General features: G+C 36.1%; 6 protein-coding genes, 1 non-coding gene and 1 pseudogene across 8 annotated transcripts; 3 read left to right on the forward strand and 5 right to left on the reverse strand.

Annotated features, from left to right (window-relative positions):
* Window positions 1-3,716: 3,716 nt before the first annotated feature.
* Window positions 3,717-7,272, reverse strand: EMB2795 (condensin complex subunit). Its single transcript, XM_079010687.1, has 13 exons — window positions 6,748-7,272; window positions 6,558-6,659; window positions 6,145-6,262; window positions 5,990-6,060; window positions 5,827-5,887; window positions 5,548-5,745; window positions 5,161-5,456; window positions 4,951-5,089; window positions 4,620-4,876; window positions 4,513-4,543; window positions 4,289-4,425; window positions 4,098-4,205; window positions 3,717-4,022 (listed from the first exon to the last, which is right to left on the reverse strand). Exons 1-13 carry the CDS (start codon window positions 7,006-7,008, stop codon window positions 3,822-3,824), a joined length of 1,980 nt encoding a protein of 659 aa, XP_078866813.1. The 5' UTR covers window positions 7,009-7,272; the 3' UTR covers window positions 3,717-3,821.
* Window positions 7,273-7,459: 187 nt separating this feature from the next.
* On the forward strand, window positions 7,460-19,307 carry LOC145064530 (cell division control protein 6 homolog B-like; annotated as a pseudogene).
* Window positions 19,308-21,354: 2,047 nt separating this feature from the next.
* LOC145063021 (receptor-like protein 7) lies at window positions 21,355-25,030 on the forward strand. The gene is made up of 2 exons (XM_079010622.1): window positions 21,355-24,274; window positions 24,756-25,030. Exons 1-2 carry the CDS (start codon window positions 21,361-21,363, stop codon window positions 24,764-24,766), a joined length of 2,925 nt encoding a protein of 974 aa, XP_078866748.1. The 5' UTR covers window positions 21,355-21,360; the 3' UTR covers window positions 24,767-25,030.
* A 715-nt stretch (window positions 25,031-25,745) lies between these two features.
* Window positions 25,746-28,871, reverse strand: LOC145062971 (glycosyltransferase BC10-like). The gene is made up of 10 exons (XM_079010573.1): window positions 28,233-28,871; window positions 27,658-27,774; window positions 27,471-27,571; window positions 27,309-27,380; window positions 27,140-27,224; window positions 26,951-27,031; window positions 26,807-26,848; window positions 26,637-26,696; window positions 26,231-26,377; window positions 25,746-26,093 (listed from the first exon to the last, which is right to left on the reverse strand). Exons 1-10 carry the CDS (start codon window positions 28,497-28,499, stop codon window positions 25,929-25,931), a joined length of 1,137 nt encoding a protein of 378 aa, XP_078866699.1. The 5' UTR covers window positions 28,500-28,871; the 3' UTR covers window positions 25,746-25,928.
* Window positions 28,872-29,187: 316 nt separating this feature from the next.
* Window positions 29,188-31,001, reverse strand: LOC145063046 (uncharacterized). The gene is made up of 5 exons (XM_079010643.1): window positions 30,625-31,001; window positions 30,000-30,156; window positions 29,797-29,847; window positions 29,618-29,710; window positions 29,188-29,406 (listed from the first exon to the last, which is right to left on the reverse strand). The coding sequence occupies exons 1-5, from the start codon at window positions 30,789-30,791 to the stop codon at window positions 29,347-29,349; spliced, it is 528 nt and encodes a 175-aa protein (XP_078866769.1). The 5' UTR covers window positions 30,792-31,001; the 3' UTR covers window positions 29,188-29,346.
* Window positions 31,002-38,052: 7,051 nt separating this feature from the next.
* LOC145065068 (U6 spliceosomal RNA) lies at window positions 38,053-38,155 on the forward strand. The gene has a single exon (XR_013688220.1). It is a non-coding gene; the product is annotated as a U6 spliceosomal RNA (small nuclear RNA).
* Window positions 38,156-39,031: 876 nt separating this feature from the next.
* LOC145061737 (hyperosmolality-gated Ca2+ permeable channel 1.5-like) lies at window positions 39,032-43,015 on the reverse strand. Of its 2 annotated transcripts, XM_079009290.1 has the most exons (11): window positions 42,714-43,014; window positions 42,060-42,402; window positions 41,814-41,960; window positions 41,607-41,742; window positions 41,355-41,456; window positions 41,143-41,265; window positions 40,964-41,044; window positions 40,530-40,870; window positions 40,221-40,466; window positions 39,818-40,142; window positions 39,032-39,755 (listed from the first exon to the last, which is right to left on the reverse strand). In XM_079009290.1, the coding sequence occupies exons 2-11, from the start codon at window positions 42,371-42,373 to the stop codon at window positions 39,252-39,254; spliced, it is 2,319 nt and encodes a 772-aa protein (XP_078865416.1). In that variant the 5' UTR covers window positions 42,374-42,402; window positions 42,714-43,014; the 3' UTR covers window positions 39,032-39,251. The 2 variants fall into 2 exon arrangements, with proteins under 2 accessions (XP_078865416.1, XP_078865415.1); XM_079009289.1 differs by having other exon boundaries at window positions 41,814-42,402; window positions 42,714-43,015.
* Window positions 43,016-49,169: 6,154 nt separating this feature from the next.
* Window positions 49,170-51,809, reverse strand: LOC145061753 (Ubiquitin fusion degradation UFD1 family protein). The gene is made up of 3 exons (XM_079009306.1): window positions 51,337-51,809; window positions 49,778-51,070; window positions 49,170-49,594 (listed from the first exon to the last, which is right to left on the reverse strand). The coding sequence occupies exons 1-3, from the start codon at window positions 51,517-51,519 to the stop codon at window positions 49,367-49,369; spliced, it is 1,704 nt and encodes a 567-aa protein (XP_078865432.1). The 5' UTR covers window positions 51,520-51,809; the 3' UTR covers window positions 49,170-49,366.
* Between the last annotated feature and the right edge of the window lie 19,879 nt (window positions 51,810-71,688).

A 71,688-nucleotide genomic window follows, 5' to 3' on the forward strand; every position in this document is an offset into this window, starting at 1 on the left:
ATATGCTTGTATAAATATTACAATAATAACAAGTCACATCAAAATAACAATAATTTTTATTGGAAATTTGACAAATTTACTTGATAATAATGTAAAAAGTAATTAAAAAAATCAGAATTTCACAAAGGCAAGAGTATTCTGTGAGAATAGATGCATTCTTTGTATTCTTTATATCATATTTTATAAAAAAAAAAGGAAAGAATGAGAAACAGTAGTTAAGAAAGAGAATAAATAACATAAAACAAGAAAATATACAACATTTTAAAGAATATACACAACCTTCTATACTATATTTTTCAAGAATCTATCATCATTTTGAAGAATTTACAAAAAGTTATGATATATAGTACGTTCTTTAAGAATATTTTGTCTTCATTCTTGAAGAATTCGTCGTCATTTTTGAAGAATTTGTCATCATTTTTTAAGAATCTCCTTTTTCTTTTTGATGGTTGTCCCATTCCTCTATCTTTACATCTCATTGTTTGAACCTAAACACACAAAAACACATAAGATATGATATGATGCAAAATAGCTAAAGAACATTCAAGAGAATGAAAAATATATATATAAAAAAAAATCTTCCACTACAAACAGACACATTCAAATTACCTTGTAAACAAGAAAAAACCTAAAAACCCTCTTATTTCTCAATTCTGTAGTTGTAGAGTGTTGCTCAATTTGAAATGGAAGGATTTGTTAAGAAGGATGTTACTTTTGAAATATATGGGAATTATAAGAGGGCTGACATGTTCATGAAGGTATTCCAAACCTTTTTCTGGTTAAATACTTGTTTTTAATCATATTTCTCACTCTAAAATTGAAGGAAGTGCATTGAATCCAGTGTTTTTATGAGGTTTATAAAGATTGAACAATATGTGCCAGTTACTCCTAAGACTCGAGTAGAGGAGGCACCTTTCTCCATTGACTTACTATTTCCATCATACTTTGACATTGTGTCAACTGCAATTGCAAACATCCATAAAACAAAGACATACAAAATCAAGAGATAAGAGCTTACTCATAGTTGGATAAAGTATTATCAGATGACAAAGAATGAAAAATGACAAATATATTGAAACACAAAATTTCAATGTAAAACTCCAATATTTTTATGTGTCCGAACGGATTAAAGTCTTAATACTGATAAGCCTCACCACACAAAATGTCAATTAAGTTTTTCTATAATAATAAAAATAAATCACATATAAAAGAAAAGGATTTTCATAAGGACCTAGTACTACGAAATCAGAGTATGACAAGTTGTAATAGTTAAACATGTAACCATATTCTCTGTGACATTTCATCAAACACATACAAGGCATATAAAAATTACTATAGACTAGAGTAAAAAATTAAGATAGAAACATCCACATAGAAATCTTTTGACAAAAAACAAGACACTAGAACACTATAACTAAAATCATCTATAAAAATAATATGCTTTTTGGATGACAAAAAAATGTCAAATAAATTCACCATGACCAATTTTATTGGACTTTCACAAGAAATCAGAAAACATATATGGCATCATCGAGTATTGGGGTATATATGTTGAGGTATATACAAATTACATAAGAAAATAAACTATATGAATCGTCAATTAACGAGCTTAGGATTGAGAATTTGAAGGAAACCCCAATTATATAAAACAAAAGAGAATGAAATTTGATAGACATAGATGATTTACCTGGCATAAGAGATAATGATACAACAGAATAAGAAGAGCAACAGTTCGAGCTCTGTTGTATCGTTTTCTAAAGAGAATAGAGAAACAATGACGATATATAGGGAATTGAGAAAGAGGAAGTTGAGATCAGATGATATCTCCCCCAAACGTGTCGTCCCTATGAAAAAAAATGTCGATGACATCAAAAGGAAGAATAGATGCCAACTTTTGAATGACAAAAAATCTTATACCTAATTAAACAGCCGAAAATATATTATCTTTTCAAATGTTCGAATTGCTTCCATATATACAGCTATTTTAATTTAGGTAATACAAAAGAAAATGTCGATCATACCCCTTTGTAGATCAATGGTTAAAGTTTGGTAGTCACACAATAGTTAAGTTTCATATATGAACCTAACTCTAAATAAATACAATTTACTTAAAAAAATTTAATTCTAATCCATGGTGCTCACGAGTTATAACCTATACATATATATATATATATATATATATATATATATATATATATATATATATATATATACACACACAATAATTGAATTGTTAAAAATTTTGAAATGTCGTCCAATCATGGTTAAAAATCAAACTCATACGATTAGTTTTGTTTTCCAATGTCTTGATAATAAAGTTAATAATTTAGAAAAAATTAAATATCTTGTAGTATTTTCTTAATATTTATCTTTCTATTCATATAAAATTATGATATGTGGATACCACTAACGCTCTCTGCATTACTCTTAATCTCGTTGATTTAAGTAGTTAATCTCAACTACTAATTAACTATAATTGTTTATTGCGAAAAAGTAAAATCAGTTTAAATATTATCCACTTTAAAAATGTAAACAAAAAGTAGCAAGTGGATCAAAATAATCATTGATTTTCATAGATATATATGAGATTTTTTGTCATCTATGAAAATCTCACAGATGACATTTTCTTAAGGATTTGTACAGATGAATTCCTGAAGGGAAAAAAAAAACTAGTTTTGAAAAAAAAAAATCATTTTTTTCATAGATGTCATCTATGAAATCCACGTCTTAGCTGGGAAACTTAAATAAATACTACTATTAATAATAAAACATTTGTTTTGAAGTTTTTTTTCATGTTAGAAGTCTTCAAAAACCAATTACACAACAAAATGAAGTTTGATAGTGTAGTTTTACCTACGAATATTTTTGGTGAGCATCCGAACCGGGTGGACCGGGACTCGTGTCTGGACCGGCATTGTTTCTATACTATACGGTCGGTTCTCCATACGTGAAATCACACTCAACCGGTTTTGTACATTGGCTCTTGGTTTTGGATCAGTTTCAGGTTTTATGTGTATTCTATGAAATTTTTTAAGATTACACAACTCATTCATTTAACTTAGGATTGACATGAAATCTTTTCTATCATATAATTTAGAGTTTGTACTTTGATTTAGGTTATAATTTCATCAATTTTGGTTTCATATTCAATGAGTTATAACTTTCAAGCTTTTAAGTATAATCTGTGAAAGTTTGTAAAATTACATAACTCATTCGTTTAACATAGGATTGACATAAAATCTTTCCTATCATGTAGTTCAAAGTTTGTACTTCATAAGGCTATAAAGTTCTTATATTTGGTTTCATATTCAATGAGTTACATTCTCCCAAAATCAAGATATCAAAGCAGAAAATTTGTCAGCTTTTATATTTTCTCCTTAGATTTATGTTTAAGCCTCATAATAATACCATTCTTCCCTAAAAAATTAACTTTAGCATCAAAAAAAAAATTGTTACTGCCTCAATGACTTATACCTAACGCGACAAACCTTATATATACAAAATTTTCTCCAAAAACATCATTACATATTCAATTTAAGAACATCCATTTCAATTCGTTTATATATATATACAAAATTTTCTCCAAAAACATCATTACATATTCAATTTAAGAACATCCATTTCAATTATCATTATATATATATATATATATATATATATATATATATATATATATATATATATATATTCAATCTAAAACCAATAACCACAATAACTACCCATCACAACAATCAATTTAAGAACATCCATTTCAATTCGTTTACACAATTTTCAACAAAAACAATTCATGTTACATGATAATAGTGTTACACCAATCACAACTATATGGAGGGAACATATATGGTGAGATCATCCAAAAGATCACATCCATGGATGCTCAATCCATGCTCATTAGCCAAATGCAACAAACATATAAAACACAAATGCGGAGAGATTGCATCGATCGATGCAGCCGCTTGTTTTTTCACATCGGTTGGAAAAGCCGCCAACATTTCCTTGAAAGACAACTCCTTCGTCTCCTTCTGTGTACACAACTTTATACAGTCAGACTTAATACAGAAAGAACGACTTAACAGAAATAAAAGCAGATAACTCACTTGAGGCGAAACATGTGTTTCTTGAATAGATGACCAAAGAATTTCCTTGAGTGCTTGAACATCAACTTGTTTTGATGTTCTATCATACTCCACTTCAATCTTGTTTACCTTTTTTTAAATATATTATTATAAATTTCATAAATGGATTATATTTTTTATAAATAAATAAATAAATAATTAATTAATTAAACCTGGCGTGGCTGAGAGACGAGTGTGGTGGAGTCTTCAATATCACTATTATAAACATTTCCATCATCAAATTGGCCACAATCATTATCCCATGATGCAAATGTTTCATTATTATTATTATTCCCTTCTCCTTCTTCATCTAAATGAAATAGCAACATACTTTCATTTATTTTCTTTACTATAATTTTAATTATATATTTTTGGATTTAAGAAAAATTCAACTTACCCGAATATCTTCTTCCTCTCTTCCCAAGGCACTACATAAAAATCAAGATTAATGAATTAGGGTGAAATAAAATCAAATATTTTTACAAAAAAAAATTGCAACTTTACCATAACATTTGGAAGAAGAAAAAGTTTGACAAGATCCTCTGGTTGATAATGGCAATCTTCCGGAAGCATTGTGCTAACAAATTCTCTATTTGCAGGAAGAAGTAATGTCTTAGGGTTTTTAGGAGGAGCAAAGATACTATCCAAATCACTATCTGATTCCAATGCTTTTGTGAAATCTATATCAGGTTCTTGTTTCTTGTTTCTTTTACTTTTCGCCATTAATGGTGATCCGTTTTCCTTCACAACCTCTTCTGGACCTTTAAAACAACCCCATATCAAAATCAAAATAATTATAAAACAATAATTAATTATAATTATAATAATATATTACCTTTAGTTTTTCGATACTTCCAATGTTCAGGTCCAGCCCATGCGTTATGTTTTCCAGTTAATCCAAGGCTTAGAAACAAGAAACTGTCAACTGTTGAGGATTTTTCATCATCATGAGTAGTAACATATGCCTCGTTTTCCTATAAATAAATCGATTATTAGTTTTGTTTTTTTTTAAAAGATACTTGAGAAACGATCAAGATTCAAGAACCTGAAGATGATCAGGTTGTTCAAAGTGTCCATCATCTCCATCATAAGTGTCATCATCATTCAGACTTGTCTGGTTGTCATTGATAAAGTCCCATGTCCCTGAATTATCGTTTTCAGTTTCACCACCATTGAAGTCGCCTTCAAAAGCTTCATGATCTGGTTCTATGGAGTTTTGGGAAGAAGAAAACGTATCCACTGGTCTTTTGTTATCTTCATCAAACATGTTCACTATTTCCTTCAAACTTGGTGAGATTTCAAGTTTCTTTGTAAAGTTTGATGCCATTTGCTCTATACAATCTACAAAACACAAAAAACTACAACTTTGATACCATTTTTGTTGTATACATGGAAGAATCAAGAAACAAGAAACAAGAAACAAGAAACAAACCTTTGGTATAAGAGATATCAATTGTATCTATTTTATTTTCATTTGAAGATAACATGCACTTTGAAGGTACTTCAAGTGAATCAAATATCATTCGGCATCCACCATAGACTCCAAGGTTATTTAGTAAAAGACCTTTTGATCCTCCTTCATCAAATTGTGCGGTTGTTTGATGATAGAGAGGATCCACAGCAAATGCAACTACAAAAATGAAATGGTTTTTTCTGTAAGTTTTTGTATATGCCCAAAGTACAAACAAAAGATATTCTGTTGAATCACTACCATCAAATTTCTTCACATTAAGAGCCTCAAAGGATGATTCCAATGTTGATAAAGGAGATAGCTGCATGTAATATGTACATATATCATCATTCATTAGTTCAAAACTTGAAATTCAGAAATTGAGAAATGAATTTGGATAATGGTTGTTGACTTCTTGGATAACCTTTATTTCCTTTTCTTTCTTTGAAGTGCATTCTCCTGGCATGTTTTCAGTCTTGCCATCTTCTACAGTATCTGGTTTAACAGAATAGTATAAAGTGTTTATAAGTTGGTTCCTGTTGATTTTCAGAACATCAAATGCTAAATGACAAAATTAACCTTGTTCAGCTTCTAGTGCAACTCGACTAATGCCTCCAAGAACCTTATATGCCTCAGAATGAACTGAATCCACCCTCATTGAGTATATTCTAACTCCAGCTTCAAGGGTGCAGCTAGCCTACACTCAGAAAATTGTAAATTGGTATTTATGATTGTCACGAGATGTAACAGTTGTGTGTTTGTTTATCAACAAGCAAAAGCTTCAGTTCATATCAACAAACAAACGAATGCTATTTTACAGCTTTCATCTGTACAATTGGTACCCTTAGGCATCTTTTGAAGTCGAAGAAAATATCTGAATGTGTGAGAAATGTAAAGATTAAGAAGAAAACCTACAGCATTCATGATACTACTAGAGAAATGAAACTTAATCTGAAAAACCATAACTAGGACCATAAAACTATGTTATATACCTTCTGAAAATTGGTCTCCACGTCGTTCTCTTCTTCAACCTTAATAATGTCGCAAAGATGATCTATCAGATTCAGCTCCCACGTATTCTTCTGATTAATTTTCTGCATCCCAAAAAAAAAAAAATCATCTCATGCCTCGACAAGTGAAAAGGTAAAGATGCATAACACTGCCTAGAGGAAAATTACATACATTTTCACTGGCGAGTTTGATGCAATTCTGAAACAACTCCATAATCTGCTCTTGGCCAAGACAAGGGTCGGCAGGATTAGCATCGTTTGCTTGATTAATCGCGACAGGCTTCCGGCGGATCGCTGCAGCACGAGCGGCGCGTGCTTGAGCACGTTCGAGCTTATCATCGTTAGATCCCAAAAATAAAGGTCGATCCGGGGAGAGGACCGAAGCTCTCTGTTTGTGGCCTGGTGTACGGCTAGGGCTTAGGGTTTCTGCCATTTTTTTGAATAACGTCGTTCGACCTCCAAGACTACACCGAATTAAACCTAGCAGATTTCGAAATTGTTGATACCTTGTAACAAGCTATGGAAAATTTGGGATTCCACAATGAAGAACAATTATGATTTCTTTTTCACAGGTTGTCTGAATTGAAGAAACGCAGATGAGAACTAGAGCGGGTTCTTTTTCCCTCTCACTAATTTGAATTTGGGGAAAATACGTTGCGAGCGATCTACAGGCAGGAAGGGTAAACCGGTCATACGACGTCTTTGTGATATTTCATCAGGTCCCTATGTCCCTATGAAAGTAAATTGGGCCAATAATTTTTCCATACAAAACCTTAATTTTTATATTTTAACTTCATATTTTTAAAAAATCAGACTTAAAGTTTTCTCATGGTAAAAGTTTTTTTTTTTTTTTTCAAAGCGAAAATTTATGAAGTCTACAGACCATGTCTGCAGAAGAAGAAATGGAGAAATGGATCAAACAACTACAGTCTGTAATAAAAATTTTGTTTGTTTTTAACATTTACAATAAATTGAAATTTAAACAAATTAATTTTACAAAATAAAAATAGTTTTCAACACCGAAATTTTTAGGGCTGTCAAATCGAGCAATCGTGTCGTGTTTTTGTCTGACACGACACGACACGACAAAGTTTTATATAACACGAACACGACACGACACATGTCGTGTTTTTTTTTCATTAACACGAAAACGAATCAATTAAAACACGACAACACGAAACGACACGATAAAAATAATATTACATAACTATTAGTGTATTTCATTCATACTTAAAGATATATATAACATGAAAAAAACGACAAACACGAAAAACACGACAACCATATGCTTAATTGTGTCAATTTCGTGTTGATTTATGAACACGGACACGACACGACATCGTGTTTTTTAATCTTGACACGAACACGACAGGAACACGAATTCGAATTTTGATTTTGTCCCGATTTCGTTTCGTTTCGTGTATTTTTGTCGTGTCATGTCATAAATTGACACCCCTAAAATTTTAATAATTATAATATTAAAATATTGAAAGAATATTAAAAAGAACATGTAAAAAACAAAAATATAAAATCTCTCTCTCTCTCTCTCTCTCGTGTTGTTAATCACACCCATTAATACTATAGTCAAAGTTTCTCTCTCTCTCTCTCTCTCTCTCTCTCTCTCTCTCTCTCTCTCTCTCTCTCTCTCTCTCTCTCTCTCTCTCGTGTTGTTAATCACACCCATTAATACTATAGTCAAAGTTCCTGACACAATTATTACTTATAAGAACAGTAAAATCCATGAAATACATTTACTATTATGTTTATGGTCCTGTATGTAACATCCCCCTATGGCACGTATCACAATATTGTCCGCTTTGGGCCACTCGGCACGAGGACTTCCCAGGGGGTCACCCATCCTGGTACTACTCCCGCCCGAGCACGCTTAACTGCAGAGTTCTTATGGGATCTGCTGCCCTCACGGCTTTAAAACGCTTTGTGTTAAGGAAGGTATCCACACCCCTTATAAGGAATGCTTAGTTCTCCCTCCCAGCCGATGTGCTGGCTAAAAGCCAAAGATACAAAAGACCGACTCGCACCCGAGTCAAATAATACCAAGGCAGGTACAGAATTCACAAGAAAAGTACCTACGCATATCATAACATAAGCACAATATCTTAGCATAAAAAGTAAATACACGAAAGAATACATACCAGCTACGACATCGGGCGCCGCGCGGACCTCCTCTGCAGTCAACTGAAAAGCTCTCCCACGAGCCTTCAGAGCCTCGGCTTTCACCGGCCGAGTCTCGGTAGTCCTAGCCGTAGGCACAGATCCCTGTGCTGATCCCTGGTCGCCACTGGTCTCTCCACATAGTTCAAGCCTGCATCCACCTGAATATCATCTAATGGCACCACTGTCGACTCGTCGGCAATGTATTTCCTCAATTGAGAGACATGAAAGGTGTTGTGGATCTTTCCCAACTCAGCAGGTAGATCCAACCGGTAGGCTACCCTGCCTACCCTAGCAATTACCCTGAAAGGTCCAATATATCGGGGTCCCAACTTGCCCCTCTTCATGAATCGTATCACTCCTTTCCAAGGAGAGACCTTTAGGAGCACAAGGTCACCAACCTGGAACTCGAGCTCGGACCGACGCCTGTCCGCATAACTCTTCTGGCGACTCTGCGCGGTCAACAAGTCTCTGAGGGTACGGTTCGCTTTGAACCAGCTCCGCCTAGGAGCAAAGGATTGGTGGAAGTTCGTGACGGCGAACTTCACTCTTGCGGAGGTTTCAGCTGTGACTTGGGAGAGGTTTACTACTATGTTCAGAGACGAGTATGTTCCCCTGGTGGAGAGGGAACGGTTGGTACAGGAGTTCTTGACCCTCAAGCAGGGTAATGATTCTGTTACAGTGATCACTCGGAAGTTTCATGAGAGGGCGATGTTTTGCCCTGAGCTAGTGTCCACTAAGCAGGCTCGGATGAGCCGATATTTGGGTATACTGAGGAGGGATATTCGGGAGTTCATATCGAACTCGTCATACCAGACCTTTGCTGAGCTCCAGGCGAATGCCAGGAAGAGAGAGATCGAGTTGGAGACCCAGGCCAGGGAGGAGGCCGAGTCTCAGCGAGTAGATCGGCGGTCGGCTCAGTCCCAACCGGCAGCCAAGCGGACCAAGTCCGCCGATTCGAGGACGGGAGGTCAGAAGGGCTGCACTTGCGGAAAGTGCGGCAAGGGTCATGAGGGGGCATGTCGACCGGGTGCTTGCTACAAGTGTGGCAAGGAGGGGCACATTGCTAGGGATTGCCCCAAGGGATTTATGGTTTGCTTTCATTGCAACCAGACCGGCCATCGGAAGGCCGAGTGTCCTCAGCTTCACCAGGGATCAGCACAGGGATCTGTGCCTACGGCTAGGACTACCGAGACTCGGCCGGTGAAAGCCGAGGCTCCGAAGGCTCGTGGGAGAGCTTTACAGTTGACTGCGGAGGAGGTCCGCGCGGCGCCCGATGTCGTAGCTGGTATGTATTCTTTCGTGTATTTACTTTTTATGCTAAGATATTGTGGTTATGTTATGATATGCGTAGGTACTTTTCTTGTGAATTTTGTACCTGCCTTGGTATTATTTGATTCGGGTGCGAGTCGGTCTTTTGTATCTTTGGCTTTTAGCCAGCACATCGGTATTGATCGGGAGGTGATGAGTCGACCCCTGCGGGTTTCCATAGCGGATGAGAAAGCAGTATACGCCACTGACGTGATTCGAGGATGTGTGCTCGAAGTTTTTGGTGTTAAGTTCCCTATAGATTTGGTTCCTATAGCGATGGAGATGTCTGTGTCATCGTGGGCATAGACTGGTTGAGTAAGTTTGGAGCAGTCATTGACTGCGAGAGACAGTTGGTGACTATACGAGACCCTAGCGGGGGAGTGCTTACTGTGTATGGCGAGGGGACCCGGTGTGGGTCAGCGTTTTGTTCGGCTGCCAGGGCGAGACAGAGTTTGCAGCAGGGTTGCAGTGGATTCATCGTCGACATGATGGACACTCAATTGGTCGCGGGGAGGCCCAATTCGGTTGACGACGTTCCAGTAGTATGCGAGTTTTCGGATGTGTTCCCCGAAGAATTACCAGGTGTGCCTCTGGAAAGGCAAGTGGAGTTCCGTATCGATCTGGTTCCGGGAGCGGCGCCCATTGCCAAGGCGCCTTATCGCCTCGCTCCACCAGAAATGCAGGAGTTATCCTCTCAGCTTCAGGAGCTGCTGGGAAAAGGGTTTATTCGACCAAGTAGCTCACCTTCGGGCGCGCCGATTCTTTTTGTCAAGAAAAAGGATGGTTCGCACCGGATGTGTATCGATTACCGGGAGTTGAACAAGTTGACGGTTAAAAACCGATATCCGTTACCTAGGATCGATGATCTGTTCGATCAGTTGCAGGGGGCATCTTGGTTCTCCAAAATAGACTTGAGGTCGGGTTATCATCAGATGAGGGTCCGGGATGAGGATATCCAGAAGACTGCATTTAGAACTCGTTATGGACATTATGAGTTTGTGGTGATGTCTTTTGGGCTCACCAATGCCCCGGCTGCATTCATGGATCTTATGAACAGGGTGTGCAGGCCGATGCTGGATCGGTCGGTGATCGTATTCATTGATGATATCTTGGTATATTCGAGGTCTAGGGAGCAGCATGAGGAGTATTTGAGGGAAATTCTTGGAGTATTAAGATCGGAGAGGCTGTATGCCAAATTCTCCAAGTGTGATTTCTGGTTACGAGAGGTCCAGTTCCTAGGGCACCTTGTTAACCAGAAAGGGATATTGGTCGATCCAGCCAAGATTGAGGCGGTGATGAGATGGGAAGTGCCGAGATCACCCACTGAGATCAGGAGCTTTCTGGGATTGGCCGGCTATTATCGAACGTTTATCAAGGATTTCTCCAAGATTGTCGTGCCACTTACTAGGATGACCCGGAAGGGTGTTGCATTTTCATGGGGACCGGAGCAGCAGTCCTCTTTTGAGACCCTTTGTCAGAAATTGTGCGAGGCCCCGGTGCTCGCACTCCCGGAAGGGATGGAGGATTTTGTGGTATACTGTGATGCATCTATATCAGGTTTAGGGGCGGTACTCATGCAGAGGGGACACATTATAGCATATGCTTCGAGGCAGCTGAAGCCTCATGAGTCGAGATATCCCACCCACTACCTGGAATTGGGGGCAGTGGTGTTTGCCCTCAAGATTTGGCGGCACTATCTTTATGGGGTTCGGTGTACCATATACACGGACCACAAGAGTCTGAAGTACTTGATGGATCAGTCAAATCTGAACATGCGACAGAGGAGGTGGTTGGATGTGGTGAAGGATTATGATTGTGAGATCCTGTACCACCCGGGCAAGACTAATATGGTGGCCGATGCATTGAGCCGTAGGGCGGAAAGCGCCCCGATCCGAGATATTTGTATGAGGTTAACGGTGATGACTCCGATTTTGGACACCATCCGAGGAGCTCAGGCTGAGGCTGCAAGACCAGAAAACCAGAAGAGGGAGCGGGTTGTCGGTCAGGTATCGGAATTCGTTACGGATGGTCGGGGACTCATGACTTTTCAGGGTCGGGTTTGGGAACCGTTTGTGGGCGGTACGCATACCATTTTGATGGAGGAAGCGCATCGGTCGAAATTCTCGATTCATCTCGGGACTACTAAGATGTATTTAGACCTAAAGAAGGAGTATTGGTGGCCCTGTATGAAGAGGGACGTTGCATGGTTCGTCAAGAGGTGCCTGACTTGTCGTCAGGTTAAGGCCGAGCACCAGCGTCCGCACGGTAAATTGTAGCCACTGGAGATTCCCGAATGGAAGTGGGAACAGATTATCATGGATTTTATCACCAAATTGCCAAGGACTGCAAGGGGGGTCGATGCAATTTGGGTGATTGTGGATAGATTGACGAAGAGCGCTCATTTTCTAGCCATCAGTGAGAGCTCTTCTGCGGAGAAGTTGGCAGAGTTATATGTCAGGGAGGTTGTATAGCGACATGGGGTTCCGATGTCGATCGTCTCAGATCGGGATGTACGTTTTACTTCCAGGTTTTGGAAGAAGTTTCATGAGGAGTTAGGTACGAGGCTGCATTTCAGTACCGCATACCACCCGCAGACGGACGGACAGAGCGAGCGGACGATTCAAACGCTTGAGGATATGCTCCGAGCATGTGTTTTGGATTTTGGAGGGAGTTGGGACACCTACTTACCCTTAGCAGAGTTTTCATACAACAACAGCCATCATTCAAGCATTGGTATTGTAACAACCCGAAGTTGTTCATCGCCGAAAACCCATTCTACCCGTATAACTCGCCGTATATCGAAACGTTCCGATGTCGTTTTTGGGTTAAGTTAATTAAACTTATATGTTTAATTGATGCTAATGAGTGTCCAAATCCCTTAGGAACTCATGAAATTAGCCCAAAATAGTTATTTCAAAAATTATAGAAACGTCCCCGCCGGGTTACGAAAACTTAATCGGGTGCGACCAAAAGCCCCGTTTAATGCTGGTATCGGGTAGAATTCCACTATGTCCAAGTTTTGCAACCTATATAAACATGATAAGCCTTTCATTTGAAGCTTTTTCTCTCTCTCTCTCACTACTCTCTCTAACCTCTCTCCTAAATTCAAGTTTAAGGGTCCAAAATCTCAAATTTAGGGCTTCTAATCACCAAGGTACCTTCCCTAACTTGTTGTACAACCTCATTAGCCTTCAAATCCGAACTTAAACTTTGATTTTGGACCTCAAACATGAGTTTACGGCCAAGGAGCATGCTTGGGCCGTAAACACATAATAAGAGGGTTTTTATGCCTTTAAACCCCTCCTAAACAATTTTGGGACTTAGATATGGCTTAATGGCTTAATGGACTGGACTTAGAATGCCTTTAACATGGATTTTGAAGAGTAAACATGATTTTACTGCCCAAGAACATGCTTGGGCCGTAAACTCATATAAATGGGGTTTTTATGCCCTTAAACCCTTCCAAAACACCATTGGAGCTTAGATACGAATTTTAGAATTATGGATTTGGCCTTGGAACACCTTGAAAATCAATTTAGAGGAGTAAACTTGAGTTTACTGGCCAAGATCATGCTTGGGCCGTAAACTCATTGTTCATGGAGAGTAAACTCCTCTAAATGTGTTAAAATGCCACTTTAACACACCTAAAGCCTTTGGATAAATTCTAGAAGTGTATACAAACAAGTTTTAGACCTTTAAACATAATAAATCATACACTAAGGGAGTTCACGGCCATGAGGGGGTCTCATGGGTCGTAAACTCTAAAAATGTTGCCAAAAGTCCCTTAAAACTTCATGAAAGGCCTTGGAACAATTTTAGGAATCACATGTGATTAATTTGGAGACATTAAAACACTTAGTCAAGGGTATATAGGAGTTTACGGCCGTAATCTCCATGCTAGGGCCGTAAACTCCATGCTAGGGCCGTAAACTCCCTTAAGTGTTGTCATTTGGTGTTTTAAATTAATTCCAAGCCCTTAAACCAACCCTAGAATTTTCCCTTTTAAGTGTTTCAAGCCAATTTGCACCATAAACCACCCCACCATGAGTTTACGGCTGTAAACTCATGGGGAATGGGTGTTATAGGCCGAAAACTCTTGTATGAGTTTACTCTTTAAGAGTAAACTCCATTTCCCGGTCATTCAAGTCCTTAAACGCCACCCGGGTCCCTCCAAACTCTTGCAATGGGGTGTTTCCGCGACTAAAAGTGTTTGTCCCTTACAATTAAATAATCTAAGTCCTAATTAGATACAAATGTATATCTTTGCATTATACTTAGGAACCTCGTGCGTTTGCAAGCCTCGAACCAACGTTTAGCATCCTAAATCGTCACGTTTCTTGTCCGGTGAGTTCATACCCCTACCATTTTTAAATGATTTTTCAATGTTTTCAGGGGGGGGGGGGGAATACAAGCAAACTATAAATGTTTTCAAAACATAACTTTGATGTATTTCAAATAAAATCTGGCAAACTTATAAATACTTTTACCCCTTATGTATTATGCTGAGCATAAGGGATGATTTATCAACTACAACTAAAGGAATGTTAGTTAAGGAAATAACAAAAATAATCAAATTATTATGGGAATAATTTGGGGTTCTTTAGTTTTCGTTTTATCATGTACTGATATGTGTATAAAGTTATTAGATAAACTATGTCTGATTCAATTTATCTCCGCATCATTTGAATGTATTGCCAGATAGTTTCATTGTATGTATCTGTATTCACTGTATTATGTTTCATAATCTTTTGTATGTTTGATATCGTATGAGAACCCTGTGAATAGTTTAGTACTAGTTTGTGAATTAGTCACTACCCTTTATGGATGATCAGTAAATCCTCCCCGGAAGTGTAACCAGAGTCTCCTGGAGGGCGAGCGAGGAATTTGTGAATAGATCTATTCGGGACTGACAATCCCACACCTTAACTTCTAGCTACAGTTAGGTGGGCACGCCTGGGGTGACAAATTCTGGATATCGTCCGACGTCTGACAAGCGTCAAGGAGGTCTCGTTGTCGTATCAGCATGGTTACCCGACTCACAATATGTATTAATATAAGTTTATTCACGACTTTGGTTTTGGATTTGATTTTATATCAATCTTCTATCTTTAGATCTTATATCTAGTTCGGGACGGTAATCCCATGGTTTTAGTCTATAGGGTTCATATCTAGTGCAGGATGTTATTCCTATGGTTAGAATCTATATCTAGTTCGGGATAGTGATCCCATGATTCTATCAATCTATCTTATATCTAGTACGGGATAGTAATCCCATGGTTTTTAACAATCTATCTTGTATCTATTCCGGGATGATAGTCCCATGGTATTAAATCTATATGTAGTACGGGATGTTAGTCCCAAGGTTTTCAAACTACTTTCTATCTACAGTTCACATATATTAAAGTATTTTATATCTAATTCGGGATAGTAATCCCATGATTCTAAATATATAGTTTTGTGTATTAAACTATACTCTGTGATATTCAATCTGTCTTGTATTTAGGAAAATATGGCATTTCCTGGAGTAACATACAACGCGTAATTGAACTGTAATGAAAGATAACTAAACTGTTTTACATAAGAAAATATGGGATTTTCTTGGATAACAAACCTTTTCGAAAAACTAAAGGAAACTGGTACATTTTCAGAAAACAAACAATCTTATGAACTCACCAGCTTTATGCTGATTTTCAAATCGCTTGTATTCTCAGGTCCACGTTAGACAGGTACCCGGTGATATCTTTTGGTGAAGACGGAGTGCGCAGAAGACTCGTCTCTACTTTTGTTCATATGATATATGTATAACACTTGTACAATTTACTTTTGAAACAAATGTAAACTTTCAAATATATGTAATGTAATGGTTGTTTACTGTGATTACTATGTACATTGGATTTGATACTCAACGTGGAGTCAACCCCGGAAATGTTTCCACCTTTGGTTTTCGGGGTGTGACAGATTGGTATCAGAGTCCTTGTTTATAGTGAACAGAGTATACCAAACCTTACATGGTATAAAACTATAAACATTAAAGGGCCTAAGTGCTCTGAACTAAAAGTATCCTTCAAACTATAAGTATTTTCAAAAGTATACAAGTATACCGAGCCGTCGAGATCCGTAACTACAAGTAGAACAAAACATAAGTAAATGGGTGTTGTACGTTGCGGTTAAACCTGGGCAGTTATGTAGTCGTGTCTAGGGTCAATATAGCCTGGCCAACTATATTCATTCGAGACACGACCAACATGTGCTTGGGAGTGACTGTGGTATGCGGCATACCTAAAACTTACCCAATACCCCAAACAACGAGTCGTCGTTGCAGTGAATCATGAAATACTATGGGAGTATTTCTCGAGTCAATCCTTTGTAGAAAATCCTCGTATACGCCTTTTTTCTTGATCATTCCTCTAGCGATAAATTGTTCTGTCTTGATAACTCTTTCCTGCCTTATCGCTTAACACGGTGCTATATCTGTCTTGATGAGATATTCCCTGTTCCATATCTCTTGATTCAATTCAGAGGACTTATGATCCTCTCTTTCCTGATCTTATTAGACCACGATGCCTCTAAGAAAGAGACCCAGCTCGAAGAACACCAACAACCCTCCGCCACCACCTCCTCCTGAATTTGACCCTGTGATGTTCCAGGCAGCTGTCAATGCCGCAGTGGTAGCTGCTATGTCTCAAAGGAGCTCGGATGGTTCCGGTGGTACTCAAACTCAAAACCAAGAGAACAGTCAGGGACACCAAAAAGGGGGTTCCTATAAAGACTTCATGAACGCGAATCCCACATCCTTTAATGGCACTGGAGGTGTCATTTCCCTCACCCGATGGTTCAAGAAAATCGAATCAATCTTTAAAATATGCGCCTGTTCGGAGTCTGATAAAGTAAAGTTCGCCGCCTGCACCTTTCTTGACAAAGTCCTGACTTGGTGGAACGATCGAGTCAAATCCTTAACTCTACCTGTAGCAAATGCCATGGGTTCGGAAGCTATGAAGGAGCTTCTACTCGCAGAATATTGCCCTCGGGGCGAAATTCAGAAGCTAGAACACGAACTCTGGAACCTTAAGATGAAGGGTTCCGACATAGCTGCTTACACTTCAAGATTCGATGATCTAGCCAACCAAAGGGAATGTCTTGGCTGCGAAGCCAGACACCTATGACAGTGCTAAATGTCTTGCGAAAATCCTGATCGATCATGAAGACAACTCTGATGAGGAGGCTACCACTCCCGAGCCAGTCACCAGTGGAGGCAGAAGCAAAAAGAAATTCTGGAACAAGCGGAAGGCCCAAAGTACGCAAGGGTCTTCTCCCTATTGCTGTTTCGGCTGTCGGTTCCACGGCCCAAACTCCTACCAGTGGATACACTGGTACCCTTCCTTGGTGTGATAAGTGCAGCTACCATCACCGCATTCCTGGTCCATGTCGCGAAAGGATCTGTGACAACTGTGGCAAGAAGGGCCATCTTGCTCGAACCTGCAGAAAACCAGTCAAATCAACGAACCAATCATCCAGAGCGGGAATCAGTCCAGCCTGCTACAGTTGTGGCGAAGTAGGGCACTTCAAAAGAAATTGCCCCAAAGCAGCTACAACCGCTGATCCCACTGTCGCCGCAGGTATACTCCTCTTTGACAATTCTTATACCTGCAACTCTTTTCGATTCTAGTACCAGAAGGGAAACTTGTAATCTATCCATTCGAGCAATTTCTAAACTTAATCCTTTGTTTGTAATCGAAATTGAGTACAATCGAGACGGCTAACCAGTGAGATAGAGAACACTAACTTCGTACTTTAGAAATTTTCAACAAGGTAAAACCTTATCAATACATTGATATGAATTGGCTCATATGCAACCAACTTAGTGCTTACAAGCTAATGCCTTTGGCAGATACTTGGAAAGAGTCAACCACATAAGAAGGTCAACAACTGTTCTACACCCTTAAGACAAATTCAACAATTATATTCTCAAAAGCAACAGTCATCTGGCACAAAAATGATGTAAGATGTATATGCCTTTTTTAGCTACATTTGAAAAATCCATCCAATTATAGCAATGTGAATAGTTATTGATAAATGATTTGTTAATAGGTTGGTTATTGCTGATTAATTGGATTACTTGATTACAAAGGACCAGGTGGTGCTCCATGATCTATTTATGCAAACAACATTGCCCTTTTCAAAAATTATATTGATAGTTATGATTTGACATGGTGTTTTTCAGTTTAATGTGTTCTTGATTTATCTATGTTTTTCTTATTGGATCTTGTTTTACAGGTATAGCTAATGTAATTGACTAAGCAGACCGTTTCCTTCCAAAACTACAATATCTAAATTATGAGTTACAATCTCTAAACTAGGTTGCTATTTATTGAATTTAGCCAGATAGGTATATGTTATTTTTTGGATTTTTGTTAATGGATGTTTTCTGTAATTGTTTCTACTAGGCAAACCAATGGTTTTGTCTTTTCGAGCATACACCATGGATCAAATCATCATGATTCTCAAACAACGACTAATGGTAAATATTCTTTATTAATCTTTTTAGCACTCTTAATTTTAATTTATTTTTTTTGCTTTAAGTTACTTTATTTTCTACAAAATGTTTATATTTTGATGAATGTCTTGTTTCATCAGGCACTTCTTTACACTATTTTCCAGCCACAAGCACTGGAACTTTGTGCAAGGGTGAGTATCTTGTACACCACATTATTATATATATATTTTCCTTCTAATTTTAATGTCAAAATTTATAAGATTTGACGTAACTTAAATATTGATTGGCAGAAAGTTGCAGATTCATCTGGAGATATGAGGAAAGCTCTTGGTATCCGCAGGTTGGCATATTCTCCATTTTTTTAAAATTGTTTTATTGCCTAAAAAGTCTCTCAAGGTTTCATATATTTGGATTAAACTCACGCTTTTATCCTTGGTTTTCAGAGGTGCAATTGAGAGGCTGGAAACAGAGCTTAGAGAATCTACTTCCACTTCAAATCTATCCTCCATGGTAAACATTTCTTCTATTTTCGAACTTTGAACTTGAAATGGAACAATTAACTTTAGACTCGGAAATATTGGTTTCAATCTCACTACCAAAGTATTTTCGTCTTTTCCTTTTTTTTTTTTTACTTCTTCATATGCAATTTGAATATATGTTGCTGATATTTGTTAATTTTTTATTGGCCAAGTCAAAAGAAAATCTTAAAAGTTTATTAATTTACTGCATATCGATAATTATAGGCTCTTTCATAGAAAAATGATGTTGACACAATAAAACTATAGAAAATATCCAGAAAATAGCATTGTAGTCTATAAAAATATGATTTTTAACATTTTTTACAAACAAAAGTACAATGTTTTGAAAGTGTGAGTATGTTTTGTTTGGGAAAATTTGTATCGTTGTTGACAGATTTTTAAAGACTGTTTTGCCCCGATTTGATTAAAATAGTTATTAAATGTGATATGTGCAAAATGTGGGTTAAAAAGAACAAAAAAGGTTATTTTTCGTCTTTATTTTCGATAAAGGGCATTTTGGTCCTTTTATAGAAAAATGAAATTTACCAATAAAACTTTTGAAAATATACACAAAAAAGCATTCTACTTTATAAAAATATAATTTTTTAACATTTTTTACAAACGAAAGTATTATGTTTGTTGTGTGACTATGTGTTCCCAAAAAAATATTGCAACAAATCTGACCGTTTTGCCCCTGCTCATAAAATATTGGTTTCAATCTGAATTTCATTCCAACGTCATATTTTCTTAAGAACATATTTTCGGGAATAGTATACAAGAAAAGGTTATTAAGAAATCTGACTTTCATTCCAATGACATATTTTTTTAAGAACTGTTTTGCCCCGATTTGATTAAAAAAATTATTAAATGTGATATGTGCAAATGGTTGCTTAAAAAGAAAAGAAAAGGTTATTTTTTGTTTTTATTTTGGATAAAGGGCATTTTGGTCTATTTATAGAAAAATCAAATTTGACATATTTTTTAAGAACTCTATCCATATGTTTTGATTACAGTTGTGGGATCTGTTTGATGAACGTTTTTATTATAGCAACTTATTTTCAAACTTGAAACCATTTACAACAAAGAAGTTTTATGTGATTAACAAGGTACAATCAACAACTTATTATTTTATAATTTCTTCAAATATGTATCTTAGATACTCATTTGATGTTTAATGCATGGCTAGCAGATGAAGCAACATGATTGCAGATTGATGTAGTTTATATATCGGACATGTTATAAATGTACAAAACTACACGATTACAGATTGTTGTTATATATATATATATATATATATATATATATATATATATATATATATATATATATATATATATATTGTAAAATTAAGTATGAACTATTAGATGAAATTCCAAATGTAGACTCAACTTCTGTCGTATTGTATGACTATGCACCTACCAAGAAATTATCCGTTGAAATGAACTATTCGACACAAAATAGTTTACCAAATGGCCGCAATTAATAGCTCACGTCTAAAGGAAACTAATCATCACGAATAAAACTATCTTCCAAAATTTTTTTTTTGCCACCCGACGCTTAGCACGGATAAACAGCTAGTTGACTCTAAAAAAGATTTTAGTGCATACGATAAAAACAACCGACGATTACAAGTTTGAAATTTCTATAACCCACCAAAGAAGTTGAGACACATAGTGGGGCATTAGGTCCACACGGATTGTAGAATTTTATATAAACTTTTCGATTATATATTTTATTTTTACAATGTTAATTTTATAACTTTATTAATTCCAGTATATCAATTTAATTATTTTAAATAAGTAAAAAAGTTACATATTACTTTAAACAAGTTACAACATTAATTTTTTGTTACACGTTCAAAATAATGCAATTATTGAATACTATCGACTTTAATTCTATTTTTATTTTAAAAAAAAGTAAAGATGTTTAGTTATTTAATCGTTGAGTCCATATATATATATATATATATATATATATATATATATATATATATATATATAATTTTTTTATCATATTTTTAAATGTGTTATTGATTTATTGATGCTTCAAATAAAATATTGGATTTTTGCATTTGTATGGTTAGGGCCACTAGACTTTTTCAGTTGACTTGTGGAATGTCGATGGATAGCATAGAAATATCTAACTGGTGAGAATGTTGACTTATTTCAGTGTATGAATTATATGAATATAACATAGCTAATTTATTTTATACAATTAACAAAAATGGTCTATATAAAGAACATTACAAGTTCACAAACAAATAAAATACATATCAACCCTTTTTTCTTTCATGGCTCCATACTCGAATCACTTCAACATGTTGCAAATCATCTCCCTTCTATATATGTTAATCACAGTCACATGTGCTAGATCATCTCTAAGCCATGATGAAGAGTGTTCAGCCTTGTTTCAGTTTAAGCAAAGCATGATTCATCAAGATGATGAAGCACTTTGTAGTGCTAGTTGGTTTCAAACTTTCCACTCATGGAAGCCCACAAACAATGCATCGATTGTTGGTTTTGATTGTTGTTCATGGCATGGGGTGGAGTGTAGAAACGGTGATGCATATGGTCATGTGATCGGCCTTGACTTGAGCGAAAGCTTTCTTTGTGGGCATATCAACTCTAACACCACCATCTTCAACCTTGTTCATCTTCAAAGCCTCAACCTTGCCATGAACAACTTTCATGAATCTCAAATCCCATCCGAGATTGCTCGTCTAAAGCAATTAAGAAGCCTAAACCTCTCTTATTGTGGGTTTAGTGGCCAAATCCCAATTGAAATCTCACAAATGATGCAATTGTCATCTTTAGATTTGTCAAGGAATCCACTACAACTTCACACTCCTAGCATGGAGAACCTAATGCAAAACTTAACACGACTTGAAGAACTCGATCTCTCCCTTGTTGACATTAGTTCTTCCATACCCCACTTTTTGGTCAACTTTTCTTCTTTGAGGTTACTTAGGCTATATAATTGTTCGCTTCGAAATGAATTCCCTATAGCCATATTCGAGTTGCCAAAGTTGAAAATTCTTAACGTGGCACTTAATCCCAACCTCATTGGTTACCTTCCTGAATTTCGCAACAACAACTTACTCGACTTACGACTTTCTAGATGTTCATTCTCAGGGCGCATTCCACGTTCACTCTCTAACTTGACACAACTCACTTTCTTGACTCTTGGTGGCAATAAGTTCACAGGATTTGTTCCTTCATTGGTAGGTCTTTCAGAACTTAATGCTTTGGAACTTAATGGTAACAACTTTGAGAAAGGACAATTACCCGATTGGCTTGGAAAGCTCACTAAGCTTAATCTGTTGTATTTATCCGATAACAACTTAAACGGTGAAATCCCATCTTTTCTTGCAAACTTAACTAAACTTAGTGTTCTTTCATTGGGATTGAATTCTCTTAATGGTCATATACCACCCTCGTTTTTCAACCTCACCCAACTAACAATGTTAGACCTTCAAGGTAATCAATTGGAAGGACCAATTCCAAGCTCATTTTCTAAATTCAATGGTCTTCGAGCCCTTCGTCTAAATTTTAACAGTTTTATTGGTAGGGTAGACTTAGACATATTCTTAGGACTCAACAAACTCGAAGTTCTTATGTTAGGTGGTAACAAGATATCTTTAGTGCCTACTGATAACTACACCATTAGCACCTTACCACAACTGAAAGATTTACAGTTGTCATCATGTAACTTAAAGAAATTTCCTGGTTTTTTGCGCTTCCAAAATAAAATGAGGACATTAGTTTTTGACCATAACAAAATTGAGGGTCGGGTACCAGTATGGATCTGGAATAATAGCCAAGAAACATTACAAGTGATTAGCCTTTCATTCAACTCCATCACTGGTTTTCATCAGCATCCTTTTTTTCTCAAGTGGGAACGTTTGGAAGGATTTTTCATTAGGAATAATCACGTAGGAGGTCAAATACCAATTCCACCACAAACCATAGTTTTTTATGATGTCTCAAATAATAATATGAATGGAGAGATACCACCATGGCTATGTGAAATGAAATCTCTTCGACGGTTAGATTTGTCTTCTAACAACATGAGTGGAACTCTTCCTTCATGTTTCGATAGCTTAAGCAATTCGTTGGTGGATTTGAATCTAAGAGGAAATAAGTTTCGTGGGACAATGATGGATGCGTTTATGCATGGAAGCATGTTGGAAAGTATTGATTTGAGCGAAAATAGATTTATGGGTCAACTACCAAGATCGTTGACAAATTGTACAAATTTAGAGGTTCTCTCTCTCGGAGATAACTCTTTTCATGATGTCTTTCCTTTTTGGTTGGGAACTCTTGCCAAACTGCAAGTTCTTGTTTTGCATTCCAACAAATTTTATGGTCCAATTCAAGGTACGGCAACTGTTTCCTCACAATTCTCTAACTTGCGGATTATTGACCTCTCGAACAATAGTTTTAGTGGTCAATTGGACCAAAACTACTTCCAAACTTGGAATGCCATGAAATCAGCTTATGTTGGCGAATCATCGACTCTGGGAATAGAATTGAACTTCGAAGCGGGCTACTCGAAATCATCATACTCGATGACAATAATACACAAAGGTGTCAGAACAAATTACGAAAAGATTTTAACCATATTCATGGCTATTGATCTCTCTTGTAACCATTTTGAAGGAGAAATTCCACTATCACTCCAAGATCTTCGAGGGCTTCAATCACTCAATCTTTCCAACAATCATTTTTCTGGAGGCGTCTTGCCATCGTTGGGGTACCTAAAGAATCTTGAATCTTTGGATCTTTCTCGAAACAAGCTACTTGGAGAAATTCCTCAACAGTTGGTGGAACTCGGCTTCCTTTCCATTTTCAACGTGTCATTCAACAATCTTGAGGGGCGCATACCCCATGGAAAACAGTTTGATACATTTGAGAACAACTCCTACATGGGGAACTCTCGATTGTGTGGACAACCATTATCCAAAGAATGTCAAGATTCAAAGGCGTCACAACTTCCACCAACAACAAGAGATACGTATGAGTCAGAGTTTGAGTCTCTCCTCCCAAACGAAAGAATTGATTGGATTATTGTATTTTGTGGAGTTGGAAGTGGGCTTGTTGTTGGTGTTGTGATTGGGAATTTTCTGTATACAAGGTATAGTCATCGGTTCACAAAGAGGAAGGAAATATGGGTAAGACCACTTCGTAACACGAGGAGAAACCAAGGTACAATAATTTGTTAAATTATCTTAAAACTTTGTAGCAATTGTTACAATATATTGTTGAGATTAATTGTAATATATATGTTTCTCAACTTTGTCTTATTAAGAATTACTTTTAATTTTTTTTATCATTTACCAAAACATTATTAAATTATATATAAAGCAAAATACGCATTTTAGCAAAGAAGATATTATATTCATATTTTAAATTTAAAATACTAAAAAATATATTTTTTTCTTTTTACTTGGATATGTAATGAGTCCAGTTATGTGATGTTGGTCTATATTTTCAACATGTTGTTTGTTTACGATACATTTATCATGATGTTAATGAAGGCATGTTTGTATATAGACATATATGTTTAAAGTAATTTGTATGTAATCCATATTTTAACCATATTTTCTGAAGTACACGTTTTATGACTGTGGATGTGGTATTTTCTATAGATAATCATAAACCTTACCTAATTAGCATGTATCTGCAGGAGTGTCATAAGCTTCAAGTTGGAAGGCCAAGGAGAAGGTGCATAAGGTCTGGTCTTCAAGGGATTTTAGCAAGTATCATGTGTCTTATAAGTTTAAGATTATGTTGATTTCAATTGTATTTCTATGAGTTAAAAGTTCATTGTAATTTGTAAGATATTTAGTATCACTTAGAAGTGTATCCTTGATACATAAAAGGCATGTTTGTTTTAAAATATGATATATATTGTAAACTCGGACTATATTCCCGAGGATTTCAATTTCAATGTCATGAAGGTGTTTCTTTCATGCTTTTAAACAATTTCATGATTCACAAACATCAATTTTCTACATGAAATCAACAATAACCCATATGATATGACAAGCAACTCCCAAAAATATGATCTCATTTGGGTAGATTATGGTTACTCGATTCAAGTGTGGTATCCGCTGCCTAACACCTCCATTCATGATTTATTGATCATCCAATTGCTTAGATTAACTTGAACATCCATAACCATAAACAGTTTGCAATTGTCCTTTTTAAAAAGGTAGTATATCATATCAGTGTATTGCCCAATTTGATCGAGAAATGCTCGAATTGACAAAATTAGGTCAAAAAACGCTATCTCAAGATAACTTTCTTCTAAGTTATTTATATGTCTTGATTTAGCTTATAGATTCCAATATAAAATCATTTTACAAACATCAATTTAACACACCGTTAACAAATTTTACAACGATATTCAACATACCTTCAATAATGAGACTTCGACTTCAAACCAGACTTACATCCTGTTCTCGAGTTCAACTTAACTAGGGAAAAGAAGGGGAATGGATGTACATGAGAAGAAAGTAAAAGAATTTGATATTCTTGAGTTTTATTAACTTATAGAAATTGAAGAAAGTGAAGATAAATGAAATAATCATTTTCCCTACTTTTTTTCAAGTATATTATCAATTTCAACAGAAACTCTCCAAACACAAACCAAGTCATTATAAGAAGCCAACAATTTAAACATGAATCTCACGGATATCTTGTTAAGGTTAAATTGGTAATTTGACCATGTCCAACAAAGGGTAATATAGTCATTTGATGAAACAAATATTACATAACTCCCAATTTGCACAAAAACACAAATCGCCTCCATATGTACATCAGCTCAGTATACATCCATCCATCCGATACTACAAGTCTACGTGGGGTCCAGGAACAATGTTTTGGGGTCATACGGGCCCACCAGCCCATTTGTCAAAACACGCATGGCGGCCCCACGTGAAAACTTCCTTGCAAATAAGTAACAAGGACCACCACACCATTCCGTCCGGTTCTCAGACTTGAAATAAACACGGTCAATATCCTACAGTACAAGAAACAACAACTTACTTTCATTTATTTGGATCATATTGTTATAATTTAATTGGGTAGGTTTTTTCAAGCAAAACAAATTAATGAAAAAGTAGATTTGCTATTTCTTGCATTTAATTAATTTATTACCTTGATAGCTTGGATATTTTTTTGGCTAGCACTTGTGTAACCAAATGTTACAGGGTGCCAGGCTAATGTATTCATTGTTTCTGTTGATTGGTTCCATAAAGAATACGTTAATGTTCTTCTCACCAATTCACCTTCAATCCCCCGCATCTTTATTACAAAATTGAGAAAGATAACTGTTAGATTTAGCAAGGGTAAAATGGTCATTTACTTAATGAGCATCAAAAGCATGAATAGTTAAGGTGTTGTTTCTTTTTTACGTAATGGATACAAAAAGCATCTCTTTTTAAGGTTTTGCTCATCTAACCATAATTTATTTGGCAAGGGTAAAATGGTCATTTACTCTTTCATAGGTGTGCATGATGAAACAATTGTATAGAATCACTAAGATTTCAAGATTTTGCTTTACCTCAAGTAAGGTGGGAACATAATGTTCATCTGGGATGCAATTGTGTTGCTGTTGCTCTTTCTTCAATATAATAATAATAAGAAAATAATATAAGAATTAAGAAATAGTAGATGTTAAAAAGTAAAATAATAACATGAAAGCCTAAAAAATAGTAATCATTGTACACTTACAAGAGACTCGTTTCCTTTGCTCAAGTCTAAAAGTGGTCGCCTCTATTTTTTTTACAGAAAAAAAAAATATATAAGAAGGGTATTTACGTCTTTTGCACAAAAAAAGAGAACCTCAAAGGTAACTTAATCTTAATCAATCTTTACCTTGCAGTGTTTGTTAAAGATTGGGAAAACAACATGATCATAAGCAACAACCTCTGCGTGTCTTCTAACCAATGTAATCCACTGAAATCATGTGATTATTTAAAGTTAACTACAGCTGAAAGCCTGAAACTAATAATATAATGATTTACACGAATAAACCTAAGAAAAGGTTAAAATTACGAAAATGACCTGGGATCCTTTACGCCATTTGTCTTCAGGTATGTCAGGGGACATTTCTGGATTATAACGTTTTTCTGTGGCATCATCAATAAAGCTGAATAAAAATAGAAGAATACTCAACTTCAGTTGGTCAAAAAGTCAAATGAAATCAAAAGATGCCAAAGTAAATAGTAAATACCTGTCCACAAAGCTTCTTGGAGATGACATTATATATTTGTATATATAACTGAAATTATATAGTGGGACACAACTGCAAAGAAAAGGGACTTCAGATACTATAAGTGTTCTTCATCAAATATAAAGAGAATCAGACTTTAACATTTGAACAGGTGAAAGAAACCTGTCAGAGAGGAGTATGAATATCTGATTATTAGTATCTTCAAGGGCTGCTTTGAATAATAGCTTCTCTGCTTCAATCATTGTTGGTTTACCCCAACCCACCTGTACAAATCATGTATTTGATTATTTGATAATGTTAACATGAAAGTTTAACCAGAATGTAATTTAACATAAATCTGATGAGTTACCTCAACACTGTTTTTCAACTGTCGATTGTAGAAGAAGGCTGATCTTGTAACAGATTCATCGAATACAAAACCAGGCTTAGAGTGTATGTAAATGGTGAAATTTTCAGGATCTGCATTCTGTAAGCTCATCAACTTTAAATGTTCGATTATGTGTCTTGAAACAATTTTGTAATTAGGGACATATACATATATATGAAGTTCACATGGTTTGCAGACACAAAAATTAGGGTAAAAATCTGTAGAAAGCAAATCCCACAACAGTTATGCAGCCTGATCTATTAAATCTAATATACAACCAATGTTAAACATTAATCCACTAGCATTGTGTGCAAGAAGACAATGATTGAGCTTATGAGTTCATATCATCTGCAGTAAGCTCAAAAATGTAGGGAAACATCATAGACACTCAAATTCCAGAAGATAAGTGTTTACTTATAGAATTTAGTCATCAGTTGTCTGAACTATATAGTAAACCTAACAATCAATATGACGCAGAAGAGCATAAGCTGGAGTTAATTATAGATTCAAAACATCAAGCGTAAAAGGTAATGTAACAAAGTTAGAAACAAACGAACCTTAAAGAAGTTGTGCCATAGGAAATCAAGAGGAAGATTATCTCGAACAAGGAAAAGGAAAGCAATCTTCATCCGATAATCTTCGAGGCGAAACTCATCAAAACCGAATTCAGTAGATACAGACGACGACTGAAGCTTGAATTGCGAGAAGAGTCCGAAAAAGACGACGAAGCAAAACAGTACCAACAATGAGATCACAAACTTGGAAACAAACGGCGGAATCTGGCGTCTCGAAGCAACGGCAGCAAATCTCTTCTTTGCCGTCATTATCTCCCCGTAAAATCCACCTTCTCCTACAGCGACAAATGCGGAATCGATTGATAACCGATAGGAACGTTGAAATTAAAGACGGAAGTCGTTTGTGTGAGTGAAATGTAGGTGGAGAGTAAATTGATGGCAGGGTTTAGGTTTGGAGATTGAAAATGGATGGGAGAAAACGGCAGCGCCGACTGTGCGGCGGCGTCGCTACGGTGGCTTGAGTTTATCGACAGAATCGGACAGAAAGTAGGAGAGAATCGGTGGCACGTGAGCTGTTATCATGTTTCCTTCATTCAAATCATTTTTTGGTGAGTATAATCATCAATACACCCAACCGGTTGCTAGATACAAAAAAAAGGCAAAACCGATTCCAATATTCTTTTAAACAATTTATATACTATACATTGTTTGTAATGAAAATTTCTGATTTGTAAATTCGACGCTATTTGTTTCTTATGAAATGTTTATCATTGGTTTTAACACTATTTGTCCTATCATTCTGAAAATTTCTAATAAAAAACTCAATAAATAAAAAGTTTCCTTGATGCTAACTTTTTTTTTTTAACTAAAACTTCATATCCGAAAGTTACTTCAAGTAAAAGCATACAATAACCTATGATCTATTTTTACCAAACATGTCCTAAAACTTTTATAAATAAATAATTTAGGAAATTTGAGCACATTTTGCAAAATCCTATGAAAAAGTCTTGAGAATCAGCCACTATCAAGTATTAACCAATACATTTTTTTTTCTTTTACACCATAACAGTTTGATACACTTTACAAAGGGTAAAATTGACAATTCAAATAATAATATCTTTTTTTTCAATATAATGAGAGCAATGAACGCTTTGCATTAATCAGATGCTTTCATCACGAATGCCACCATAACTCCTAACACAGCCCCTGCAACCACCTGTTTTAAACAAGTTCATCATTAGGTAACCCATCACCATATTTTTTATTTACTTTGATGACATGGATGCCAAGTCATGATTACATGGCTTATCTTTGCCATGTCATCCATTATTGACTCTTTTAAAAGTAGAATGTTGTAACAAAAAAAAAAAGTAGGATGTTTTTTCTTGCAAATAGTCTTGATTATATGAGTTAGATGGAAGAGAAACCTGTAATGGAGTATGTCCAAGAGAATCACGAAGAGGTCTGGATGTGGATAAAGGGTGTTCAGGAGGAAATTCACAAACAATTTGGTTTAAAACCTGCAAAAGTTTAACAAAATAAGATTTCAAATTATAATTTATTATGATTTTTTAAATTTCTGATATAAAATTAGTTAGAATTTTACTTCAGCTTGGCGTCCAGCATGGAGTCTGACTCCAGATGCATCATACATAACCTGAAAACATTTTCAATCGTATAATATAAATAACAAGAAATTGTACATAAAGAAACAGAAAAACAGGAGATAATCATCAGGGATTTTGATGAAGAAGAAGAAGAAGAAGAAGAAGAAGAAGAAGAAGAAGAAGAAGAAGAAGAAGAACATACAATAAAAGCCAAGACAACAGCAATGGCAAATGTTGATGATTCAATTCCTTCATGTAGACCTATGGATACTGCAAGTGCCACCACAGTTGAAGAATGAGATGATGGCATTCCACCTGAGCCAACAATCTTTTTAGGATCCCATTTTCTTTCTTTATACCTGAGCTTCTAAGATTGACAAGTGAAGAGGTCAGTAAATGCATCAATGTTACTCATGTTCTTATTAGAGGTCAAATTGATTGGATGCCAAAAGTAAGGGTTTACAAGAACAGATATAGCATAACAGAAAAGAAAGTAAGGTGTTGTGTTTAGCATGTTTCTGAATCGAGCAAAATCCTCAAGGTTTGAATTTAGCTCTAGCAAATTGCAAATCGCAAATCAATTGCTAACTACATGATTTACCTATCTGTTTCTACACTAAGATCTGAGTTCAGCTGCATAAGAGAAACCATAAAAATTGCGAAAATTTGGGAGGTTAATGCTAGTTCAGATAAGATACTTCAGAAAAGTTGAAATGACAAAATAATATGAAGTTCTGGAATTACATGAAGATCTAGTAGGAAAAGTAAAACAATTCAATACGTGTAAAGGAAGATAAAGGTTCCGAATCGATGGAGATCGAACTGACCAGGTGGTGATGACCTTGAGGAATTGGGCAATAGCAAAGGCAAGGAAGGCTGACAACAGTGGCACGCTGTAGGAGAGGGCCTGAGCTGAAGGTGAAGGTGTCGCTGCCGTCTCCGTCGCCTTGCTAGCGCGGTACGCCGCGTCGGCTATGGTGATCACTTCGTCCATTGATATTTTCAAATCGATTCACACTCGAGAAATTGCTCCAATTCTCCAACAGAGAGTTGTTGATAAAATCGAAAAATCAACGATCGAATAGAGTTTGAAATAGTTACGAATTCCGTGGAGGCGGCCGGACGGCGACGTTGACGGTGGTGCACTGGTCAAACAACGCCTGTTATCCAACGAAAAGGCCGTCTTCGGCTATGCCGTCCCCTCCCCGTCAATTATAAGATCCAAAGGTACTAGTTTTGATGCGTTGTGTACAAGTATGACAACGCAGAGTTCATGTAGTTTGATTGGTGGAATCTTTGTCCTTCTGTTATTAGGTCCATTATATTTGAATTTTAAACGTTACTTTATCTGTTTATGTAAAATTTAAATAATTTAAATTGTATATTAAACAATATAAAAAAAAATAAGGTCGAAAGGTATACATACAACGAAGGAGTCAGTGGCATATGTGGCTAGGAACCACGATCGTGCACACCGTCTCAATGTGTCATGGTCGTGTTGGCTACAACAACAAAGGCAGACGACCAATGAAATTTCGAGACTTGCATTCGACCATTCAACGGTCATCTTTTTGTAGTTTTTAATTTATATTTTTTTTTACAAACTCAATACCTATATAAACACAATAAAACCCTCATATTTCATCAAATATTACATTCTCATTCTTTAAACCAAAAAGCGTAAGGATTTCTTTAAAATTTTTGACTCGGATGATGACAGAGAATTTATCTCGACCTTCTTCTACATTGTGCAACAATTTCACGATGAAGAAAGTTCAAATGTTGCACGTTCGTTCGAACGTCATTTCCGTGTAAATAAAGTTGTGTTTTTACTTATTAGTAATGCTTTAGAGGCTTGTTATGATTTTTTCAAACAAAAATTCGATGCTAGAGGAATAATGGGTTTTAGTAGTTTACAAAAATGTGGATGTGTTTAGGTATTTGTGATACGATATAACATTTGATGCATCCAACAAGTATTTGAAAGTATCTGAGAGGACCGCAATTACTTATGTAGATTGGTTTTGTACATGTGTGTATGAGGTTTTTCACCAACAATATTTGTGTAAACCTACTCCACGTGATATTAAGAGATTATATTCAGCTCATGAACAAAGACATGGATTTTCGGGTATGCTTGGTAGTCTAGATTATACGTATGTAGCTTGGGAAAAATGTCCAACTGCATGGCGTGGTCTTCACTCAAGGAGATATATGTGAACCAAGTATAATCCTAGAAGCTGTTTGCATCTCAGAATTTTTGGATTTGGCATTCGTTTTTTGGAGTTGCGGGGCCTAACAACGCCATTAACGTTCTTGGTCAGTCTCCCATTTTCAACGATATTTAGACCGACAAAGCACCTGATATGTCGTTCATGGTGAACGGGCATTCGTACAAATACGGTTACTACCTTTGTGATGAGATATACCCAGATTATTCTACACTTATGAAGACATACTCGGTTCCTCGAAATGAAAATATAAAATTATTCACAAAAAGACAGGAATCAACAAGAAAGGACATCGAAAGGGCATTTGGAGTCCTTAGACATGACATATAGTAAAATATGCTACACGACTTTGGGATAAGGATATGATTAAACGAATGGTCCAAGCATGTATTATAATGCATAATATGATCGTCGAAGATTAAGGTCGAACGATTTGCATGTATGACCCGGATGACATAGTCATCCCGATTGAAGAGTTTACACCTGGAACGACTGAATTTTTAGCACGAGTTGTTGAAATTCATAACAGTGAAACGTATTTTAATCTTTATTGAATAAAAAACTAACTGCAATTTTAATTTTTGCATGATCTAACAACAACCATGTTCCATAAAAAATGAGATAGACTGCAATTTCTAGGTAAGCAATTAAAATTTAAATAAAAATACTCAAAATTTTATAACTTGGAACTTTCTTTATGCAAAAATTTAAATCATTGTTTTGGTAATAAAATTGAAATATATTTATATATAAATCATTTACAAAATTAATACAACATGTTGATCAATTAACTAACACTATGCATGTTTGTTGTCGATTGTTGGAAAAATGTATTGAGATAAATTTATAAAAGTTCCGTTGTATAATAAAACCTAAAAACTAGAAAGAGAATTTTGTCTTAAACAATTGAGAAACTTCTGAATTCTAAAATATAGGTTGACTATGATGTAGTGTAGTACAACGAATGTGATACCATCACCTCATGTTCATCACCAGAGGAGGGGGTATCTTGGGGATTTCAAATAAAAAATTACTGAATTGAGTTATCTACATCTGTATTAAGTGTTGTTTGTTTTTTTTGAGGCAAAATGTCTACAGTCTGCGGACCACATCTGTAGACCTCTGCAGTAGAAGAGGTGGACCAAACGTCTGCAGTCTGAAAAAAGAAGATTGTTTGTTTTTTTAACATCTGCGAGCTACTAAAATAAACTGAAATCTAAATAAACTAATTTTTTTAAACTTCAAAGTGATTTTTTAAATATTTTTATGACTTTGTTATAAATAATTAACGAATCTATATCAACTTTTATGTATTATTGTATAAAAAATAAAAATAAAAATGGTATCAATTAACATATATATTTGATAAAAGCCAACTTTGGTTGCAAAGTTATAACTAAACATTATAATTAGTAATCAAAGAATTTGATACATAAATAGATGAAAATAAACTTCAATTTTTTCAATTAAATCCATTAAAAACGTATCATGTATATTTTGTCGAGAAATTGACGATACTGTATTAAATAATGTTTTACAAAATTTAGCAAAAAAAATATAAGAATATATTATGATTTTTTTTCATACTTATATAAAAAACTTCAACGATTATTATTTTAATAAATCTTTATTTATAAATTTGTCAAAAATATCATGTTTGTATTGTCGAACGTTTTTTTTAAGTTTTGTAATTTTTTTTTCAAATTGTTTATTGTTAATAAAGTTGGAAAAAATATAAATTAAAAAAACTTAAAAAAATAAACATATATATGTTTTTTTAGGCTAGAAGATGTCTGAAGATGTTAGAAGACTCTGGTCCACATCTGCACCAAGAAGAGAGCGCGCAGACATTTTTAGCTCTGCAGTCTTCAAAAAACAAACTGTCTGCGAAGACTAATGTCTGCGCGTGGTCTGCGCGGCGCAGAGAAAAGAGGTCACGTAGATCTGCAGACAAAAAACAAACACTACCTTAGTTTATTTTCTTATAAAATTATAATATACGCTACAATTTTCGTTTCATGAAAAAAAAACTTGATAGTTGCTTCAATTGAAGCTACTATATGGGTGATAGTAATACATCAATAGAAAATTAATAAATTTAAATGGTATTGAACATTTGGTTTTTGGAAATGTGAAGAATTATAATAATACATTAATAAATATATTGAACACCCTCGTACCAAACATAAAGATGTTTAGGCATACATGAGCTCTGTATCAGTTATCCTGTTGATTATTATATCTTAAAGCCAATAAATTATTGATTACAAGTCTAATTTAAAACATCATAGATTTTTAATTCAAATGATGGGCTAATCCTTTATCTAAGAAAAGGAAGATATATTTTGTTATCGGTGAATGCAACCAATTTGAATTTTACCAATTCATAAAGTTTTGTTTCAATTTAGGGTCAAGAATCTGTCATTTGGTATATCATTTTTTATTTTGATAGAAAAATTAACAATCTTTTTTTCTAAAAAAGTTTCTCCCTCCCTCCCCCACAAGGTGATACATGTTAGGATATATTTGTCATTCTTTCTATGGATCCATAGCACCCGTTAATAACATATACCCGTACTTCATGTTAAGTACTTGGTACTGGCTATGAGGATCAGTGGTTGGATGTAGTTTGAAACGTCCGAATCTACAAATCATTGGTCCATTAATCACAATAATATCAATCATACAAACTAACGTTGTGTTAAAAACAAATTTTATTATGCAACTCACGACTATAAATAAGAACTCAACCGATCATATTCATATTTCTTGATATAGGTAGGATTAGTTTTTTCTGGATTGCAACCCATGTAAGGAGGTTAGAAATGTTTTGCTTTGTTATTTATTTATCTTTATGGATTCACTTTTGATGAACTCATTTCTAACAACATAACTTTGTCAAAATCTTAACCAACACATATGTTATAATAATTTTTTAAAGACTACAAAATATTAACCTGAAACACTTTAAATCATGTCTATGCCATATAAAGTAAAAGTATTTTTTAGAAAGGTAGTCCAAAATGTCAATATCCGAATTACTTTAGTTCCATTAAGTAAAAAAAACGTCTAATGTGATTTTGATTTCATTTGAAACTAGCCATTTTGGAATTGTTGGCCATATTTGCAAACACGCAAAATGTTGATCATTTTTCTATATTCCAAAATTACATTTGGGTTATTTTTGTGGATATCCCCAATATATATCTCCCAAAGATAACCAATGCAAAGATGGTCATTACATGATTGTCGGAGTCCCACATAAACCTGCACCCATTCGTCATCTATAGTGAAAGCTTATAAAAAAACCCTAATCAACACTTACAATTGCGGTTGTTTCATCCAAGTTGGTCCCATTTTTTGTGGAACATTAACCAACAAAGATCATGGTTGTGTGTAGGATTCCTAGGGAAAAATGTAGGTTTTATGAGTGTTAAGGCTCTTGAAATACACAAACTATCACATGGACCAAGAAACCATGGGATAATGACTTAGGAGAGTAATTAGGTTTCTAGTTTGTCCGTATTAGGTCACTAAGGTTTTTTTTGTGCGTATTAGACCAATATGGTTGTTATTACCGTTTAGAAATAGTCATTTTTATCGGTTTCTTCCTGTTTAACCGGTAAAAAGGACTATTTCTAAACGGTAATAACAATCATATTCGTCTAATACGCACAAAAAAAACCTTAGTGACCTAATACAGACAAACTAGAAACCTAATTACCCTCCTAAGTCATTAACCCTAATTTTAAAGACATTGAGAATATATGACCATCAACAGTAAACTAGTTCGTTTAGAACTCACGTTGTAACATCCCAAGTTCGGAACAAGAAGTGAAGGGTGCTAAGTGTAAATAAAGGAAGGGAGTCGACGAGTAGGTACGCTTACTTGCCGAGTCGGAGCGGGTTTGGATCGCGAATTTAGTGACCAACTCGCCGAGTCGGAAGCTGGACTCGACGAGTTGGTGCTGGAAGGAGAAAACCCTAATCTTAGGGTTTGCACCCTATTTAAAGGACCTTATGTCCTCTCCTCAGCCCCCTTATCGGCCAAAAGCTTCTATAAGCGATTACACGCCCTAATTTGAGTAAGAGGAGGAAGAAAGTGAGCTTGGGGCTTTTGCAAGAGGAAGATTTGGAGGTTTCGACCACTAAGGAGATGGAGGATTCAACTCTTTGGTTGTGAGCATGAGTTGAAGGTAACAATCTGTCACTTTGCCTTTGTTGCTTCTAGATCTTTCCTTGGATGATGTTTTGGGGGCCATTTTGGCATGTTAAGGAGCTATTTCGAGTTAGAGGCTTAGATCTGAGGTTGCTACTTCAGATCTAGGCTTGTGATAGTCCATAATGTCATAAAGTTTCAATCATCAAGTTGTTGGCGAAGCCCCTTTGTCTAAAACCCAAGCCCTAGTGTGTTTTGAGCCTATATCTCCTTGGTTTCACATAAAGTTTGCAACTTTATATGAGGGTTAGATTGTAGAAGGGTGGATCTATGGATTGGAGCCCCTGCATGGCTCGAAAAGTCTTTGAATGGATTGAGAACTGGAGAGACTCGGCAAGTCACATGGGTGTACTCGACGAGTTGTATGAACATGTGCATGGACACGACGAGTTAGAAGAACAACTCGGCGAGTCTGTTATTGGACTCGACGAGTCTGGTTGCAGAACCCAATCTCTTTTGGGTTAAAGCTTTGGATTAGTGAGCCGGTTGGCGACTCGGTGAGTTGGCAGGAAGGGACTCAGAGATCGTTGGACTCGACGAGTTAAGTTGTGATATGAGAGTTTCTGGGTATGGGAACTTGGGGAGTCGATGGGTTGACTCGGCGAGCAGAAGTCAACCAGGAAGGTTAACTTTGACTGAGGACTTTGACTTTGACCAAGAGTTAACCAGTTTGACTTCCAAGGGTATTTTGGTAATTTTGGGTATTTATGGAATTAGTTCTTTGGTAATGTTCTGTGGTGAAGTTCGTGTCGGTGGTCGGAGCAACTTGGTCTTATCTCTTTAGTCGGCAATTGCAGGTGAGCTATCCTCGTTATATCGACAGGGTCTACGACACCAAGGTCGGCCCTTTATCGTATGGAAATCCGGGTATTGTTTGTTATGTTATTGCTTTGCTAGATCTGCATCCTGGTATTTAGGATGGCATTATGTTAGTGACTTGGTTAAGGTCAGTACCTAGTATATAGGGTAATGTTATGCTAGTGACCGGTTAGATTGGAATCCTGGTTAAAATGTTGATATGCTATGTGATATGTTAGACTGTTTGTCTGGTTAAGGATTTGTTATGTGGTTAATTGTTATATGTGCACATGGTTGTTTGACGGAGGTTGGGTTGAGGCAGGTCCTGCTTTGTGCTGTAGGTCAACATACCCAGGGCGGACCGGATATTCCGAAGGCCCAACAAGCGGTCCGGATAGGCTGAAGGCCCCAAGAGGGCGGACCAGACGTGCCGAGGCTCGGAGAGTGGACCAGGCCGACTGAAGGCCCGGTGTGGGCAGACCAGTCATACTGTAGACTCAGAGAGTGGACCAGGTGGATTGAAGGCTCGGTGCGGGCGGACCAATCACACAGTAGACTCGATGTACATGGCTAAACTTGGAGGGTGGACCAGGTGGACTGAAGGCTCGGTGCGAGCGGACCAGTCAAACAGTAGACCCGATGTGCATGGTTGTTCTATTTGTGACATGTTATGAGTATGTTTATGTGTGGTTGGTATTTTGGGGGTAACTCACTAAGCTTTCGGGCTTACAGTTCAGTGTATTGTTTCAGGTACTTCTGGAGATCGTGGCAAGGCGAAGGCGTGATCGTACCACTCCTCATGTTTTGTGATTTATGTGATATGGTTCTGGGGAATACTCTGATGTTTAAACTATTTTGAAAACAAGATGTATGAACTTAATGGTTTTTGAATGAGATAAAATGTTTTAATTTGGCTCAAATTTTATGGTGGTTACATGCGTCGTCCCATATCGACCAGAAGAAGAACCTGCTACTCCTCTATATGGCGAAACTCTTCATCTATAGTCGTCCCTTCGGGGAAATCCGATAAAATTGGAACGATACAGAGAAGATTAGCATGGCCCCTGCGCAAGGTTGACACACACAAATTGAGAAATGGTCTGTTTTTTTTTAAACCTTTCGTCGTCTTCTCTGAAACCCTAATTCCCTTTTCAAATGCTAATAGAGTTCAATTACAATTCTTACGTTTCATGCTTCATAAACTTCCATTTGTGTTGTATATAGTTTGTATGTGTTTGCTTATGTGCTGATTTTTTATTCGTTTTGCAACTTCAGTTTCCTAGTTCATGTTATGGTTTTGCTGTTTATAAAATAATTGATAATAGACATCCTTTGCAAGTCCATGTTGGTTTTACATTTCCATTCGTTATCAAATGTAGACATTGATGAGAGGTATCAAAGTGAGATTGTTTTTGTACATATGAATGCGTTCATGTAAACATTTAAATGACAAAAAAGAAGTTACTGATGAAATGTTGCATATTTATGTAATGGAGATCATCAATCATATGAGTTTTTGGACTTGGAAATTCTCGAAGGGTTGTGTGATAAGTTTAAATAGAAGCAACTATTTTCAGTCAAACAAGTGAGTCACATTGATTAGTGAGCACGTTTTCTAAATAATTAGGGTTAATGACTTAAGAGGGTAATTAGGTTTTCAGTTTGTCCGTATTAGGTCATTAATGTTTTTTGTGCGAATTAGACCAATATCTTTGTTATTACTGTTTAAAAAGTCATTTTTACCGGTTAAACAGGAAGAAACCGATAAAAATGACTATTTCTAAACGGTAATAACAACCATATTGGTCTAATACGCACAAAAAAAAAACATTAGTTACCTAATACGGACAAACTGAAAACCTAATTACCCTCCTAAGTCATTATTATCCCAAGAAACCATTCTTGTGGGTAATAATTCATTTAATTATTACATTGTTTTAAAATAAACTATTTATGACTACATATAAATAAATAAAATAATGCACATAAGTTAAAGCATGATTAGCCTCATAAGAAACAACATAGCTTACAAACACTTGATTATAATAGACATTAGCAATTTTTTTTTCTAGGACAAGATGGCCCAAGTTGCCAACACCAAAAACAAAGCCCAACTTTTTGATCAACCAAAACAATATACACATAAAGGCTTCATCTCAAAGTCATTCACAAACACCCCACCCACCAAAACCCTAAAAATCCGATCTTACGGACACGATCTTTCATCAGTAACACACAACAGTGTTCGCGATGATTCGCTCCGTTGGCTCCGAACCGGCGTGTTGACCCGCGACTCACGTTTCGTAGGGACAAGCGCCGGTTCTTTCGGCCACTCATCATCACTCACACCATCATCACTCCCATCCCATCTATCTTTGTTACTAAACACCGGGTGAACATACGCATCTTGTAAATAATCCTTCACATTTAAACTTGGCTCCCTTGCTCTTTCTAATGTGTCTTTCATCATAGCTTCCTGTAAAGGGTACCTAACGAAAGCTGGTTCAAATCTTCCTTTACAGAATCTATGAAACCAAAGTGTCAACACAGGGAGTACAATAAGCAATGGGGTTGATTGAGCAGCTTCTTTTGTGCTAAGTAAACCCATTAAAAGCAGCTGTGAAACAACCAGTGCAGTTATAATTCTCCCATGAACATCTGGCCAAAATGCTCCAGCGCTTTCGTATTGTTGATTATATACATTTATAATCTATATATAAATAACTGTCAGTATTTGAAGAATATATATATTATTTTATTTATATTTATTACCTGATGACGATATACAACGTAGGCTAAGGCAAAGAAGACGACTATGAAAGGAAGAAGAATTGGGGTGACAGAAGCATAAACAAGGCCGAGTAAATAATAAAGCTGGATTTGAGGTTCACCGGTGTTGAAAGGTAAACTCCCTGGATTCATTGCTTCTTCTCTATCTTTTTCAGTTTTCACTAACAAAAAATTCTTCAAGTGATAAAATATCAGCGGTTTTAATCTTAAAATCTCTCCTGCAACTCCCGCCCATCCGTCTACCATTATGTAAGTTATGAAGAAGGTCGCCTTCATCGGTATCGATGCCCCGATTGTAGCTGGGATCCTGTAATTTATCATAAATTTCAACAATCAATCAGAATTCAGACAGAAGTTGCAGATTTTTTACTTCGACAAATCTTACGTGTTTGCAGATTGGTGGATGAAGGTGTTTAGCTGTTGAAATGCAGTTCCGGTGATTATGCTTCCAAGGAAGACGTTGATGAATTGAAAAATGTAATATCGAGTTGCGGATCTTCTCTCGAGAGCTGAAATGGATGTGAATCCTTCAAATTTAGACATCATCATGAGGATCGAAGGAAGAACAATGAGGAAGATCTTCAAAGCGATTCCAGGAAGAACACCTTGGATCAAAGACTTGATAAACTCCCTGCAACGCCAAAACACAGTAAATAACTTAATGTAATAATAGCGATATACGAGACAAACTTACAATTCGAGAAGATCATGCAAGAAGGGAGCGGCTTTGACGATTCCGTCGATATTAGCTAGCGATTGAACGAATGCAATCGGAATCATGAAGAAGAAAGTAAGGAAGAAAAAGGCGACAGCGATTACAAGCCTTCGAATCGTGAGTGAAACGAATGGAATCGCGAGATTATCCCAATAAACATCGCGAGGTTCAGGCGCCCATTCCGTTAACCAAATCGTCGGATTCCTGGATTGTTCGGTTTGTGCACAAACCGCAGCTCCCCATCGTGTTTTAAACGAGACGAATGCAGCTGCCATAACATGTTTCGAGCTTTGAGTGATTTTTTCCCTCTCTTTGAATATCTGCAAATTAATAAAATCACGAACTAGGGTTTACGGAGGACGATGAAAACGTAGATTAAAAGCTAAAACAACACATTTGATTTTGGAGCTTACCTTTTTCGATAGTTTCTCGACTTCAGATTCGTAAAAGTCGATAGCATCCACTCTCTTTCCCCACAAACCAAGATAACCAGTCTGTTAATAAACAAAAGAAAACAAATTCATCAGAAAATCCCATTTAGAAAAGAAAACAAATTCATAAAGGGTAAAATGGTCATTTATGGTGATAATACCTTTACTGATGGTCTTTTTGACTGGTTATTTCTATTATATTTAAGTTGATAGTAATCAAGCCAATTTTGCTTTGTTTTCTTCTCGTTTACCAAATCAGAGAGCAAGTTTGCATCATAAACAACCTGAAATGACAATCTGCTTATAAGAAACCTGAATAAATTTATAAAACATATATTTTTTTATAAGAATTTAAAAAAAAAAAAAAAAAAACCTGATGAGATAGATAGTGATCAGGATGGTTGACTAGAAAAAAGTGTTCCACGAGTTCGTTGACCGATTCATCAGGGTCAGGAGGGACATTTCTAACTAGCACCTACAAAATTAAAATGTTAAATAATCTTGATTTATTAAAATACAAATTCAATAAATAAAATATATATATATATATATATATATATATATATATATATATATATATATATATATATATATATATATATATATGATTTTATAATAATCTTACTGTAAATTGATCGGGTCTTCGGTTTTCTGATGCGATAAAATGCAACCTCATTGATGCAACTATCTCATATTCTCTTTTTAAAATATAACATGTCCAAAAGGTAAAGGCATATGCCATGACTATATGTGTAAAGAATCTGCAACACATATTGTAAAATTATATTGGGATTCAATCTTTTTAAAATATATAATAAGTTGTCATTATTACCTGTTTGATCCAGTGGGAATGTTGGATATTGAAAGCTTGTCTATGTCACTATATGTTAATTTAGATTCCTCCAAAGTTCGATTGGTGAAATTGACTGGAACCATAACTGAGAAAGCAAGGCATGCTATTGGAACAAAGATCTTCAATCTGATATCAATTATGAACAACAAATCAAGAACACTAATCAGTATTCTTAATTGCATCTGGTAAAAGTTATAAACAAAGTAAGGTGAAGTGGAAGAATACCCTGTCAAGTAAATTCTCAAGTAAAGAACAGAGTCTAATCCGGCATGATCGATAAGCTCAGGCTCAGGCATACGTAATGCAGCAGGCATCCAATTGAGGAACTTCAAGTATGATCTGAAGTCTAAGTTTACAAACTTCTGCACAAATGCACCTGATTGAAGTGGATTGCTCCTTAATCCCCTTAGATACCATTTTGGAAAATACACTCTATCGTTTATAGGTTGAATCCGAAGTATGGCAAATGCTACCAAAAATGCAAATGCAGTGAGGATGTTTATGGTAGCTGCAAGCCCTATTTCAGAACTTGAAGCCATAATGTTACTTCACAAAATTGTGTATTCACCTGAAGAAGATTGATTAAAAAAAAACTGTCAGAATCCTATTTAACACCTAATTCCAAGTTACAACCACTACAATTTTCAAATTCAGTGAGAAATCACAATTGTATTGATCTTCGACGATATTTTATCGTGTTTCGTTCTTCAAGTCGATAATAATTTGTTATAATTGTAGAAATATGATGAGAAGAGCTTCCTGTTTAACCAGTGAAATAAGTAAATTCTACGCAGCATCAATTGGGGGTTTCAAACGAATTCATATCGATGAATAATCACAATCGAACACAAAATATACGGAAAAATCGTAGATACGTACTGATTGTGTTCGGGTATCTTCAAAACTTGTGCTCCAATTAGTACCCGATATACTTGTAAAAATCCTTCAGATGCCGAACAAAACTCGACGCTTTTAGTCGATTTGAAGCCTGTGAAAGATGCTGATGAAGACGATACACAGAGTGTAGGAATCCGTCTGGAAGAAATTGATTATAGCGGTGTTGGACTTGTGAATTGTGTGTGTGTGTGTGTGTGTGTGAAAGAGAGAGAGAGTGAGTGATTTGGTAAACGTTCGTTGAAGGTGAAGGGGAAGGCGGTGGGCTTTTTGGGTTTGAAAGTTGTAGAGACGTGGCATCGGATCGTAGTAACGGCTATATTCTATATGGACTCCGTTGGACTTTCTTACTTTCATACTAAGATATCTTTTACTAACGACAATTGTAATTGTATAGTATTGCATAAGGATGAATCAAAATTGTTAAGTGGAAAAGCTTTTATTTATAGAGTAAATTACTCTTGTGGTTTATACCAATTTAAAGTTTAAGTCTAAATTTTTAAAATTTATTATAGTTGATAGGTTGTGATATCTTTTACAATTGGTCCCTTAGTTATTTATGAAAATTTCTATCTTTCCATTTTCTTGTTATATTTATTTTAATTGTTTAATAAAAAAGCCTTATCTACCCCCATTATATTCATAGACCTTAATCTAAACCAAATTTAAATGCCTAATCTAAAATCAAAACTTAATTGAATCCTAAAGAAAAATTTATATCTATAAGTGAAAGATAAAACAAAAACAATATTCGACTACAAAGCTAACTATAACCCTAACCCTAAATCAGAATGGAAAGGAAAGAAGAAGGGTAGGCGTGACGAGGCCATAGGTGGTTAGAGAAAGCAAAATGATGTTAATTGGGACACCGACGATCGGTGTTGAAGCCTAATCATCATTATCACCAATCACCACCACCATCATTGGTCGGTCTTAAGGCCACATGAGATAAAGATACAACCGGAGGAGATGAGGTGGTAAAGAGAGCACATAGGTGTTGATTGGGACATCGACGAAGATGAAGAAGACGGTCGATACTGGATATGGAGATTGGAGGAGATAGTTGTGGAAGATAGAAGGGTGGTAGTAATAGTCGATTGTTGAAATCCTTTAGGTGTTGTTTTATTATTTTATAAAAACGATTCCTAAAGTTATTAATAATGTGAATATAAAATATAACATAAAAAGGGATATAATGACCATTATACATACATCTAATGGTTGAAAATTAATGGAGTTAGTCTTAGAGACCACACATGTAACTTTTGGAAGCCATGGAAGGAGCCACAATAATTTTTATAAACTTTGACTCAACTTGCCGATAGTTAAATTGTTAAAATTGTGATCCTCTTCGTAAGGTTATACGATCCTATGATGTCATTTAGGTAAATCAATCTCGATCTTACTTTGAATGTGTTTAGGTAGGATCATAATAGGATTGTATGATGGGATCGTAATATTGTTACCATTTTCTTTAGTTTTTAATAGTTTGTCTTGTATCGACTAAGTGATCCGAATATGAACTTTAGAAAAACTCATTTGAATTTTTTATTCAGTTACGTATATTGATGTATTTTTCAAGTTTTAAACTATTTATTGTTAGTAGAATGGTTAATTGATGGATGAGCATGTATTTTTTAAGTTTTAAAATGATTTTGGTAGGATCTTACAATCCCAAAACGAAAAACAATCATATGATCTCGATGTTGATAACCTTAACAGATATGTATATGTGCAGACACAAAGACCAAAACTGTAATTTAATATTATTTATATAGAAATGTTTGGAAATATGTAATTATAAAATTTTGAAGGTACATAATGACATAAAATATAAAAACTAAAAGTTCTTAAAATTATAAAAAGTTAGTTGAAATAGCTTTCTAAATTATAAATTTTTGTTTAAAATAAAAGTTTTAAACATGTATTTTTAAACAAACTCATTCTTGTAATTCGAGTAAAAATACCAAAACTTGAAATCTTCTAAAATACTAGCGGTATCTTGTGTTTTCTTCCCTTCTTGAGGTAAAAGTTCAACTCTAGTCGTGGACATAGGTGAATTTAAGGTGTAGTTTAGGAGCATGTTAGATTTGTCGTTTAAAAAAAATAATTAAAAAAAAACTTGATTTAAGAATACAAGTAAATTTAATGCCTACCAATCATATATCAACTGAATGTTTCATAAAACGTGCAAATGAATATTTGGTAATCATATATCAACTGAATGTTTCATAAAACGTGCAAATGAATATTTGGTAATGTAATATACCTAATACATGCAACTATTCTCTTAAATATGTATATTCTGTAAGAAAAATATATATTTTGATGGTTTCGACGCACAAATACAATAGATATACTTCCAAAGAAACACATCAACCCCACTACCATCAAAAGTTACAATGCACATGCACTAACAATATTAAACATACAACAATAATGTATTTAAGATGATATTTATATGAGACAATACAATTTTCATGTACAAAGTCAATATATTTTAATATGTTCATTTAAGCAATGTATTTTCGTAACTTTATGGAAAACAATAACTTATTTTTAAATAAGTTAATATGGTTTCTTAATAAAAATTAATAAGGAACGTTTGGTTCGAAGGATTTGAAATTAAATTCCATTCAAATTTCATGTTGGGTTCAATGTTGATATGGAATTTGGAAGTTAGGATTTCAAAAGGTAAGGGCTTAATTTTTCTTTCTAAAAACCCCTAAAACTTAGAATTCTACAAATCCTTCGCTTTGGTGAAGGCTTCCAAAATTTAAAAAAAAAAAAAAGACTTATCAGGATAATTATATTTTCGTTTTGTTTACATCTGAGTATTTTTTTGTACACATCTAAGTAACGAACTTGTTGGAAGTGTTTACATATGACTATATGACCGGCTGTAGCAAGTTACAACCGATCATAATGGTCATATGTGAACACTTCTAACAAGTTTGCTACTTAGATGTGTACAAAAAAAATTATCTGAATGTGAACAAAACAAAAATATAATTACCCTGATAAGTCAATTTTTCTTTTTATTAAGATGGTCGATCATAATGTTTGTAATATTAATAGATTCGATTAAACTTCCTTAAAACAATATTTATACCATTTATGAGAATTTAAATCGGTCAGGACATGTTGGGAGACGTTTTTAGTAGCATAATTATCAAATAGCTCTATATATATATGTGACAATAGTAATGTTATCGATGTAGTTAAAAATTAATACTATTTTTAAAAAAAATTCTTGTAATACAAGGAGAAAACTTTATTGAAGATGATGTTCTTCTTCTTCATGTTATTGGTCTCCAGTTCTAGTACTTTTAGTCTCTAGTAATTTTAATTTTTATATTTAATATCTTAAACATTAAAATTATATAAAATGACGATGTGTTTCTGTTGCACCGTCAGCTCAAGGATCCTTCTCTTGGCCTGCGCCAGGAGGCGCATCATCAACCGGCTTGAGTATGCATGTGTACGCCATGCCAATGAGTATGCTGTGTGTATCTAATGTATGCCCAACATACTCATGAACCCTTCACCAACCTTTAATTGAAATAAGTAGAATAATAGATTACTTTCATACTTGGCGACCTGAGCGCTACATATTTATTAAGATATAAATATTATAAATTAAAAATAATATTTATTACTATATAATAATCCAATAAAAATAATTACTCCAATAAAAAAGATTAACTAAATAAAATTAATAATCCAATATAATAATATTTATTAATATATATAAATATTATATATTAAAAATAATATTTATTCATATATAATAATCTAATTAAAATATCTGATAACAAAGAAATTAATAATCTAATAAAACAATATATCCTTATTCTATTCTAATCCCTATACTAATAAAAGAGTAATTTTTTTGTCATGTGTCATCATATTAGACCTCTTAATTAATGTGTTGTCACTTGTCAATATATTATTTCTCCATTTTAAATTTTTTAGATATCCCCATTAATGTGATGTTATTTGTCAATGTATTTATTATCTATTTTAAAATTTAAATTTTATATTAATGTTTTCATTAGTTCACAAATAAAAAAATGTCTAATATATATTAAAAATTAATTTTACATATTTATTTGAATCAACTATTATAATTTCGCATAACTAAAAAAACATCTTTTAAATTAATAATTTATTTAAAATAACTGATTAATAATTTTGAATTTTTAATATAAAAATTTAATTAATTTTATAACTGTGGTTCCCACGGGTTATAAACTAGTAAAATAATATATTTATTCTCTTATTGACAAGTATCATACTATTAGAACTCCTCATACCACTTGTCAACTTATTAATTATCCATTTTAATTTTCAAATTTAAAATTTCCCACACTAATTACATTAAATTAGTAATTGATTCTCCATTTTAAATTTTAAATTTTCTCATGATAATTGTATTAAATTAATAAAATAAAATAAATACAGATTATAAGGTGATATAACTTCACATATTTATTAAAAACAGCGATTATAATTTTATATAACTAAGAAAATATCTCTTAAGTAATAATTTATTTAAAACAACTGATTAATAATTTTGACTTTTTAATATACAAGTTTAATTAATTTTATAACTATGTTTCTTACGGGTTATAAACTAGTTTATTAATATATAAATAGTATATATTAAAAATAACATTTATTAATATATATATAATAATTTTAATAAAAAAAAAAGATATGTAGAAATGATCCTTGTAGTATGGTTGCAGAAATGGTCCCTGCGGATAAAATAGTCATTTTAAAAAGTTAACAGTCAAGCTGTTAAAACGAAAGAATGACCAAAACTCATAACAAAACTTGTTGAAAAGGACAAAATCTGTAACTTTTCAAAGGTTTTGACCATAACCACATAAAATGAGAAACCATAGGGACCATTATTACAATTTTGTTGTTTTTTGGAGTAGATAGATAGATAGATATATATATATATATATATATAGAGAGAGAGAGAGAGAGAAAGAGAGAGATTATATTTACATTAATGTGAATTGTGGTTTTTTTTTTTGATTTAATTATATGCTATTCCAAATTTAGATAAAAATCTAAAATGTCACTATATTTATTTATATTTACAAAAATATCATTATGATCAATCCAAACTATTTAATAATTTAAACAAACTTTTCGTTTTTAGTTTTTGGGTTCTCAGAAAACTATAAGTTCTCAATTCTCAAATGATTAAAGAAAAAGAACATAAATCCAATTGGTTTAGCAAGTCACATGATTAAAGAAGTATAGTAAGCGAGATATCATGATTAGTTTGAATATAATTGATTAAAACTATATAGTTTGGAGGGTTTTATATATAAGTCTAGGTACATAACAGCCATAAATTCAATTGGTTTAGCAAGTCACAAATAAAAAAATAAAAATTGATGAATAATTATTTACTAATATATATATATATATATATATATATATATATATATATTAATTACTAAAGGTGGCAATCGTGTCGTGTCGTGTCGGGTTCGTGTCGTGTCGAAACACTAAACGGGTTGAAAGTGCTTGACCCTAACCCGACCCATTTAATTAACGTGTCGTGTCATGTCAACCGGTTTATTTTCGTGTCGAGTTCGTGTCGGGTTTCGGGTTAGGGCTATACCTTGAAATATGTCGTGTCATGTGAGGTTAAAAGATTGAGCATGTTGAAATAGTAGGAGTTTGGTAGGCGGAAATGAAAAACTAATTGTTTCAAGCAGAATAGATGAAACCATAGCAAGTTTAGATGACAAAATTAAAAGAGTGGGAGTTGGGGAGGCGGATGACAAGGTCGTGAGGATGTGAGAGTGGTGAAAGAGATTGGGTAGTTTGGGAGAGAATGGAAAAACTGAAATGAAAATTTGATCTAGACGGCTAAGTCATTTTAACATTACAAAACAATTCAATTTGAAGGTTTTCTTTTACTTATGCTTTTGGTTTTGTATCTTTCTAGTTTATTTAAATAATTCAAAAAACTTGCATATAAATAAACGGGTCATTTTCGAGTCATATTCGAGTTGAAATTCTCAACCCTAACCTTACCCATTTAATTTTCGTGTCGTGTTGTGTCAACCCGTTTATTTAAACGGGTTGAAATATCTTACCCAAACCCGTTTCTTTCGTGTCAATTTTTGCCACCTCTATTAATTACTAGTATTTATCATAAATATTAAAATACATAAGTTAAATGATGTGGCAATAAGAACCATTTTTGAAAGATGAGTCATGTTGCATTGATGTGGAAGTAATTGTAAAATCTAATACGGTATATTTAAAAGACCAGTACAGTAACATTATATCGGTGTGGATGGTCTAAAAAAAATAAAAGATATTCTACTTGTATATTAATTTTGTGAATGTATTAGATATTTCTTAACAATCAAGTCTTACATGTTATATATAAGACGTTCCACAAAATTTAATAAACACCAACCAAATTTCATACAAAACCTCCTGTTGGCTTAAATCAAGAAACAAAGACAATTCAAGTGGTCTCACATATAAATCACAGATTTACACCAATACCACAATCAATAACATCAATTTACACAACCAACAACCCCTTCAATCAACCAATATCATAAACAATCATACTTTCAATAACAAGCACCAAATCAATTCTTCTGATGAACCGCTATTTGATGAATATCCATTTCTTTCAACATAACCGCCCGCCCACAAGAGTCACACGGGGCAGTCCGGGACCCACATCGACTCTCATGCTCTGAAAGTCCTTTTAACCGATCCCGCGCATCCACCGCCAGTGTCCCCGCTTCCACCATATCCCCACAAAATCTACATATCACCAAACGTAGTGCGCACTCTGACGCCTGATGTTCCACCTATAATAAACAAAACCCTCATCATTATGTAAAATAACTTCACATAACAGACTCTACTGCGTTTGACATGACATATCAGGTTGTACTGCGATTGCGATTGATATGTACTGGACTAGGACTAATGTCAATGGGACAAAATTTGTACTCAATAAGACTATTTTATTGTATGAAATATTTGCTTACCATTTGTGTTTTTTCAAGGGTGATCCCACAAGGACAAAGTAAAGGCTCATGGAACACTTTCATATGTTTTTCAATCTCTCTACAATGAAAAGCCAACCCACATTTCACACAATGCACATGATTCTTAACCTCTTCAACCCTAAGAACAACCCCACACCCATCATGCTCACAAACAACATTATGTCTTCTACAATACGCTTCATGAAGCCCTATAGTCCTCAAAGGTATATAATGCTTACAATTTCCACACTCCACAGTATCCACCAATGAAGAAGAAGAAGAAGACACACTTTGTTGACCTTGTTGACTTACATTTGTGGTGGGAATATCTTGAATGTTTACTATAACATTATATTTTGTGGTACCCTTGAACCCATATACACCTACACTATATCCACCAATACCCACATTGTGATCTTTTGACCCGAGAACCAAACTTTTTGAGCCCATGTCATGTGAAGACCAACCGTGCTGATGTGTACTCGGGAACAAAAGCGGGTGTCGCGAAAGATAAAGATCGGTGTCGCAATCTTTCGCTTCTGAATCTAATTTCACTTCAATTTCAGCATACCCAGATGAAATTTTCCCCCATATTTCATCGTTTATTGTGAATTTGTAATATATGTAATCACCTTCGTTTATGATTCCTGATTCGGGTTTTCCAAATGTTAGTGGCTTTAGAACATGTTGGGTGTTGTTTTCGGGAAGTGAATCGGGACCCACGATGTCGACTTCTATATCGGTTTCAAGAACGGATACACTCGGTGAAGGTTTGAGCTCGAGGACATGGAGATGATAAGTCAACACACCATGTTTGACTGTTAAAATGTCGTTTTGAGAAAGGGTTGCGTGTTGGCGAAGGGTTGTTTCAAGGACTGCTTTGTGGTTGGGTATGTCTGAGAATCCGAGTTCTTGTGATTGAAGCTTTGCGTATGTTCCTTTTGGAAGCCATACGTATTTGACTTCGATTAGAGGGGTAATTGGGTCTTTTTTGGAGTATAGGTTGTTCCAGATGTGAGGAGGGATGATAACAGTACCTTCATCTGCAGTGAATTCGAGGACACCAGCATGCGTTGTTATGGTTTCTGATGGAGAAGAGTTGTTTTGGTGATGTACTGATAGTTGGAAATGGAGGGGGCCTTTGTCGAAAGCACCTTCACTGGATAAATCGTTGAAACAGGAAGGTGGGAGTTTGATTTTATCACCGGAGCCTTCGAATGGTACAGCTTCAAGAACACGATTGAAAGAGATTCCTCTTCCGACGAGTATGTTTTCTTCCATCTGTTGATCTGCCTGAATAATAGCAAAATGATCGAAGATTAAAATGTTGCAATTTAGTCGTTATTGTGTTTCTGTGCCCTAAAACATTATGAAGTTGGATTACATGAGTCGTATCAAGTAATCAATACATAGAATCTGATGAAAATCGTGATTTCAATCATGAATGTATTTATTCAATGGAATTGGATAACAATCGTTAAAGATGAATAAACAAAATGGCATTGATTTCAATCACTTGACAATCAATCGAGAAGAACAAAAGGGGGGAAATGATGTACCTTAAGTTGGGCTTCCATGGCATCGATTCTACGAGCTCTCTGAGAAGCCTCGATCGCCTCACGCTGACGATTAGCTTCTTGTTTGGCCTTTCTCTCTTTATCTAATCTTGCCCTCGCCTTCTCTTTTCTATCCTTTTGCTCTTTCTCCAATTTCTCTCTCGCTCTTCTCAACTCAAAATCCATCTTCTATAAACTTCACAGATCTCCAACAACAACTTCAATGTCAATATGAATCTTCGATACGTTTGATTATCGATCCGATTTAATATACTTTAGAAAATCTGCAAATTAAGCTTTGCCCTGTTCCTCAAGAAACTTGGTTAGGTTTTTTCCTTCCTCTTTCCAGTTTCCACTTGATATTTGTAGTTTTACATGCGATCCCAAATAATAATATGACAAGATAATTGTAATGGATCGAGAAGCATCCACTACCTTCGTAGCTTTCCTTCTTCGGTTTGAAGTCTTCAATGGAGGCTGGCCCGGGTTTCTCGAAGCCCAAATTCAAACAGCTTGCCGTGTGTTCATACGAAGGTCCGATGATCAAATATAGTTTTAAAAATAGACACATGTTCATGTTGGTTTGATTTAATATTTTAAGATGTAATTCGGTTCGGCCCACAACGAAAACAAAACCAAACAAGTATCTTTCCCATTTTATTTTCCTAACAATGGTTGTAAGGTTTATTAAGATCAGGATTTTTTTTAAATATTATTTTATATTTTATAAAATTATGGTTGTAAATTAGATTCAGAATCGATTATCAAAATTAACTAGTTTTCAAATTTACTTGCAATGTCTTGTTTGTACATAGACCTGACAAACGTGTCGTGTCAGGACATTAATGTCACACCTCAAAACCAGAACGGCGGAAACGTTCAGGGATGGAGGACGTCATGTACAGTATCACAACAATGCATAGTAGTAAACAAGCAACAACATCATCCATTGCATTAATAATATAATTTAATACAAATGTGTTCTGTGAAGTTTAATAGACACCAAAAATGTAAATCAAAATATGAGATGAGCCTTGAATGTGCTCCATCTTCTCAAAAGCCTGGCATAGGTACCTGTCTACTGATGACCTGAGAATACAAGTTATTTTGAAAGAGTTGATCAGCTTTAAAGCTGGTGAGTTCATAAGTATTTCAGTGTCAACGTTTGTATGAAAGTGTTTGTATGTACTTGATGTATAAGTTTGTAAATGTTTGTATCTCCTAGAAAATCCTATATTTTCTACTAAACGTAGCCTTCTACCAAGGCATCAATTGAAATGTATGTTTGTTTCTTGTAAAAGTGTGTATTTTCCCAAGTGTGACTACCATTAACCAAAAATATAGTTTTTACATTACTGTTCATTGTGTGAAAATCACAAAGTGAATGCAATGGGGAAATATTAAAGCACTGTAGTGTTGTATTAAGTAACTACTATTGTACTAATTACCTTAAACCAATTTGTTATTTAAAGTAACATGTGATATGCCTGTACCATACTAGCGACTATAAACACAACGATAAAAGACGTCGGAAGATATGACATTTGGCACCCGTAGACTTGCAAGTCCCACTGTAGCGAACAACAAGGTGTAGGATAGTCAATCCAGTATATATCTATACACAAATTCAACGCTCTCCTTCTAGGAGACTCTGGATACAAAACGAGCCATGACAGGTGATGTCATGTCCCGTTACGTGGCTCACATACTGTTGTAATGTTCTTGTATATGTATTGTATGTACTAGCTGTATTGTATGTTCTCTCTCTGTCTAGTATGTATGTATGTTCTCTCTCTGTCTAGTATGTATGTATGTTCTCTTTGTTTCTCATAATAGTATGTTCTCTTGTATAATGTATAGTATGTACTAGCTGTATTGTATGTTCTCTCTCTGTCTGGTATGTGTTGACTCATTGTATGTTTCATTGTTCTAGTAATAGTATTTGTAACTTCCTAAACTATACCTATTATAGTTTACTAGTAATGTTGTTTGTATGTATGAACATGTTTGTGTTCCTTTGCTACCCAAAGGTATTGAAATGAAAGAAGTAACTTTTATATCTATATATACATAATACATAACTAGGATTCAAGCGACCTTCGGACAAATAACCGATATCCTAAGTCCACAACCAAACAAGGAACAGGAAGCAAGGCGAGCTATCAGTCCTAAGTCCTTTCAATCGTACTTATATAACTATATCTATATAGATACATATTTGACAAAGTATAAGTTTAAAAGAGTTTAATAAAAGTATTTAACATGTAAAAGAGTTTGCAAAAAAGCTTGAAGTAGTTTGTTTGATAACACAGTTTGAAAAGTAAGCAAATCCATATGTTTGATAGTTATTAATCACATGTGATTGATATAATAACTATAATAGTTCAACTTGTATCCCCCCATAAAAGCATTTAAAATCATTTAAAAGGTTGACTAAGGGGTATGAACTCACCTATAGTGAGTGGTTTGGATGAACGGATGGTATAGGATGTTAAGTGTCAAGTGAAGACTTGAGCACACACACGGATCCTATTTGACATATAATGACACATATATGTATTTAATTAGTCATTTAACAACTAATTAACCAAGTTAAGACACCATAGGACATGGAAACAACTTTGATTCAAGTGCTATAAGCACCAAAGGGTTGCATCTAAAGGTTGTATGGCCTCACATTGGAGTTTACTGCCCAAATGGTAACACCATGTGAGTTTACGGCCAATGGTCATTTCCCCCATGAGTTTACAGCCGTAAACTCATGGTAATTAGTACCATTTTGTGTTTTAAGGTCTTATAAGTCAAGGTTAAGTATCCTATGATCAAGCCCAAGCCTTAGGAAGTAATTGTGGCACAATTGTACCACCTTTTAGAGTTTACGGCCCATGGTCAATTCCCCATGAGTTTAGGGTCGTAAACTCATGTGTGCTTGATCTTTTGTTTGTTTAAGGTCCGATACTCTTCAAGGAAGTGATCTAGACTTGTATCCAAGGCTTAGGAAGGGACTAGGGCTCATAATGGCCCTTTCATTAGAGTTTACGGCCCAAGGAGATTTCCTTGGCCGTAAACACTTATGATCTTGTGTTTCTTGATGTTTTCTAGTTGATTAACAAGTGTATTGTGACATCCCCTAATTTCTCGGCCATAAAAGAGCGATTTAATTTATGCTTTTTAAAATCAAATCAGAGAAATCTTTATAAAAGATGTTGCGGAATTGGTCCCTAAAACAAAATATGATAAAAGTTTGTCAAAACCTTTCTTTAAGAAATATATCATTTCCTTTTATATCAACACCTCGGGATGTCATGTTTCGATACAGATCAAAAGCATAAACAAGACCTTATAAGCCTTACAACAGTTATTGTTAACTACTGGCCTATAATCCAAAATCACTCATCATCATCATCCGACTATGCTCGGGGTCCTCTACATGTAATATAAACAGCTGAGTGGGTCAGGCTTGGAAGCCTGGTGAGCATATAGGGTTTTCAATCCACAATACATAAATTTATTATGTTTAAACATCAATCAATCAACCGAATTACCCCAAACCTCATTATTTTATTTATTTCTTAAGGGTTTACCCTAAGAATCAACTATCACTCCTTCCTAAGGATTCATCCTAAGGAATAGACACAAAGTCACCTCGTGACCGGGGTTTATACAACGGGCAATAATTCCATAGCTACCAAGGTTTATTCAACATGTGCTAAGTCCATAGCTCTCATTTATCGACAATATTATTTACAGGTACTCTCTCCTGCAATACATGTCAATGGGTTTTTAGAGTACAACAAATGAACATATAGTTCATTACACCTACAGGTTGCGGGCCTACTAGTGTTCCATAGACTGTCTAGAATAGTCCATGGTTGTCATCCATACTCTGCTGAATGACGGGGGCCAACAATTTGGGTAAGTGATTCTCTCAAATTTCACCACTCACCCTCAACTCATGATCAATATTATTGATCATCTCCTTTATCCAACTCACCTTTCATCATACCCACTATTTCATCTACCCATGTTTTACCCAACATTTTTCGTAGATAAAAATACATATATAGTTTAAATTATTTAAAAACATGTATAAATCATTCCTTCAGCACCCATCTCAAATAAACAAACAATATATATTCACACAACACGTATTTTATGTAAAGTACTTCATATCTATGTGTAAGGTGAAAGTAACTACACACTCACCTGATTTAATGAGAACCGTGCAGCAATACGTTTCCTAAAACGATCGTTTCTAATAAAATCGGGAGTTTTATTGAGAAAACGGGCTCTGCGAGGGTCGGGCTTCGAAACCGAAAAGATAAAATTTCTGGGCTTCTTGGGCACTTTGTGGAGTATTCCGGGGCTTATAATTGATATCGGGGCTTTTGGGGATGCTAATATGAAAGAAATATGAGATTTAGGGTGAAAAGTGGCAAATTTCCAAAGTTACCCAGGAAGGCTCGCAGCCTTCTATTTATAGGGTGGAACTTCTGATCGAACGGCTGAGAAGGAACCACGCGTCGCAGATCCGAGGGCTCGCAGGGGAAGGCTCGCACGAGGGCTGCACGTGCGAAGGCTTGCTGGCTTCCTGTGATTGGACCGAAGTCTACTGGTCCGAAGTAGGCTTGGTGGTGGGGTCCGTAGGCGAGGGTGCGTAGGTGGCAGCACGTGCGAAGGCCTCGGTGGCAGTTGCTGATTGGACCGTGGAGAAGTGACCCATGTGCGAGTCTCGGACACGAGGATAGTACATGCGCCGGACTGCTAGTGGACCGCGGTTACTGTTCATGCGAGGGTGACTCAGCAGATTTTGCCACGTGGCTTCGCATGACTCACTAATTTCGGACACGTGTCACACTCTAAGCGAGGGTGACGTTGCAATTGTGACTATGTGAATTTTCTCGATTTTTGTGCAGAAACTTCTAAAATCCATAACTTTCGCATACGAGCGCCGTTTTTGACGTTCTTTATATGAACGCATAGCTAAAATCACGCTCTACAACTTCCATTTAGACTTCGTCGGCTAATTTTGACTTTAATTTTTATATTAGTATTTTTAACAGACCGGGACAGGAAATCCGTTAAAAATTCATAACTTCTTCATCCGACGTCCGTTTTCGTCAGACTTTTTACCGTTGTGCTACTAATGACGAGACCTTCAATTCTCGTTTAGGTTGTGTCGGCTAAAAATCGCTTGATCTAAAATTCGAGTTTTTAGCTGTCTACTACTAAGCTGAAACTTCGAAAAATCATAACTTCCTCATACGAAGTCAAATTTGGGCGTTCTTTTTATCGAACTTCTCGGTTTAACGAATACTACGACTTTCGTTTAGATTACTAAGGCTAAAAAGTAGTTTATCAAAAACTCACTTTTTACGACATTCAGCATCGTGTCGGTTTATCGTGAAACTTCAACAGGTCATAACTTCTTCGTTATAACTCGGATTTTGGTATTCTTTATATCCCCGAAATCCTTGTTTCAACCACTACAACTTTATGTAAAGATATTGGCTTTATGTAATATTTATTTTTGACGCTCATTTTTATTCTTAATTAATTAAATCCTAATAATTAAGCATAAAACACATAATTCACATAATTCCTTTTCATTTCTTCTAAATGAGTTACAAAGGTTTACCTAGAACATTATGTCAATATTAATTCCTAGCCTAGAAACACGGGTGTTACAACTCTCCCCCCTTAGGATGATTCCATCCCCGGAATCACACAACGACAAACAACTATGGGTAGCGACTCACTATGTCACTCTCCGTTTCCCAGGTGGGATTTGGCCCATTTATATGTTTCCAACGTACAGGCACTAAATCGACTATCTTACGTTACAACTTCTTAGTCTTACGGTTAACGATTGCCTCGGGTTCTCCAATTAACCTCTTGTTCTCGTCCAACCTTAATTCATAAATGGGAATTATGTCGGGCACACCTCCCGTGAACTTTCTCAAATGACACACATGAAAGGTGTTATGAATACTCTCTAGTTCTTCCGGTAATTCTAGCTTGTAAGCTTGATTCCCGATCCTTTGAAGAACTTTAAATGGTCCAATAAACCTTGGACTCAACTTTCCCCCTCTACCAAATCTTATAAGTCCCTTCCACGACGAGACTTTAAGTGAAACCGAATTTCCAACTCCGAATGATATCGGTTGTCTTTTCTTGTCAGCATAGCTCTTTTGAGCAGCTAACATCCTTTTCCCTAATCACTTACAACTTTTCAGCAATCTAATGGACTATTTCAAGTCCTATAAACTGCTTTTCCTCAGCTTCCAGCCAACATGATGGCATCCGACACTTTTCCCCATACAAAGCGTGATAAGGTGCCATCTTAACTCTTGAGTGGAAACTATTATTATAGGTGAATTCTACTAGAGGTAAGTGTTCATCCCAGTCACCTTGAAATTCTAGGGTACATGCTCTCAGCATATCCTACAACGTTTGAATCGTTCATTCGCTCTGACCATCGGTTTGCGGATGGTAAGTTGTATTCAAACACCACTTGGTACCTAATTCCTGTTATAGACTCCTCTAAAACCTTGAGGTAAAATGGCTGTCACGATCGGATACAATCGTTAACGAAACACCGTGAAGCCTCACACTTTCCTTCACATAAGAATTCGCAAGTTTATCCATAGACCATTTCTCGTTGGCTGCTATAAAATGCGCACTCTTAGTGAAGTGATCAACGACCACCCAAATCATGTCGTGACCGTTCCTTGTTCTGGGCAGTTTAGTCACAAAATCCATAGTGATGCCTTCCCATTTACCCATGGGTACAGGTAAAGGATCTAAACTCCCATATAGTTTCTGATGTTGTGCCTTAACCCTAGCATAAGTTACACACTCAGCCACATACTTTAGCAACTTCGAGCTTCATCGTCGGCTACCAGTAATAGGGTTTTAGATCCCTATACATTTTCGTATTGCCGGGATGAATTGAGTACATGGTATTGTTGATGGGTTTGAGCCATAAGAACTTTCCTATGGGCACATGCAAACCCTAATGCTTGGATCTAGGTTTTTGTAATTGAACATGCATTCAATCCAAGACTTACAATACTAGATCTAATGTAAACAATTGAATCAAATCATATGAAATTGGATCTAGAACAATACCTTAGATTACTTGCTTGATACTTCTTATTCTTGGAGCTTAGAGTCATAATTGTCACTCCTCTAATGGCTTACAAACACCAACTAGCAAAAGGATGATCTTGAGAGAGAGAGAGAGAGAGAAGAGGGTGAGAAATCAGACCTAGGGTTCCTTGCCTTGCATGAGTTCCGATTTCCCTCACCCTAGGGATCTATTTATACTATGGGATACTAGGGTTCCACCTTTAACCCTAATTGAATAACTTAGGTCCTAAGCAATCCAAGATCCTTCTAGATTCTAGGCTTGGACGAATTTAAGGTTCCCAAACCCTAAATTTCATCCACCCCATTATCTATAAGGATAGATAGCCCAAAACACAACTATCACACATTTGACAGTTTATGCCCCTTTATTCAATTAACCTCTTTAAGTTACCAAATTAATTCTTAATTAATATATGACTTATATTAATTAAATAACAATATTATTCCTTTTAATATATTATTCTCATAATATATTAACAATAATATCTCTTCTCTCTTAACAAATCATCCTATCAAGTTGCTATGATGAAGGCAACCCAAAAGGACCATGCACAACCGGGTCAAGTACATACCAAATATAGTTATAGCCTTAGACACTAATCCAACAGTCTCCCACTTAGATAAGTCTAGTAACTATATATGCAAACACAAAACGATTAGCAATCGTAGCTCTCAAAGACGCTGTCAACTCTGATCTTATCAATCTCTTTTCCTTTAGATAAGGGATCGTACAGTCCTCTGTTTAGATATTATGCTGACAATCTTATGGAACTTATTGTCCAGCATTTTGGTTTCTCGATCTCGGATTCATTTGACATAAAACTTAATTGAACACATCAATTCAGTCCTGACCGGGCCCGGCACATAAGTCAAATCAAATCATCGAGCGGCCGTGATATCGCTTTTATTCTCTTAGGATAAAAGTAACAGATAAACTTTGACTTATATGCATTTACTATTTACTAATCAGCTACACACAACAATGCATTTTATGACATCAATTTACTGATGCGGTTCTGCATTGTCAATGCACAACCAATTAATAAACAATAAACCATATATCTTGGTTTTAAGACCATATGATATTATCGTCTTGCGATCACTGACGTCACATTCCATAGAGTGATTCCAGCAAGCGCGAGTTTATTCCAATGCTCAAAACTTGTTCATAAGCACTCATGAACGTTGTAGCAAACCTTTTTGCTATGTTTAATACCCTTTTAGACAATCTACACACCAATTCATGACAATCTTCATTCATACCTACTTCCAACATATGAACGATTGTGGACCATTCGAATAATTCGATTATTCTTAATAACTCAATTATTCAGGAAGTCAAAACATGCAAAGTGAAACAATAGTTTAAACAATCAACATAAGACAATAGCTTTACTTATAAATAATACTCTTTTATTTAATCATCAAATGTCAATTACATTTATCTATTACATGTTTCAAAACTATCTAATCTAAACTAATATCGTCTTTCAGCCCAATGCTCCTAGCGTGCTGCAAATGCTTAACCCTACTCAGTCCCTTCGTAAGCGGATTTGCTGGGTTATCCTCTGACAATACCCTCTTTACTACGAGGTGTCCTTCTACTCGATGTCTAATAAAGTGATATTTTCTGTCGATATGCCGAGATCTACCATGATCCCTCGGTTCCTTGGTCAAGGCAACCGCTCCCTCATTATCACAGAAAATTTCCATAGGTTCCTTTATGGCAGGTACAACTCCAAGATCACCAATGAAGTTCTTCAACCACATCGCCTCCTTTGACGCTTCGCTCGCTGCAATGTACTCTGATTAGCACGTTGAATCAGCTACGGTTTCTTGTTTGGAACTCTTCCGAGTCACTGCTCCTCCATTCAGGGTAAAGACCCAGCCCGACTGTGAACGGTAGTTGTCCCTGTCGGTCTGGAAGCTGGCGTCACTATACCCTTGCACCTTTAAGTCATCACTCCCTCCGAGGACTAAAAACCATTCCTTGGTCTTCCGATGGTACTTAAGTATATTCTTGACTGCAATCCAATGAGCTCTGCCAGGGTTCCCTTGATATCTACTGACTATGCTCAAAGCAAAGGCCACATCAGGGCGAGTACAAGTCATAGCTTACATGATTGAGCCAACTGCGGAAGCGTAGGGTACTCGGCTCATCTCAGCTATCTCAGCTTCGGTACTCGGACTTTGAGTCTTACTCAACTTGGCATTACTTTGTATCGGTAGCTCTCCCTTCTTCGTGTTTTCCATACTAAAATGTTTTAGTACTTTATCTAAGTACGTATTCTGACTAAGTCCTATTAGTCTCTTACTTCTTTCTCTCACTATCTTTATTCCCAAAATATAGGAAGCCTCTCCGAGATCCTTCATAGTGAAACACTTCCCGAGCCAGGACTTAACCTCCTGCAAAGTCGGGACGTCGTTTCCTATGCGAGTATGTCATCGACATACAAAACGAGGAAGCTAACTATACTCCCACTGGCCTTGACATATACACATGATTTATCTTCACTTCGTATAAATCCAAACTCTTTGACTCTCTCATCGAAGCAGAGATTCCATCTGCGCGACGCTTGCTTAAGTCCATAAATGGACTTCTCAAGCTTGCACGCTCTATTGGGACGCTTCGGATCGACAAAACCCTCTGGCTGAGCCATGTAAACATCCTCAGGCAACTTTCCATTAAGGAAAGAGGTCTTGACATGCATTTGGCATATCTCATAATCATGAAATGCAACAATGGCAAGCATCACCATATAGATTTTATCTTAGCAACTGGTGAGATGGTCTGATCATAGTCTACTCAGGGAGTTTGAGTAAAGCCCTTCGCCACCAATCGTGCTTTATACGTGTGCACATTCCCATCCACGTCGATCTTCTTCTTGAAGATCCATTTGCACCCATCAGTCTTACGTCCGGGCACATTGTCAACCAAATTCCAAACTTGGTTGTCATACATGGACTGAATCTCGTTGTCCATTGCCTCTTTCCATTTTTGCAGACTCCGGGCCTGCCATGGCTTCCTTATAGCAATTAGGTTCATCTAGATTTATTAGTGTACCATCACTAATATACGTGTCCCCTTCGGTAGTAATATGAAAACCATAGAACTGGGGTTGAACTCTAACTCTTTCGGAACGTCTAAGAGGTAAGGAATCGTCAATGGGTTCAACCGGAGTTTCCTCCTCGGGTTGAGTGCCAGCGGTAGAGGTTCCTTCATCGCTCGACTCTTGAATCTCATCAAGATCGATCTGCCTCCCACTGTCTCCTTGGCTTATGAGTTCTCTCTCTCTCGGAAAACCCCTCTCCTCGTAATGAAGACAACATTGTCACTCGGTCTATAGAAGAGATATCCAAAGGATTTCTGCGGGTAGCAGATGAAAATACATCGCTCACTTCGAGGTTTGAGCTTGTCGTGAGTTTCTCGTATTACGAAAACCTCACAGCCCCAAACCTTGATATGTGCCTACGAGGGAGCTTTCCTTGTCCACATCTCGTGAGGTGTTTTGGCAACCTTCTTTGTAGGGACTCGGTTAAGGACATGGGCGGCAGTCTCTAAGGCATACCCCCAGAATGAGATAGGTAGTGAAGCACGAATCATCATAGAACGAACCATGTCTAACAAGGTTCGATTACGCCTTTCTGCCACACCATTCAACTGTGGTGTCCTAGGTGGCGTCAATTGCGAAACTATTCCGCATTCCTTGAGATAGTCATGGAATTCAAGACTTAGGTACTCTCCTCCTCGATCGGATCGAAGCATCTTGATTTTCCTACCCAATTGATTCTCCACTTCATTTTTGAATTCTTTGAACTTTTCAAACGTTTCTGACTTGTGATTGATTAAGTAGATATACCCATATCTACTATAATCATCGGTGAAAGTCACGTAGAAGCGGTTCCCATCCTTTGTGGTGGATCTAAAGGGCCCACATATATCAGTATGTATGAGATTCAATAAACCCTCACCCCTCTCACAAGTACTAGTGAAGGGTGACTTGGTCATCTTTCCAAGTAAACAAGATTCACACGTGTCATTTTCCCTAAGGTCGAATGACTCCTACACTCCATCCTTTTGGAGTTGGGCTATGCGCTTCTTGTTGACATGTCCAAGACGACAATGCCACAAAGATGCTTTATCCATACCATTGGAAGAATCCATACACAACACATCATTTCCTAGGTTATCTACAACCATAACAGTTTCATAAATTCCATTACAAGGCATTGCTTCAAAATATAAAACACCATTCAGATAAGCATAAATAGAACCATTCTCATTATTAAACAAATATCTAAATCCTTGTTTAAATAAACCATGAAAAGAAATGATGTTTCTTGCCATATCTGGCGAGTAGCAACAATTATTTAAATCTAAATTCAATCCATTACTAAGCACTAAAGAATACACTCCAATCTTGGTAACAGGCGACGATCTTCTGTTCCCCATGATTAGATTTATTCTTCCGAGCTTCACATCTCTACTTCTTCCTAGTCCCTGCAAATCAGAACAAATTTGGTAACCACAACCTGTATCAAGATCCCAAGAAATAGTATGGGATGAATTACTAGATTTAATTGTGTATATACCTGCAAAAGATGGCTTGATCTTTCCATCCTTGATGGCTTGCAGATATTCCGGGCAACTTCTTTTCCAATGCCCTATTTTGTGGCAATGATGACACTCTGCCTCCTTTGGGTTAGGGTTGGTCTTAGCAGGATCAACCTTGGTCCCACTAGAAGAGGAACCATCTTGGGACTTTCCCTTGCGGTGGTTCTTTGAAGAAGTCTTCCTCTTCTTGCCCCTTCCCTGCCCAATTGCCAAAACAGGAGCAGCAGACGGATTGGAAGATGGTGCAACAGACTTGTCCTTAAGATTGCTCTCAGCAGTCCTTAGGAGCCCTTGGAGTTTGCTTAGGGTGACCTCTTCCTTGTTCATGTGGTAGGTCATCCTAAATTGGTTGTAGCATGAGGGTAAGGAGTGGAGAATAATGTCGATAGCCAAATCTTCCCCAAAGTTGACATTTAACTTGCGAAGACGATCGACATACCTTTGCATCTTTTGCAAGTGCACGGTGAGAGATTCCCCACTTCCCATTTTAGCAGTGATCATATTCGTTATGATCTCATAGCGCTCTTGCCTCGCGCTTTGGTGGTATCGCTCCATCAAGTCTAGATGCATCTCATAAGGATACATGTCCTCATAGGACTTTTGGAATTCAGAGTTCATAGTGGCTATCATGATGCAATGGACTTTCGTTGCATCACGCTCATGTGCCTCAAACACAGCCATTTCTTCGGGAGTGGCAGTTTCTGGATTGATCTTCTCGAGCTTCTCATCAAGAACATACTCCTTGTCCTCGTAACGCGCGATCGTGCAAATGTATGTTATCCATTCGCTAAAATTCGATCCATCGAAAGTCACCTTTTGACAAAGGCTCATTAGCGTGAATGAGCTAGCAGCAGCGTTGTTTGCGTTAGACATCTACAAATAGAAAGAAACAAAGTTGATTAGAGTTAAGTCCCTAATTAACAACCAAAATGAAATTTAGGGCTAGGACCCAACAACATTATTTACACATTAGAAAAGGGGTACCGTAATCTAACATGCAAATAATTTGGAGGTAAGTGAATGACTATCCACTAATTCTTCACCATGAAAAACATAAGTTCTAAGTTTTAAATGTATTGAGAATTCCTAGATTTTTGAGATTCATTGAACTTTTCAATGACACGTTTAAATCTCGATATGCCCCTCTAGTTTGTGACTGGGATACCGAGGATCACAAAGCGGGTGTGAATAACCATGCAAATCTACATGGTGCCTTCATTGTTACAATCACCTATTCGATGTGCCGGTAAACCACACACGCTCCATCGAACTATGACAAACAATGAATCACCCTTTTCCACCTTTGCTTAGAACCAATTAGTGTGCCGGTTAACCACACACCCTCCACTAACATCTAAACAAGGGTGCAAAGTGTAATTTCATGGGATTGCATCAATTCACTTTTCCTAAAGTAACTAAGATTGGGAATTTTATAAAATAGTTTAGTTACTTTATAGATTCATTATAATTATTAATAAGGAGAGAGAGTTGCCCTATCCTACCCGTTCGGCTTACGACCCTCCACCGATCAAGCAAGCGGTGGGTGTGAGTGTACACCCATTAAGCGCCATTTTATAGGCAGCAACCTTATACCCACCTTATAGACTGGCTTCGTGAATGAGGCCTACTAACGGTAAGACTAGCATAGTTTAACTCATATATATATATATATATATATATATATATATATATATATTAAGCTTGTAATCATATAATAGTATAAGATTGAATTTTAAACTTGTAAAATTCTAGGGTTTGAAATTTAAATTATTCAATTTAAACTTTTAATCACAAAACTTAAATTTCAAAACTTGAGGACAAGTTTTAAACTTTTTCAAAACATAAGGATCAAAAAGCGAATAATGTAAATCAACAATTAAATTATCTCAATTTGATCTTATTCAATATTATTTGCAAAATAATTAACCAATTCAATTCAAATAATCAATTATTATCACATAAGGAAATTATTATTCAACTAATTGGTAATTATCTTTTGTTTGGTCAAGAATATACTCATATATATGGTTAAAATCGGATTTTAATGATCCAAAACAGTTAAGGCAAGTTTCCTCAAGTAAAACAGCAAGAAATCCCGAAACTCCCTCTTTCTGACGCTCGAACTTGTCGGGTTCCCTCTATGGACTCGACGAGTTGGAGCTACTCGCCGAGTCCACAGTGGGACTCGCTGAGTTCATCAGGCAGAAGACCAAAAATCGAATTTTACAAGCAACAAGCAATTAACCAATGCATCAATTCAATAGAAATCAATCAAGGCTCTGATACCACAGATGGGTTTGAGCCATAAGAACTTTCCTATGGGCACATACAAACCCTAATGCTTGGATCTAGGTTTCTCTAATTGAACATGCATTGAATCCAAGACTTATAATACTAGATCTAATGTAAACAATTGAATCAAATCATATGAAATTGGATCTAGAACAATACCTTAGATTACTTGCTTGATACTTCTTCTTCTTGGAGCTTAGAGTCACAATTGTCACTCCTCTAATGGCTTACAAACACCAACTAGCAAGAGGATGATCTTGAGAGAGAGAGAAGAGGGTGAGAAATCGGCCCTAGGGTTCCTTGCCTTGCATGAGTGCCGATTTCCCTCACTCTAGGGATCTATTTATACTATGGGATACTAGGGTTCCACCTTTAACCCTAATTGAATAACTTAGGCCCTAAGCAATCCAAGATCCTTATAGATTCTAGGCTTGGACGAATTTAAGGTTCCTAAACCCTAAATGTCGTCCACCCCATTATCTATAAGGATACATAGCCCAAAACACAACTATCACACATTTGACAGTTTATGCCCCTTTATTCAATTAACCTCTTTAAGTCACCAAATTAATTCTTAATTAATATATGACTTATATTAATTAAATAAAAATATTATTCCTTTTAATATATTATTCTCATAATATATTAACAATAATATCTCTTATCTCTTAACAAATCATCCTATCAAGTTGCTATGATGAAGGCAACCCAAAAGGACCATGCACAACCGGGTCAAGTACTTACCAAACATAGTAATAGCCTTAGACACTAATCCAACACTTGTGAGCTTCTTCCATCAGAAGACCTCTTACTCCTCCCATCCTTGGTACCCAAATCCTATCTTTGAATACCTCCAGTCATTGACCGTTTGTATCAATCACCAACATTTTATCCCAAACGTTCCTTCTTTCGGTCATTTTTCTCTAAAGCTTCCTCTTGAGATTTCTTTATACTTTTCACAATTGTCAAGACAACTTTAATTCTCAACGCTCTTGGCCCTTTTCTATTCAAGACTTACCTTTCGACTGAGAGCATCAACAACAACATTTGCTTTACCAGGGTGATAAAGTATCTCACAGTCGTAGTCCTTGAGTAATTCTAGCCAGCGTCGTTGCCTCATGTTCAATTCCTTCTAATTAAAGAGATATTGAAGACTCTTATAATCAGTGAAAAGCTTGCATTTAGTACCATAAAGATAGTGCCTCCTTATCTTTAGGGCGAATACTACCGCTGCCAACTCCATATCATGAGTGGGGTAGTTCTTTTCATGCTCTTTCAATTGCCTCAATGCACACACTATCACTTTATCCCTTTGGGTCAGAACACAACCTAACCCAACTCCAGAGGCATCACTTTAAACTGTGAAGTCATCAACTCCGTCAGGTGACGAAAGAGTCGGTGCTTCACACGACGTCTTCTTTAACTTCTCAAAGCTTCCTATGCTTCTCATTCCAAGTATAGACAACTCCTTGGTGGGTCAAAGCTGTCAATGGAGTCGCGATTGAAGAAAAGCCTTGGATAAACAACTGAGTGGGTCAGGCTTGGAAGCCTGGTGAGCATATAAACAACTGAGTGGGTCAGGCTTGGAAGCCTGGTGAGCATACAGGGTTTTCAACCCACAATACATAAATTTATTATGTTTAAACATCAATCAATCAACCGAATTACTCCAAACCCCATTATTTTAATTATTTCTTTAGGGTTTACCCTAAGAATCAACTATCACTCCTTCCTAAGGATTCATCCTTAGGAATAGACACAAAGTCACCTCGTGACCGGGGTTTATACAACGGGCATTAATTCCATAGCTGCCATGGTTTATTCAACATGTGCTAAGTCCATAGCTCTCATTTATCGACAATATTATTTACAGGTATTCTCTCCTACAATACATGTCAATGGGTTTTTAGAGTACAGCAAATGAACATATAGTTCATTACACCTACAGGTTGCGGGCCTGCTAGTGTTCCATAGACTGTCTAGAATAGTCCATGGTTGTCATCTATACTCTGCTGAATGACGGGGGCCAACAATTTGGGTAAGTGATTCTCTCAAATTTCACCACTCACCCTCAACTCATGATCAATATTATTGAGCATCTCCATTATCCAACTCACCTTTCATCATACCCACTATTTCATCTACCCATGTTTTACCCAACATTTTTCGTAGATAAAAATACATATATAGTTTAAATTATTTAAAAACATGTATAAATCATTCCTTCAACGCCCATCTTAAATAAACAAACAATATATATATTCACACAACACATATTTGATGTAAAGTACTTCATATTTATGTGTAAGGTGAAAGTAACTACACACTCACCTGATTTAATGAAAACCGGGCAACAATTCGTTTCCTAAAACGATCTTTTCGAATAAAACCGAGAGTTTTATTGAGAAACCGGGCTCTGCGAGGGTCGGGCTTCGAAACCGAAAAGATAAATTTTTCGGGCTTCTCGGGCACTTCGTGGAGTATTCCGGGGCTTATAATTGATATCGGGGCTTTGGGGGATGCTAATATGAAAGAAATATGAGATTTAGGGTGAAAAGTGGCAAATTTCCAAAGTTACCCGGGAAGGCTCGCAGCCTTCTATTTATAGGGTGGAGCTTCTGATCGGACGACTGAGAAGGAACCACGCGTCGCAGATCCGAGGGCTCGCAGGGGAAGGCTCGCACGAGGGCTGCACGTGCGAAGGCTTGCTGGCTTCCTGTGATTGGACCGAAGTCTACTGGTCCGAAGTAGGCTTGGTGGTGGGGTCCGTAGGCGAGGGTGCGTAGGTGGCAGCACGTGCGAAGGCCTCGGTGGCAGTTGCTGATTGGACCGTGGAGAAGTGACCCATGTGCGAGGCTCGGACACGAGGATAGTACACGCGTCAGATTGCTAGTGGACCGCGGTTACTGTTCATGCGAGGGTGACTCAGCAGATTTTGCCACGTGGCTTCGCATGACTCACTAATTTCGGACACGTGTCACACTCTAAGCGAGGGTGACGAGGCAATTGTGACTATGTGAATTTTCTCGGTTTTTGTGCAGAAACTTCTAAATCCATAAATTTCGCATACGAGCTCCGTTTTTGACGTTCTTTATATGCACGCGTATCTAAATTTACGCTCTACAGCTTCCGTTTAGACTTCGTCGGCTAATTTTGATTTTAATTTTTATATTATTATTTTTAACAGATCGGGATAGGAAATCCGTGAAAAATTCATAACTTCTTCATCCGACGTCCGTTTTTGTCAGACTTTTTACCGTTGTGCTACTAATGACGAGACCTTCAATTCTCGTTTAGGTTGTATCGGTTAAAAATCGCTCGATCTAAAATTCGAGTTTTTAGCTGTGTACTGCTAAGCTGAAACTTCGAAAAATCATAACTTCCTCATACGAAGTCAGATTTGGGCGTTCTTTTTATCAAACTTCTCGGTTTAACGAATACTATGACTTTCGTTTAGATTACTAAGGCTAAAAAGTAGTTTATCAAAAACTCTCTTTTTACGACATTCGACATCGTGCTGGTTTATCGTGAAACTTCAAGAAGTCATAACATCTTTGTTATAACTCAGATTTTGGTATTCTTTATATATCCCTGAAATCCTTGTTTCAACTACTACAACTTTATGTAAAGATATCGGCTTTATGTAATATTTATTTTTGACGCTCATTTTTATTCTTAATTAATTAAATCCTAATAATTAAGCATAAAACACATAATTCACATAATTCCTTTTCATTTCTTCTAAATGAGTTACAAAGGTTTACCTAGAACATTATGTCAATATTAATGCCTAGCCTAGAAACACGGGTGTTACAACTCTCCCCCCTTAGGATGATTCCATCCCCGGAATCACACAACGACAAACAACTACGGGTAGCAACTCACTATGTCACTCTCTGTTTCCCAGGTGGGATTTGGCCCATTTATATGTTTCCAACGTACATGCACTAAATCGACTATCTTACGTTACAACTTCTTAGTCTTACGGTTAACGATTGCCTCAGGTTCTCCAATTAACCTCTTGTTCTCGTCCAACCTTAATTCATAAATGGGAATTATGTCGGGCACACCTCCCGTGAACTTTCTCAAATGACACACATGAAAGGTGTTATGAATACTCTCTAGTTCTTCCGGTAATTCTAGCTTGTAAGCTTGATTCCCGATCCTCTGAAGAACGTTAAATGGTCCAATAAACCTTGGACTCAACTTTTCCCCCTCTACCAAATCTTATAAGTCTCTTCCACGACGAGACTTTAAGTGAAACCGAATTTCCAACTCCGAATGATATCGGTTGTCTTTCTTGTCAGCATAGCTCTTTTGAGCAGCTAACATCCTTTTCCCTAATCACTTACAACTTTTCAGCAATCGAATGGACTATTTCAAGTCCTATAAACTGCTTTTCCTCAGCTTCCAGCCAACATGATGGCATCCGACACTTTTCCCCATACAAAGCGTGATAAGGTGCCATCTTAACTCTTGAGTGGAAACTATTATTATAGGTGAATTCTACTAGAGGTAAGTGTTCATCCCAGTTACCTTGAAATTCTAGGGTACATGCTCTCAGCATATCCTCCAACGTTTGAATCGTTCATTCGCTCTGACCATCGGTTTGCGGATGGTAAGCTGTATTCAAACACCACTTGGTACCCAATTCCTGTTATAGACTCCTCTAAAACCTTGAGGATGAATCGAGTACATGGACTTGTGAGCTTCTTCCATCAGAAGACCTCTTACTCCTCCCATCCTAGGTACCCAAATCCTATCTTTGAATACCTCCAATCCTTGACCGTTTGTATCAACCACCAACGTTTTATCCCAAACGTTCCTTCTTGCGGTCATTTTTCTCTAAAGCTTCCTCTTGAGCTTTCTTTATACTTTTCACAATTGTCAAGACAACTTTAATTCTCAACGCTCTTGGCCATTTTCTATTCAAGACTTACCTTCCGACTGAGAGCATCAGCAACAACATTTGCTTTACCAGGGTGGTAAAATATCTCACAGTCGTAGTCCTTGAGTAATTCTGTAACGCCCCAGTTTTTCTCGGTACGTTTGGTTATTTTAATTTTATTATCCTTGTAACCTTGGGTTAATTTATTTAACCAATGTCTGATTTCTTATGTTATTGGACTCTTTTTATCATCTTGTAAACTCCTTTTATTGAAGTCCATGGACTATGGGCCTATTCGCAAAGTCCATCTAGTAAATAGTACTTAATGTGTTAATTGAGTCATTTGGAACACACACAAGAAAAACACTTTAAACCCTCCCACTCTCTCTCTCTCTCTAAAATCGTCCTCTATCTCTTTGGGATCAAGAGCAGCCAAGGGGCTATTGTTTGGAGCTTAACTCTTGTTCATTTCCAGCCTTGATTCATATTGGTATGAACCTCCTTATCATTTCTTACAACTTGATTCATAACCTTTTTCTAGTTTTATGATTTCATCTTCACTTCTTCTCCTTCTTATTTGATTTGTAATTGTATGTTATACATCATATCAAGATCCTATCTTCACCCCATATATGGTGGATGATGGATCTAGGGGATTACATGTGGCAAAAGATCATGGAAACCCTAAAAGGAAGAATGATGATTTTATGTGCTTTATATTCATTTTCATGTTGATTGTTATTACAATCTTGTGGCAAAATGAAATCCTAATGATACCTAACCCTTTTTAGTACCACCATGATCATGGGGACTAAATTGGGATGATGAACACATCTTAAAATGTGTTTCAAAGGGAGAAGGATGGATAAGCCAAAAAGGAATCAAGGGTGGCTACGATTCTGTTTTCCATCAGATCTGTAGTCATTTTGTAAAACTCATATCTTGAGCTCTAGAACTCAAACGGACCCCAAACCAGTTCCAAAAGTTCAGAAATTGAGTTGGATAACTTTCTTAAGCAGGTCAGCCTCACTGATAAGGACTTTATCTATGGGAAAGAATGGCATCTTTGCTGTTAGGTCTGATCCGGGTCTGTTCTAATATGTCATTTTGTTTTCATCATTTCTAAGGCTTGGAAAAGTATCCAGAGTAATTCCAAGTTTCTATATGTTCCTTATATTATGAATTTAAGATCTGGAGACGATGGGGTGTTATTTCCAATTATAAATTGGTTAGAATGGATCCACACTCCAGATCAGTGGGCAGTCACCAGCTTTTGCTAGTGTTGTGATTGTCCACAATGTGAATTTTATATCTGGAGTTTGGGAGGTTATTTTCATTCAATTCCAACTCCGAGACTTTCATTTGTATGTCCTTTACTTCTATTAATTTTGGTTTGGACGAATTCTAC

This window comes from Lactuca serriola, chromosome 7 (assembly GCF_051521515.1).
Source record: "Lactuca serriola cultivar US96UC23 chromosome 7, Lser_US96UC23_V15, whole genome shotgun sequence".
NCBI classification, from domain to species: domain Eukaryota; kingdom Viridiplantae; phylum Streptophyta; class Magnoliopsida; order Asterales; family Asteraceae; genus Lactuca; species Lactuca serriola.

Coding starts and splice junctions, on each gene's coding strand:
- EMB2795 (XM_079010687.1), bottom strand. CDS start 7,008: ATGGCAGAAACCCTAAGCCCTAGCCGTACACCAGGCCACAAACAGAGA. Junction 4,544..4,619: donor TTCTTCTTCCAAATGTTATG/GTAAAGTTGCAA, acceptor ATTTTTATGTAG/TGCCTTGGGAAGAGAGGAAG. Junction 4,023..4,097: donor AAACACATGTTTCGCCTCAA/GTGAGTTATCTG, acceptor TTGTGTACACAG/AAGGAGACGAAGGAGTTGTC.
- LOC145063021 (XM_079010622.1), top strand. CDS start 21,361: ATGGCTCCATACTCGAATCACTTCAACATGTTGCAAATCATCTCCCTT.
- LOC145062971 (XM_079010573.1), bottom strand. CDS start 28,499: ATGACGGCAAAGAAGAGATTTGCTGCCGTTGCTTCGAGACGCCAGATT. Junction 26,697..26,806: donor GCAAAGGAAACGAGTCTCTT/GTAAGTGTACAA, acceptor ATTATATTGAAG/AAAGAGCAACAGCAACACAA. Junction 26,378..26,636: donor ATGTTCCCACCTTACTTGAG/GTAAAGCAAAAT, acceptor TTTGTAATAAAG/ATGCGGGGGATTGAAGGTGA.
- LOC145063046 (XM_079010643.1), bottom strand. CDS start 30,791: ATGGACGAAGTGATCACCATAGCCGACGCGGCGTACCGCGCTAGCAAG. Junction 30,157..30,624: donor CTCAAGGTCATCACCACCTG/GTCAGTTCGATC, acceptor TTAGAAGCTCAG/GTATAAAGAAAGAAAATGGG. Junction 29,407..29,617: donor TTGGACATACTCCATTACAG/GTTTCTCTTCCA, acceptor TGTTTAAAACAG/GTGGTTGCAGGGGCTGTGTT.
- LOC145061737 (XM_079009289.1), bottom strand. CDS start 42,373: ATGGCTTCAAGTTCTGAAATAGGGCTTGCAGCTACCATAAACATCCTC. Junction 41,457..41,606: donor GAAGACCCGATCAATTTACA/GTAAGATTATTA, acceptor TTAATTTTGTAG/GTGCTAGTTAGAAATGTCCC. Junction 41,266..41,354: donor ATCACTATCTATCTCATCAG/GTTTTTTTTTTT, acceptor TTGTCATTTCAG/GTTGTTTATGATGCAAACTT.
- LOC145061753 (XM_079009306.1), bottom strand. CDS start 51,519: ATGGATTTTGAGTTGAGAAGAGCGAGAGAGAAATTGGAGAAAGAGCAA. Junction 51,071..51,336: donor CCATGGAAGCCCAACTTAAG/GTACATCATTTC, acceptor GCTATTATTCAG/GCAGATCAACAGATGGAAGA. Junction 49,595..49,777: donor CCCTTGAAAAAACACAAATG/GTAAGCAAATAT, acceptor TGTTTATTATAG/GTGGAACATCAGGCGTCAGA.